General features: G+C 36.1%; 6 protein-coding genes, 2 long non-coding RNA genes and 1 other non-coding gene across 14 annotated transcripts; 7 read left to right on the forward strand and 2 right to left on the reverse strand.

Annotated features, from left to right (window-relative positions):
* Positions 1 to 5,401: 5,401 nt before the first annotated feature.
* LOC146955056 (small nucleolar RNA R71) lies at positions 5,402 to 5,507 on the reverse strand. Its single transcript, XR_015025264.1, has one exon. It is a non-coding gene; the product is annotated as a small nucleolar RNA R71 (small nucleolar RNA).
* Positions 5,508 to 14,125: 8,618 nt separating this feature from the next.
* LOC146955057 (uncharacterized) lies at positions 14,126 to 14,820 on the forward strand. Its single transcript, XR_015007960.1, has 2 exons — positions 14,126 to 14,365; positions 14,479 to 14,820. It is a non-coding gene; the product is annotated as an uncharacterized LOC146955057 (long non-coding RNA).
* A 580-nt stretch (positions 14,821 to 15,400) lies between these two features.
* On the forward strand, positions 15,401 to 27,254 carry LOC146955058 (uncharacterized). 3 transcript variants are annotated; one of them, XM_085719766.1, is made up of 6 exons: positions 15,401 to 15,543; positions 16,801 to 18,139; positions 20,412 to 20,500; positions 26,077 to 26,752; positions 26,836 to 27,054; positions 27,140 to 27,254. In XM_085719766.1, the coding sequence occupies exons 2-6, from the start codon at positions 17,348 to 17,350 to the stop codon at positions 27,209 to 27,211; spliced, it is 1,848 nt and encodes a 615-aa protein (XP_085575892.1). In that variant the 5' UTR covers positions 15,401 to 15,543; positions 16,801 to 17,347; the 3' UTR covers positions 27,212 to 27,254. The 3 variants fall into 3 exon arrangements, with proteins under 3 accessions (XP_085575892.1, XP_085575882.1, XP_085575887.1); XM_085719756.1 differs by lacking the exons at positions 15,401 to 15,543; positions 16,801 to 18,139; positions 26,836 to 27,054; positions 27,140 to 27,254 and adding exons at positions 20,062 to 20,202; positions 21,470 to 24,663 and having other exon boundaries at positions 26,077 to 26,210; XM_085719761.1 differs by lacking the exons at positions 15,401 to 15,543; positions 16,801 to 18,139; positions 26,836 to 27,054; positions 27,140 to 27,254 and adding exons at positions 20,065 to 20,202; positions 21,470 to 24,663 and having other exon boundaries at positions 20,409 to 20,500; positions 26,077 to 26,210.
* On the forward strand, positions 27,236 to 38,027 carry LOC146955059 (uncharacterized). 2 transcript variants are annotated; one of them, XR_015015968.1, is made up of 8 exons: positions 27,236 to 27,391; positions 27,945 to 28,577; positions 28,660 to 28,877; positions 29,125 to 29,289; positions 29,390 to 29,494; positions 29,581 to 29,650; positions 30,401 to 30,483; positions 31,147 to 31,284. XR_015015968.1 is itself a non-coding variant. In XM_085719747.1 (8 exons), exons 1-8 carry the CDS (start codon positions 27,356 to 27,358, stop codon positions 37,844 to 37,846), a joined length of 1,419 nt encoding a protein of 472 aa, XP_085575873.1. In that variant the 5' UTR covers positions 27,261 to 27,355; the 3' UTR covers positions 37,847 to 38,027. The 2 variants fall into 2 exon arrangements, 1 of the variants encoding a protein (XP_085575873.1); XM_085719747.1 differs by lacking the exons at positions 30,401 to 30,483; positions 31,147 to 31,284 and adding exons at positions 37,561 to 37,656; positions 37,751 to 38,027 and having other exon boundaries at positions 27,261 to 27,391.
* Positions 32,288 to 36,968, forward strand: LOC146955060 (uncharacterized). 2 transcript variants are annotated; one of them, XM_085719767.1, is made up of 7 exons: positions 32,288 to 32,381; positions 32,919 to 32,965; positions 33,865 to 34,519; positions 34,602 to 34,728; positions 35,215 to 35,505; positions 35,610 to 35,711; positions 36,326 to 36,968. In XM_085719767.1, exons 3-7 carry the CDS (start codon positions 33,867 to 33,869, stop codon positions 36,812 to 36,814), a joined length of 1,662 nt encoding a protein of 553 aa, XP_085575893.1. In that variant the 5' UTR covers positions 32,288 to 32,381; positions 32,919 to 32,965; positions 33,865 to 33,866; the 3' UTR covers positions 36,815 to 36,968. The 2 variants fall into 2 exon arrangements, with proteins under 2 accessions (XP_085575893.1, XP_085575896.1); XM_085719770.1 differs by having other exon boundaries at positions 32,363 to 32,381; positions 32,865 to 32,965.
* Positions 38,028 to 38,472: 445 nt separating the features above from the next.
* On the forward strand, positions 38,473 to 39,158 carry LOC146955061 (uncharacterized). The gene is made up of 2 exons (XR_015007963.1): positions 38,473 to 38,703; positions 38,817 to 39,158. It is a non-coding gene; the product is annotated as an uncharacterized LOC146955061 (long non-coding RNA).
* Positions 39,159 to 39,725: 567 nt separating this feature from the next.
* LOC146955062 (uncharacterized) lies at positions 39,726 to 43,073 on the forward strand. 2 transcript variants are annotated; one of them, XM_085719790.1, is made up of 2 exons: positions 39,726 to 39,881; positions 41,137 to 43,073. In XM_085719790.1, exon 2 carries the CDS (start codon positions 41,684 to 41,686, stop codon positions 43,001 to 43,003), a length of 1,320 nt encoding a protein of 439 aa, XP_085575916.1. In that variant the 5' UTR covers positions 39,726 to 39,881; positions 41,137 to 41,683; the 3' UTR covers positions 43,004 to 43,073. The 2 variants fall into 2 exon arrangements, with proteins under 2 accessions (XP_085575916.1, XP_085575921.1); XM_085719795.1 differs by having other exon boundaries at positions 39,745 to 39,886.
* Positions 43,074 to 43,117: 44 nt separating this feature from the next.
* On the reverse strand, positions 43,118 to 46,017 carry LOC146955063 (uncharacterized). The gene is made up of 4 exons (XM_085747481.1): positions 45,262 to 46,017; positions 45,049 to 45,181; positions 44,837 to 44,949; positions 43,118 to 44,734 (listed from the first exon to the last, which is right to left on the reverse strand). The coding sequence occupies exons 1-4, from the start codon at positions 46,015 to 46,017 to the stop codon at positions 43,118 to 43,120; spliced, it is 2,619 nt and encodes an 872-aa protein (XP_085603607.1).
* A 2,696-nt stretch (positions 46,018 to 48,713) lies between these two features.
* LOC146955064 (uncharacterized) lies at positions 48,714 to 51,235 on the forward strand. The gene is made up of 3 exons (XM_085747496.1): positions 48,714 to 50,303; positions 50,415 to 50,940; positions 51,003 to 51,235. Exons 1-3 carry the CDS (start codon positions 48,714 to 48,716, stop codon positions 51,233 to 51,235), a joined length of 2,349 nt encoding a protein of 782 aa, XP_085603622.1.
* Positions 51,236 to 70,153: the final 18,918 nt, after the last annotated feature.

The following is a 70,153-nucleotide window of genomic DNA, read 5'->3' on the forward strand; positions in this document are numbered from 1 at the left end:
TGGTGTTCTATTAGGTGCATTTTTGCTACTTTTTCTTGCATTTTTACCATGTTTTATGCTTTATTTCCTTGCCAATTTTTCTACTATCCTATGCCTATTATTACTAACCATTTGTTCATTGTTTCATACATCATGAGCATTCCATACTTCATCTCCTCCTTCACTTTAATTTCTTGCACTTTAATTTTTACCAAAAGTTAGAATGTAAAAAACTTAGGATTTTTTTTGTACTTTACTCTCTTATGTTCTAATTTCTTGCAAAGACCATAGAATGTATCTAGGCCAATGATGTAATAAGGACTATGGACTCTAATGATGTACACCGACACGAGCACCGACACTAGCACACACCTCACATGGTTACTTTAGATATATGCTTAGGATATGCATGATTAGATGTATGTTTAGGATTGCATGTTTAGATGAATGTTTAGGATTTACATTTAGAAAAATCAATTTTCCAAAAAACTTGAACAACATCACTTGAAAACCTTTTTCCAAATAAACCTTGGGATCAAAATCCCATTGTATTTTCTCTTTTATTTTCTTAATCAAATTTCAATGAAAATTAATCATACTTGACTTTTTTCCAAAATAACTAATCAAACCTCACCTTTTCTTAAATTCTCATGCCTTGAGGCCTCTCTCTCTCATTCTTCAAAATTCCAATTTTCAAACTTAAAATCAACCAACAAAAATAAAAACATTTTTTGGAAGAGAACTACGGTGGATTTGATCCCTTAAACGGGTACGTAGGCAAGGAATCAAAATTCCTTCAATTCAAATAAAATAAAAATTCAAACACATTCTCCTCCCTCCAATTCTTGACTTAGTAAACCTTAGGTGTAAATATCATTTTTCAAATAGCATTTAAAAATAAAGCGCGCGCGTAGAAAGTAAAGACGGTTCCTATAGGATACTATAGTCGTTATGGGTGCCTAACACCTTCCCGTAGCGAAAACAACTCCCGGACCTCGATTCTCAAAGGTTTTGCTTATTTTTTCCCTTCCCAAGAAAAAATGAGATATCACCGGTTGGAAAGGTTCAAACGTAATCAATGTTTGACACCCGAAAACCAAGATAAAACACTTATAACTTATCATCCTAGGCATCAATTATTAAAAGAGGAACGACAAGGTATGTGGAACACATGAACACATGTAATAATAAAGTACATTAGGAGAGTTATATCTTAACATGAAAGGGTAGGATATTATGAAAGTATGGAAATATTAGAACCCCGACCTAGAGGTCGAGAAACATGTATGAAGCACAACCTAGATGTAAAATGATTATGATAAATGCTTGCATATGAATGAAAAGATGTGGGTGTTGTGGCTCTCATTATTCACACCAGGGGGGATACGAGGGGTTTCCTTCATGGAAATGGGACAAACTCCGCAAGGGGGGCCGCACGGCACTGAGGGAGTCCAACGTGCCTTAGCTAGGTACTCTCGGCTATAGACACACACACACACACACACATGTATAACTCTAAAAGGACGACCTAGTACCCCGCATGGTCGTTTAGGTATGTATAGAACTCACACACGTATAATCAACCACTTAGTTGTAATGTAGACACGTGGTAACCGTAAGTTGTCCCCAAAAGTTATCACTAGCCTAGGAAGTAGATAGAACTCACTGAGACGTTATGTCTCATCCCGTTCTTTTTTTTTTTGTTCAGGTTCACAGGTTTCGAGTGCCAAAGGTAAGGAGAAAGCTTTGGACTAATCGTGCTTTTGTGGATTCGACTTTATGTCCTTCTAGTTGATGCATATGTTATATTATATGATGTGTTGTAATGAACTTTGTAATCAAGTTTAGTACGACTATCTTTGTGTAAATAATGTAATATATGGTTGAAGTAACTTTTGTACCCGAATCTCTGACTTATGTTGTTTTGTATTGTATAATTAATATATCCAATACCTATTATAACGCACGTACTTATTATTCTAGACACTTTTAGATATGGGCGTTACATGTTTATCGTGTGCATAGTGGTTCATGTGGTTCTCATCAACCAGGTCATAAAACGAAATGGTTACTGTTTCGACAGGGAATGTTTTGGCTATCAATGTTAAAAGACTACATAGAGTTTGCAAAAGGGTGCCAAGAGTGCCAAAAATATGCGGGTATCCAACATGTGCCTGCAAGTTAGTTACACTCCATAATAAAACATTGGCCATTTAGAGGTTGGTCATTAGATATAATTGGTGAAATTCACCCTTCTTCATCCAAAGGTCATCGTTTTATTTTAGTTGGAATAATCATTCAATAAATGGATTGAAGTCATTCCTTTATCTAATGTTGATCAAGAGGTTGTAATTAGTTTTATTCAAAATCATATTCTTTATAGGTTTGTAATTCCTGAAACTATAACCACAGATCTGTTTATTGGGCGAAGGATGGTTGAGTTTGCCTCTCAAACAGGTTTTAAGTTGCTTACTTCGACACCATATTACGCTCAAGCAAATGGTCAAGTTGAAGCAGTCAATAAGGTCATTATTAATTTGATCAAGAAACATGTGAGTCATAGACCAAAAAATTGACATAAACGTCGAACATCTCCTAAGGAATCAACAAATTCTACACCATTTTGATTAACCTTTGGCCATGATGCAGTTTTACCAGTGGAAATTTATTTACAATCAGCCAAAGTTCAAAAACAAATGGAGATTCCAACAGACCAATATTGAAATAAGATGTTGGATGAAATGGTTGATGTAGATGAAAGAAGGTCGATGGCTTTAGAAGTTCTTTTGAGACAGAAAGAACGTGTTGAAAAAACTTACAACAAAAAGGTTAAGTCGAAAACGTTCACTGTTGGAGAGTTTTTTTGGAAAGTACTTTTACCTATGGATAAAAAAAGATAGAGTCTTAGGCAAATGGTCTCCAAGTTGGGAAGGACCATTTAAAATTTTACAAATATTTTCAAATGGTGTTTATGAGATAGAAGAATTAGCTTTCGACAGTAGATAAAAGTGGCTTCTTGGCCTTAGATAAGATAAAAGTAGCTTTCGACAGAAGAATTAGAAGAATTAGCTTTCGACAAATATTTGCAAAACCATTTTTAATAATTTCGACATACATACTACAAAAGTGGCTTCTTGGCCTTAGATAAAATAAAACCTAGTAGTTATCTGCATCTAGACCAAGAACCAGGTGATCTCAACGTCGAAACGGTAGAAGAGGACAAGTTCTGTCATCGAGTATTCATCGTATGAGCCTGTAAATGGCAAGATGATGTCGGGTCTCCTCCCACGCCCTTTGCAGGTCTTGTTCAAGGTACAAGTAAACTTGTAGTCTAAATATGGGAGAATTGACCTTGTCCAGTAGTGTCCCTACAAGAAAGAGGGACCTTCGACGTTCATAATGGCCTTTTTTTGCAGTGGGCTGGTTGTTGGCGATCAAATAGGTCCTTGAAAATAGGAAAGGCCTCTTCTATGGAGATCCCATCCATAGCCAACACCTTAAGCATCAATAGGAGATACTTAGGTCCGTTGGATCCATGGCTTGTTGCTTTCTGCAAAATGTCTTGATTTCCCCTAGATTATTGATGACATCCTGTCATTACGTAATATTAGGGACTTATTGTGACATTTTGATAGAGTTCTCATGCAATTTATATTGTTCTGGAGTGCAAAAAGCTTAAAATTTGAAGTCTGTTCGAAGGAAATCGCGCCACGCCAATTTCAAGCCGTGCTGCGATTTTTGAAGCAAAATCACACACTTCCTGTAAAGAGGAAATCGCGGCACGCCATAATACAAGGCGCGGCGCGATTTTGATGGGTCAGGCCCATGACTTCTATAAATACTGCACTCAATCTGAAGAACAAGGGTTACGATTTTGGAGAACGAAAGTGCGATTTTAACACCCAGAAGGCTGCAGCGGAGAGGATTTCATCATCTCTAACCCAGTTTATGTATGTTTTAATTCTTTCATTGATTATGCTATTTGTAAACTCAATTATGAGTAGCTAAATCTCTTAGAGATTAGGTCGGAGATGAACCTATGTAACCCTAATTGATTATATGTTGCTGTGAAACTCTATTGTTTATTAATGAAATTCTAGTCTTTATTCAATTCAATTGTTCTTACTGCTTTTTATATCCTGATCAAATATAAACATGATTTTGTGAGATCGAATGACTACTGACCATAGCTTTCGACTTAGACCTAATTGAATTGTTCTAATAAACATGGTTAGTCTAGGAATGGATAATCGTTTGTTAGTGATATTAGGTTAACGTTCATAAAACCTTCAAGGATTATTAGACCACCTAAGGAATTAGGGGCTGTAGTTTAAGAAGAGGGTCCTAACTCAAGGGATTGATTAGGGCTAATTTGTTAACTATCGTGAAACTAGAAAATCATTAGTAACAATAGGTGCAGTAACCAATTAGGGGAAACATAGAGGATTCGAAGACCTGATCTCATCTCTCTCCATATTTTCTTAATCAAACCTATTTCTTTTATTTGATTTCTTAAAATCAAACCAAATCTACTGCCTAGTGGCAAACTAAAATAAACTTTTATACATCCTATTTTTATAACGCAATTGAATTATTGAAGTTAAAAACAGTCCTCGTGGGATCGATATTTTTACTACTTCGATAGTATTTGGTGCACTTGCCAGAATTCTATCAAGTTTTTGGCGCCGTTGCCGGGGACTGTTGAATTATTTCAACAAGGCAATTACGTTATAATTTAGGGTTTTTGCAATTTACTTTTCTGTTTTTAATTTTTATTTTTCTGTTTTCATATTCACTTGATTACTTTGCGTTGTGCAGTGCTACTAAGGTATTTTGCTGTTTATGCGAGGTAAACAGAGCTCAGACGACTTAGAGTACGATCCGGAAATTGAAAGGACTGGTAGAGCACTTCGGAAAGCTGTCCGATCGCAAAGGTTAGCTCAGTCCGTTCCACCGGGTGTTCGAGATCAAATACCGGAGCCACTCTCAACTGAATCTGAAACGATCTCTTCTCCTAAATCTGCAACTATGGAAGGAGAAGGTGTTGTACCACCAAGACCTAAGCTAGGAGACTACGGGTTAGCCACTCATCGCGGTCAACTGACCCACACTTTTCAACCAGCTAACCCCGTAGCTTTCGACATCAAGACAACTGTCCTCAACGGTTTGAGGGACAAGCAATTCGATGGGACTGAAGCTATGAGTCCTCATGAACACTTGAGCCGCTTTGCTGAAACCTGCGAGTTTTGTGTGCAACCAGCCACCGTAACTGAAGCACAAAAGAAGCTAAGGCTGTTTCCTTTCACCTTGACGGGAAGAGCAAAAGATTTGTTGCTAACAATACCGAACGGGACTGTCCAAACATGGGAAGAGTTAGAGCTGAAGTTCTTGGAGAAATATTTCCCTATGTCAAAATATTGGGAAAAGAAGATGGAGATCTCTAACTTCAAGCAAGGAGAAGGTGAATCATTGTATGATGCTTGGGAGCGATTCAATTTGCTTCTTAAGAGATGCCCTAATCATGAGTTCACCGAGAAACAATACCTCCAAATCTTCACTGAGGGGGTAACACCAAACACTAGAATGTTCTTAGATGCTTCCGCGGGAGGTAGTCTCAAGAGCAAAACTGATCATGAAGTTCAAGCTCTAATTGAAAACATGGCTGGCAATGAGTATCGTGATCAAGCTAAAAAGAAAGAAAGAGGAGTGTTTGGGGTGAGTGAACAAACTGCTATTCTTGCTAACCAAGCAGCTATGAATAAACAAATCGAAGCTCTAACTAAGGAGTTTCAAGGCTTCACTTTGGCTCACAAGCAACAACAAGTGGCTGCAATCAAATGTGACCTATGTGGTGAAGAACATCCCAACGGTGAATGCGTTCCGGAAGGATCAAGTGAAGAAGCTAACTTCATGGGAGGTTATCAAAGGCAGAATCAATACTACAATTCAGGAATTAATAAGCATCCAAATCTAAGCTACTCAAATAACAATGCTTTGAACTCTCAGATGCTCACTCCTCCTCAACAACAACAAAGGAAGCCATCAGCTCTTGAGGAAACTATGATGAACTTCATGAAGATGACTCAAGGCAACTTTGAAGAGATGAAGAAGAGTCAAGAAGCTGAAAGAAAGAACAATGAAGCTTCTAGGAAGATGCTTGAAACTCAACTGGGGCAATTGGCTAAGCAATTGGCTGAACAAAGTAAAGGCGGATTCTCAGGTAACACTAAAGACAACCCTAAGAATGAGTCTTGTAATGCTATTGAATTGAGGAGCAAAAAGGTTTTGACACCTTTAGTTCCAAAAGCTCCAAAGAAGGTTGATGAAGTAGTTGAGGTGGAGGAGAATGATGTAGTTGAAAATAATGATGAGGGTGTAGTTGAAAAAGAAAGGAAGAAAAAAATAGAGGGAGAAAAAAGTGAGAAGTTAATTGATGAAGATTCAATCTTGAGGAAGTCGAAGAGTCAAATTTTGAAAGATGGAGACAAACCACAGGTTATTCCATCATATGTGAAGCTTCCATACCCTCACCTTTCAAAGAAGAAAGAAAAGGATGAAGGCCAATTCAAGAAGTTCATGCAACTTTTCTCACAACTTCAGGTGAATATTCCTTTCGGCGAAGCTCTCGATCAAATGCCGTTATATGCTAAGTTCATGAAAGACTTGTTGACTAAACGAAGGAAGCCTAAGGATGATGAGAACATTGCACTTTCTGAAAATTGTAGTGCTATTCTTCAAAAGAAGCTGCCACCTAAGCTGAAGGATCCTGGTGCTTTTACTATCCCTTGTTCAATTGGACCGGTAGACATTGGAAGAGCTTTATGTGACTTGGGAGCAAGTATCAATCTGATGCCTCTTTCAATGATGAAGAAGCTTAAGTGTGGGGAACCAAAACCAACAAGAATGACCATTACTTTAGCTGATCGGTCAATCTCTTATCCTTTCGGTATACTTGAAGATGTGCTAGTCAAGGTTAATGACTTGGTATTTCCAGCAGATTTTGTGATCTTAGATATGGCTGAAGATGAGGATATGCCACTCATTCTAGGAAGACCTTTCCTTGCAACTGGTCGTGCTTTAATTGATGTTGAACGTGGAGAGTTAATGTTGAGGTTCCATAAGGAGCAGGTAGTTTTCAATATCTTTGAGGCAATGAAGAACCAAGATGATAACCACAAGTGTTACCGGATTGACGTTGTGGAAGAAACAGTCGAAGATAAATCCTTTGAATCTCAACCTATTCAATCTACGGAGGTGGAGAGTGTGGAATCTATAGATAGACAAGAAGTGATTGAAGATGTTGAAATGATAAAGGGTGTTAAGCAACTGGAAGTAAGCAAAGAACAGATGCAACAACAATCATCAGGAGACATCCGTGACAACAAGTATGGGGGATTGACAACTGGTAATAATGAAATAAAAACTACTACCACTGGTCTAGGTGGTAAATTTGCTTATAAGAGGATTCCCTGTGGGATGCGTAATGGGCCGGCTGCTTTTCAATGGTGTATGCTTTCAATTCTCTCTGATACTTTAGAAAGAATTAGGAGGAATTGTGACGAAGGGTTGGAAAGAAACAAGCCTGTTGGTGAAGCTGTGGATCTAAGGAAGTCTGGTGCACAAGGAACCTTCAAGGGTAAGAAACAAAAGCTGAAACGGTACAGTGAAGGAGGACTCCCAAACAATGAAGAGGGAGAGTCATCAACTGATCCTTAAGGATTGTCATCAGTCAAGCTAGTGACGATAAAGAAGCGCTGGGTGGGAGGCAACCCACTATTTATTTTTCAGGTATGATTTTATTGCTTTCAAAAACAAAAACACAAAAATATTTTTCTTTTCTTTTAATACAAGGCAGGAAAGTTTTAAAAATTTGTTCAAGGATACCTCTTGCCAAGAAAATCATGCAAGGTACTGATGTCTTGCGTGATTCTCTCCTCAAAAGTTTTTCAAAGATTCAAGGAACTCAGGCAATTTTTTCAAGAAAACAAAATTTTTGGCCTGAGGAAGCAAAGAAAACTCCCTGTTTGTTCAAAATCGCGCCGCGCCTATATATGGCCGCAGCGCGATTTTCCAAAAGCCAAGCATGACTCCCTGTTGTACCAAAATCGCGGCAAGCCTGGTAATTACCGCGGCGCGATTTTGGCTGTTATATGAAGAAAAAAAAAATAGCCGTTGGACTTATAGCCGTTACTAGCCGTTACAAATTTGCCCGTTATTGCCCGTTAAACACAAAATCGCGCCGCGCCTTGCATATTGGCGTGCCGCGATTTTGCCCAAACAGCACTATAAAACCTTCACTGTTCATCATCATTTTCATTCCATTCTTCCTACCTTTCTCTACCGAAACTTCCCTAAACTTCCATTCACGAATTCTCCTTATCTTCATCTCAATATTCACTTCCTAACCATCATCAAACCACATTCTTATCACAAATTCACCAATCCTAACCATCATCAAACCACATTCCTTCCAAACCTTCCCAAACTCCACAAAACTTTCCTTTCACCATTTTCCTAAACCACAAATGGCCTCCAACCAAAGAAACACCCGCTCAAAGAAAACCACCAACCCAAAACCATCCACAAGCAAATCCAAACGCCCTCGTGCCGCATCCGAACCACCCGAAAACGCCATCCATTTCATCAATGACCAAGCCCAAGAGTTTCATCAATCTATGAAGAGTTTCGAGGTCATAGGGGAGAGGAAGTTTGATTTCACAAAGCTTGTGAAGTATCCTTTCTTCGAGTCTGAATTACGAAGGAGGGGGTGGACAAGGTTGAATGAGATGATCGACGAAGCAAACAACAAAACGGTGATCGTCGAATTCTTTGCTAATGCAAGGGTGTCTGATACACCCTTTCAATCTTTTGTTCGAGGGAAGTATATTGATTTCAGCCCAGATGCTCTCAATGCATGGCTGAATGTTCAAGCACCGGCGGAGTGTTGGGTTGCAAAATTGAGGAGGGAGAGATTTGCCATTACGGAGGATACCTTCGATGAGATCATCACCACCATGTGTAGGCCTGGGTCGACTTGGAAAAAGTCCCGGATGCTTACTTATGCGGAGATGCTGCCGGTACCCAAGGCATGGGTGTCTTATGTGGTCCAGACTCTTGAGAGTGCATCTTGCACTTCTGAAATTCCTCTCAAGAGGGTGCTTGCTGCCTACGCCATCATCAAGGAGCACCCTATAGATATTGGCCGCCTCTTGGCCAATAGTCTTCATGATCTAGCAACCGGAAACACCACACAATTGGGGCATGGAAGTCTAATTAATTGGTTGTGTGAGCAAGAGTTGGTGCCGGCTTATGATAGTGATCTCAACACAAGCAATATGAAGCCAATCACCGACTCGGTAATGGATGGATTTGTGAAGAAATATGAGGGCTATATGAAGGGGAGAGAGAGAGAGGCAGCAAGGCAACAACAAATGGAGCAAGGAGGGAGTAGTAGCCAAGGGGGTTATGCTCCTCTTCACCCAATGCTTGAGGAATTCATGCATGTGCAAGCTAATTGGATGAATGAGACTTCGGACCAGCTGTGGGTGAACCGTCCTAGGTTCTCAGCTGCGTTTGCTGCGGAGGCTCAATTGCATATGGGTCCGATTAGTGGGTCTTATGAGAGGTTTGGAGGCTCCCGTGAGCGCATGGAGCAATATTTTACACATCAAGAAGAGTATGGGCTGCGCATGAGGAGGGAAATCACTGATGATTTCAATACCACCGACCAAGATCAAGGGGATGGCATCTTTGAAGGATTGAGGACACCGGGGGCTGGACACTCGGATGATGATGTGAACATGGGCTGATCTACTGATGGATTAGCATTTTCTGCTTTGTATTTTATTTTCAGTCATTTTTCTTTTTGATGTATTTTCTTTATTTTCTTTTTAATGTCGAAGTCCATTGAACTTATTTCCCTATTGTAATTACTCCTGCACTTGTTTATTATTAATGAATTTGTTTTGTTTCATGTGACCTATTCCAGTTTAGTAACAGTTGTTTGATGAAACGGTATTCCAAAAGTTCTAAAGGAGGGGTGACTTGATTCAAAGGCGAAGTGTACGGCGTTGCTAGGTAGTCACATACTCCCAGAAATCTCAGCCATAAGGTTCATTGCCAAATCTTGTTTTTCAATTTACTTATATTTAGATTAGTTTTCCATGCAACTACATTTCTAGAACTTGCATTGTTTCTCTATTATTGATTGGTTTTTGTCAATTACACACTGAGGCAAAAGTGCTTGGTCCTGTGAGCCTTTTGAAGCCTACCCTGATTTTAATTGTTATATATTATCCATTTCTTAGCCAATTTGAACCGGTAGGATTAGAACTTTTTGTTCGGTGACAAACTACATTACAAGCCTAGAGACTTTTAGGACTTGTCCCTTAATGTATTTTCTGAGTTAAGGCATTGTAGAATGTTGCTAAAGATTAAGTTTGGGGTTGCTATTGGAATTTGCAACCAACTAAGTTTGGGGTAGGGGTACTAGAGAATAAGAGAACAAAAATGAAAGAAATATGAAATTGTCATGCAAAATACACACAAAAATGGTGTATCAAAAAAAAAAAATTGAATGATGAAAAAGGGACAAAACATCTAAAATCCGAGTAACTTCAAACTCGAGTGTCCCTAAATGTTAAAAATGTTCTCTAGTACCTTTGCATTGATTGTATTTCCACAAGGTGAATGAATGAAGGAATGAATTTTGTGCTTTAACTTCCGTAGGAATGCCTAACTCAAATTTTTTGTGGCCTACTTATCCAAATATATCCCACCTTTCACCTAAGCCCCATTATAACCCTAAAGACCTCAAAAGTGTGTAATGATATTGACTTGGATTGATATTTAGAAACTTTTCAAGCGTATGGTAATATGTAGACCTGCATGTCGACTGGTAGAACCCTGTTTCAATTTGATGCGAGGAGTTGTGAATTGGTGGATGCGAACAAGTCAAACTAGCTCATCTTTAGCTGGAAGGAGAATGAACTTTTGGGTACTATCGTTTTGTCAGGTAACTGTTATTTTACTGTCGTTTGTCACTGTTGCAAGCAAATTCCTTGAGGACAAGGAATGGTTTAAGTTTGGGGTTGTGATGACATCCTGTCATTACGTAATATTAGGGACTTATTGTGACATTTTGATAGAGTTCTCATGCAATTTATACTGTTCTGGAGTGCAAAAAGCTTAAAATTTGAAGTCTGTTCGAAGGAAATCGCGCCACGCCAATTTCAAGCCGTGCTGCGATTTTTGAAGCAAAATCACACACTTCCTGTAAAGAGGAAATCGCGGCACGCCATAATACAAGGCGCGGCGCGATTTTGATGGGTCAGGCCCATGACTTCTATAAATACTGCACTCAATCTGAAGAACAAGGGTTACGATTTTGGAGAACGAAAGTGCGATTTTAACACCCAGAAGGCTGCAGCGGAGAGGATTTCATCATCTCTAACCCAGTTTATGTATGTTTTAATTCTTTCATTGATTATGCTATTTGTAAACTCAATTATGAGTAGCTAAATCTCTTAGAGATTAGGTCGGAGATGAACCTATGTAACCCTAATTGATTATATGTTGCTGTGAAACTCTATTGTTTATTAATGAAATTCTAGTCTTTATTCAATTCAATTGTTCTTACTGCTTTTTATATCCTGATCAAATATAAACATGATTTTGTGAGATCGAATGACTACTGACCATAGCTTTCGACTTAGACCTAATTGAATTGTTCTAATAAACATGGTTAGTCTAGGAATGGATAATCGTTTGTTAGTGATATTAGGTTAACGTTCATAAAACCTTCAAGGATTATTAGACCACCTAAGGAATTAGGGGCTGTAGTTTAAGAAGAGGGTCCTAACTCAAGGGATTGATTAGGGCTAATTTGTTAACTATCGTGAAACTAGAAAATCATTAGTAACAATAGGTGCAGTAACCAATTAGGGGAAACATAGAGGATTCGAAGACCTGATCTCATCTCTCCCCATATTTTCTTAATCAAACCTATTTCTTTTATTTGATTTCTTAAAATCAAACCAAATCTACTGCCTAGTGGCAAACTAAAATAAACTTTTATACATCCTATTTTTATAACGCAATTGAATTATTGAAGTTAAAAACAGTCCTCGTGGGATCGATATTTTTACTACTTCGATAGTATTTGGTGCACTTGCCAGAATTCTATCAATTATGACGTCTTCCTTGAAGCATCTAAGACGCCAACACCACCGAATATTCTGCATGTCCACTACGGGCTATCTTCTGCATGAAAGTCTGTTTCTCTACACAGAGCCAATGATCAGAGAGATACAACAGGCAATCTCTCGCTAGAGCCCTATGCATACCTTCTTGTTGGCAAGTTTCCGATTGTAGATGGAGGTGGCTTTGAAAGTCAATATGCTTTAAGTTCTAGAAGCAGCCACTTTCTTGACAATGTGGATTAGAACATCTTCTGAAAGTCTCTCCATGTTTTCACAAAAGAAGAACACAAGTTTTCAGAAATGGAAGGTGTGTGTTGAGAAGTGAACAAGGAGAGGGTTTTTATAAGTAATGGAGGTGGTGGTCGATAAGGCAACTCTAAGTTTTCTCCATTTATTATGTGCCACAATTTTTTTTAGAGAAACTGCAGTTTTCTAAGTTAGTGGGAAGTTATGGAGTTCTCGAGGAAAACATGGCCCACAAAATCTTCAAGAAGGTGGCGCTGCAATGATGAGTGTTGGGAAAATGTGAAAGACAAGAAAGGGCTTTTATGTTTTCTGAAAGTGGGAAATGGTTGAAACTTTTTGAGTTCTACCCAGTGTCAGATGATGGCAAATGACATCATTCTTCCTTGCTAGTTAAAAATTCCTTAGTGGGAGGTTTTAAGGTATGAAAACATGGTCCACTAAATCAGTGTAAGTGGCGCCATAATGACAAGAAAATGACAAGAATATGGATCAGTCGAAAATGACATTTTTGGGCGGCAATTTGTTTACTCATAATTTCGACAGGCTCAATTAATGCAATCAAAGAAAGTTGACTTTTGTTCCTCTAGGGATCGAAGATGTTATTTTTGGCATATTGTTGAAGATTTTGACAGAAGTATGGGACTTACTGTTTTTGAATAGTTTAAAGGATTTATCATTCGACGAGAATTGGTTAAAGAACAGCTATGGTCGAAGGTCAAGCAGTTGTTGTCAAAGATAAGGAAATTCATGTCCAAAGTTGCAATTTCTTAGTGGAGACGTGGGAAGCAGTTATTAAGCTTATGATAGGCCTATGCAGTTATTATTATTTCTTTAGTATATATAGTAATTTTCATATGTAAACCTGGTACAAATCTCATTTACAGAATTCTAAACACTCAAAGTACCCAGCGTTGAGAGAAACGAGTATACAGAATGTATGTAAAGATTTTATGAACCACCATTTTATTCAATGCAATGCCATTTACTTTTCTTTAAAGTTTATGCGTTTTAACTTTAATTCATTTACTTGTTTTTTGCATTTTATCTCTGTCGAGAGGCAGTTTTCTTTACTTTTAAAGCACTTTCCTTCACCATGTTCATAAAGTAACCTATGAACTTGAAGAACTTTTTACAATTTATGGAAAAACTTTGCATAACATGCCCCAAGATATCTAGTTTGATTCTTCTTGTAATAATTAAAACTAGTCTTATTGTTTGCCAGAAACACGCGAAAACAGGCATATAAAAGACAAAATAAATAATTGAAGAAGAGAGAATAATAAACAATTAAGGATATAATAGAAAAAGTGACATTGATGTTTCATTGGTATTGTAAAACGACTTATATTTTTAGATAGTTTTTCTTTTACTAAAGTGACTTATAATTTGGGACGGAGAGAGTATTATTTAAGCAATTGTAAATGTTTGTTGGATGGATTGGGGTGCCGACATAGTTGGAATGTCAGGTTTTCATAATGATGTCTTTGCACTTCTAATTTTTGTTTTAAAAAAACGAGTCATTGTTAGTAATCACTACCACATTATTTAGTATAACAACATAATTATTTTATGGATAAATCAATTTAGGAATTTAAGAAAGCATCAAGAGAGGATATGCAAAGTTAATTAAAAAAATAATGAATTTGAATTATTAACATTTTTTAATCTCACCTCTTTAGTAAGTGTGTTAAAGGGACAAATACAATATATTGATCTACTAAAGAGACACTGAACAATGATTTTAATTTTAGGGAGAACTTTTTACAACCCCTTATGAGCTAAATTCTTTTTAGCACTTCATGTGTTTTATACACTATAATGCGATCAAATCATATTCTATTTGTTACACGCAAAGAGGGGGGAATGGCTAAAAACTCTAAAAGTTTGTACATAATACTCTTTTATTTCTTTCTCTTTTTTTGTTGCAAAGAATGTTGTCGGTAATCCATATTTTTTATCCCTTTTCAAATTTCCTTATTTAGTTTCTAGGTTGTACACAATCTATTATGTCATTTTAGTAACATTGTTTTATTCTTATTTTTCATTACAACAGTCACTGAATGTACAATTGTTGCTGATTGTCCACCAAATACTAAGCTTCAGATATATAGGTGCAAAAAAGGATTATGTAAATATCATAAATTGTGGATTGTATGAGTACCAGACCCAATATGGAGCACTTACGCTATGCAGGGAAGAAGAAAAAAAATATGCAAGCTACCTTTTGTTAGAATATTTCGTAATGTTCGTACACTTATTGTAGTGAACCGAATAATTGTATGTTATAGTTATTTTTATTTTTTTAAAAAATTTCACGGACCTTGCGATTGTGGATTTGTACACTAAGATTTTGGTAATGAAATGAAACAAAACACCAATGAGTATTATACTTAAACTGGTTTTCTCTATTAATTTTGGATGTATCACCATTGCCTCTTGTTTAGACATATTACATTTTATTTCCAACAATGCCACCTGTAAGAATATATGTAATATTTAAGTTGAAATAAAAATATTTTACCTCAAAGCCTATAATTTTAATTTTATGACAAAATATCAGTACACTTGTGATTTTCAAACAATTGAATTTACATTTCTCTTAAATGAAGAGTGCATCCTTACAACCGATACTATTGTGATCGTGATAATTGCATTTCTCTTTCTCTCTTTAATTTTGGTATATTTTATTCTTTAAAATGTCTCTTATGTCTAAAGCTACAGTCATTGATATTTTTGTAGGTATATTTTTCTATACTAACGGTTTTTTCGGTCGTTACTATAATCCTCCGTAGGTATATTTTTCTAATGATTAACAAGATTTTTATGTTAACTCTTTTGTAAGTGTGCTAAAAGGACAAGCACAACACATTGATCTACTTAAAAGACACTTTATAATTATTCTAATTTTAGGGAGGGCTTTTTACAGCTCCTTAAGAGCTAAATTGTTTTTAGCACATCAAGTGCTTTACTATAAAGTGATCAAAATATGTTTAATTTGTTACATGCAAAGAAAAAACAATGGTTAAAACTCTTGTTAAAACTCTAAAGTTTTTGAGTGCTATGATTTTCTTTCTTTCTCTTTTCCTTGTTGCACAAAACATTAAGATTATCAACGACGGTAAGGTTAAAACTCTAGTCATGCTGTAAGATTTTTCCTTTATTTTTTGTTCTCGTGGTGGTGTTATTGGCTCTTTTTTTTTTTTTATTTGCCTTGTTGTTAGGGATGACTGTCTTTGGTTGTATGTTGTCATAAAATGAGTACTTCTTGTACTCGATGTATCTATGTTACGTTTTCTTCCTTCATGTGTGTGTAGATGTTGTCATTCAAAAATACAGTTTGGCTTGCAGATTTTAGGTACTACCATACTATTATTCTTTTCAATTGGTTTTTCTTTATGCTACTCCTTGTTTTTTCCTCTCAAAATAATAATATACTCCCTTCGTCTTAAATTATAGGTCGACTTTGTTATTTCTTACATTAAGAAAATATATTAATTTTGTGTTAGAAAGAGAAATTATGAAATATTTTACAAAATTATCATTAATTAATGGCATAAGAAAGAAAAATTAAAGAATTGTAGAAGAGAGAACAATAAACAGCTAAGGGTGTAATAGAAAAAGTAGCATTGATGTTTCATTGGTATTGTAAAAGAACTTATATTTTGGGACAATTATTTTTACTAAAGTGACTCATAATTTGGGACGGAGAGAGCATTATTGATGCAATTGTAAGTGGCTGTTGGTTGGTTGGGGTGCCAACATAGTTGGAATGTCAGATGTTAATAATGATGTCTTTGGACTTCTAATTTTTGTTTTGATAAATGAATCATTTCAAAAAACAACTTTTTCTAGTAATCAATACCACATTATTTAATATAACAACATAATTATTTTATGGATGAATCAATTTAGGAATTCAAGATAGCATCAAGAGAGGATATGTAAAGTTAGTTAAAAAAATAAAGAATTCGAATGATTAACATTTTTTTATCTTACCTCTTTAGTAAGTGTGTTAAAGGGACAAAACACAATATATTGACCTACTAAAGAGACACTGAACAATGATTTTAATTTTAGGGAGGTCTTTTTACAACTCCTTATGAGGTAAATTCTTTTTAGCACTTCATGTGTTTTATACACTATAATGCGATCAAATCATATTCTATTTATTACACGCAAAGAAGGGGGAATGGCTAAAACTCTTAAAGTTTTTGTATGATATTATTTTATTTCATTCTCTTTTCCTTGTTGCAAAGAACGTTGTTGGTAATCCATATTTTTATCCTTTTTCAAATTTCCTTCTTTAGTTTCTAGGTTGTACACAATCTATTATGTCATTTTAATAACATAGTTTTATTCTTATTTTTAATTACAGATAAGCTTACATGCACAACTGTTGCTGATTGTCCAAATCATTTTTTTGCGTTTCGAGAATATATATGCGAAGAAGGATGGTGTAGATATCACCTGTTGCCCTTTCCAAAGCGTTATTTCAGTTGTTGCTAATTGTCCATCTTTTGCAGATTCTAGTTTGGAAAGTTGAATTGTATGAGTTCCAGACCCAATAGGGTGCACTTACGCCATGTAGGAAAGAAGAAGAAAATATATGCAAGCTACCTTTTATTAGAATATTTCATAATGTCCGAATAAATATACGTATCTAGTTTGTTACACTTTTTAAATGATAAAGGAAAAAAAAACTAGACATACATATCGTGTTTGTTACATTTGTTTTAATATTTAAATTTATTCTTATCTATTTGTTACATGTGTGACCTGTATTGAAAATTGGGGGTATTTTTGAAAATAAAAAGTCAGCCAAAAGATCGGAAGGGGTAGTTTTCTTTATACATACTAGCGAAAAGACGGGCACTCATGTGTTTGTCTTTCCGCTCTTTTTATTGCGCTAACGTTTAAAAATTATGAACGGTGTTTTTTTTATGCTTGTTCATCAGTATGAGTTGTTCACGATGAAAGATGATGAAAGTATTGAGGAAATGTACTCAAGATTTCAGACTCTAGTCTTTGGACTTCAGATACTGAAGAAAAGCTATGTTGCTTTTGATCATGTGAGCAAGATTCTGAGAAGCTTACCTGCTAGATGTAGACCTAAAGTTACTTCTATTGAGGAAGCTAAAGATTTAAACACTTTGAGTGTTGAAGATCTTGTAAGTTATCTCAAGGTTCATGAAATAAGACTCAATGAGCATGTGTCTGCTAAGAAGACGAAATCTATTGCTCTTCCATCTAAAGGAAAGTCATCTAAAGCTCTCAAAGTCATTGAATCTGAAGAAGAATCCCCTGATGGAGATTCTGATGAAGATCCCTCTGAGAAGATGGCTATGCTTTCCAACAAGCTTCAACATCTGGCTAAGAAGAATAGGAAGTTCCTGAGCAAGAGAGGTGGTTGCAGAAGCTCCAAGAAAGAAGATCAGAAGGGTTGCTTACTCTGTAAGAAGCCTGGATATTTCATTGTTGATTGCCCTGATATTCAGAAGGAGAAATCAAAGGATAAGTCCAAGAAACCAAACTTCAACTCAAGCAAATTTAGGAAGCAGATTATGAAGAGTTTAATGGCAACCTGGGAAGATTTAGACAGCGAATTTTTGACTGAAAAGGAAGAAGCTGGAGATGAAGCAAATGTAGCTATGGGGTTAGTGGCTACAATGACTTCAGAAGCTGAACCTGACTCAGACTCTGAAGATGAAAATGAGGTATATTCTAAAATTCCCAGAGAAGAACTTATTGAGTCTCTTAAAGAGCTTCTTACACACTTTGAACTTAGAACCAATGAGTTGCAAGATTTAAAAGAAAAATATGTTGATTTAATGAAACAACAAGAATCAACTCTATTGGATTTAAAAGCTTCTAAAGAAGGACTTAGAGGCTCTGACTTCATTTGTAAAACTTATGAAGAAAAGCTCAAGTATCTTTGTCAGAAGCTACAAGAAAAGTGTAATGGAAAACCTTTAAGTGAACATGAAATTGCACTAGAAGATTTTATTATATCTGGCATTGACAGAAGCAAAGTAGCTTCTATGATTTATGGCATTTACATGCACAATGGTAAAGGGATTGGATTCACAGAAGGGAAACCTAGTGGAATCAGTCTCAAAGCATGTTGTGAATGCATTAAGGAAGGATTGAAAACCTTCTTTGTACCTGAAGGTGCTAAGTCTGAAACTGCTGATCAGTCAGAACTTGAAGCTTCTAGTTCTAAGACTAAGAATATTTCAAATTAAAAGAACTCTAACTCTAAGGCAATGACCAACTCTGATTCTAAGACTCCAAATATCAAGATTCTTAAGAGATCAGAACATGTACCTTAGAGTCTGATGAACGCAGAGTCTGGCATCTTAAAGTCTAAGTTTCAGAAGAAGAAAACAGTTGCTGCTTCTTGGGAACCTAAGCTTTCTAACCTCAAATGTGCAACCATATAGATAATGCCTCCATATCTTTAGTGCAAAAACTATGGCTGCAAGCTCCAAATCATGTGTAGGGTAGTTCTTCTCATGTGCCTTCAGTTGTCTCGAAGCATAGGCCACCACTTGCTTATGTTGCATAAGAACACATCCCAACCCTTGATAAGACGCATCACAATAGACTTCATACGGCTCCTCTGGTCGTGGAAAGACAAGCACATGAAAGGTAGTCAATTTCTCTTTCATCAGATGGAAACTCTTTTCACAGTCATCTGTCCATGCAAATATCTGGTTCTTCTTGGTAAGTTGAGTCAACGGAGATACAATCTTTGCAAATCCTCCAATGAATCTCCTATAGTAGCCGGCTAATCCCACAAAACTTCTAATCTCAGTGGCAGTCTTTAGTCGTTCCCAAGCTACTATGGCTTCTACTTTAGATGGATCCACATCAATACCATCCTCTGAAATCACACGCCCTAAGAACTTCACCTCATCCAACCAAAATTCACATTTTCCCAAGTTGGCATATAACTGCTTCTCTTTCAATACTTGCAACACTTGGCGTAAATGTTCCTTGTGTTCATCCCCGTTCTTGGAATAGATAAGAATATCGTCAATAAAGAACACCACGAATTTGTCTAAGAATGGGTGGAAAATATGATTCATAAAGTCCATGAAAATGGTTGGTGCGTTGGTAACTCCAAAAGGCATAACTAAGTATTCATAATGCCCATAACGAGTTCTGAACGCCGTCTTTGGTATGTCTTTCTCCTTCACCCGAATTTGATGATATCCTGACTTCAAATCAATCTTAGAAAATACCATAGCACCTCTGAGTTGGTCCATGAGATCATCAATGCGTGGCAATGGATATCTATTCTTTATTAAATCAAGGAATTTAAATGGGATGCTATCCACATGATTTAAAAAGCTAGGTGTAAGGGAAGTTTTTAACTTCAAATGATTTTAAATTGTGTGGCCCCATTTAAAAAACAATTTATTAAAAATAAGCCACAACACGTTCCAAAAGCAAATTGAAAGTGGAAATTGAAAATCCAAAGTCTCTCACCAAAATTTTTCCCTCACCAAAAGCGGCAAAGTCATAAAAGAAAGAAAAATTTCACTCAATCGTACAGATCCAAAACTTCCCTTTTCCATTCTTTCTCCTCCATCGCACAGATCCAAAACTCAATCGAAGTCAATAACTATGAAATCCAATCGAACTCAATCACTATGAAACCCTAATAGTGAAACCCAATTGAACTCAATCACTCTAAACCCAATCGTGAACCCAAATCACAGTGAAACCCTAATTGTTTGAACTAGCTTCTTCACCGTCTCTTTTCCTCAAAAAGGTAACATAGAACTCAAATTATTCTTCAACTTGCTTCAATCTTATTCAGAAATTCAATTTTTGTTTTTTTTTTAATTTATATTTTCGTTTTTTTTTTTGTTCTGAAATTAGATATTCGTTTTTTTTTTGTTCTGAAATTCTTCTTACTAAATTCAATCGTGTTTTCTTTGATCCCACTGTGAATTTCGTTTTGAAATTCTTTCTCAGCAGATATCTCACAGTCTCCGTGAAAGTATTCCGTTGTCGTCGCCGCAAAATCGTGTTTTGTTGTTGTCGTGCCACATCCGAACAAATCTCAGGTTCATTCCTTCTCCTTCCCTTTGCATCTTCTTTAGCATGTGATTTTTGATTAGTGGATGTGCTTATTTATGAAACTGGATAAATTATGAATTAAGGTAATTTGTTTTTTTTTCTTTTTCTGGTTCACTGATGTTGTGCTGTCAGCGCCTTACTTTTGGTTTGGGAGCTAGTGTTTGAAGCAATAGTATGCTTATATGGGTTTTAGTGTTCTGTTCAAACCAATTTGGTTACTGATATATTTTTACCTCTTGTATATTTTAGCTTCAGGACTAGGTGTGAGGTGGGATTATTTTTGCGGTTCCTGGGGTTTTAGTGTGTATTCGGTGCACTAGGAGTATATACATATAGAGATTAGGAGGCGCCATTTTGCAAGCTCTTTAATTGACATTAGGAGTAAAACAAACCTTTATAAAGGCACCTTCAAAGAATGAAGAATGGTGCATGAATGAGAGTTACTGGACTACTCTTTTTTCTCATGAATGAAAGTTCCCACGTTAAAATTTAATAATGTTGTTCTTTTGTCAAAGAAAAAAAGAATTAATTGCTTTTCAAAAAAATATGTAGAGTAAATCGGGGTAATTTTGTAAAGAAATCATTAATGTAGTTGACAATTGTAAAAGGGTCTTATAAAAAGGGACAATTATTTTTTTCAAAAGGGTCCTATAATAAGGGACGGAGGTAGTATCATCCAACAAAGACATCAATCACTTATTGTTTTCAAGATGTCATTACATACATCAAGGGACAAGGATAGTCGTCTGTATGATTTTGTATTCAATTATCCCTGCCACAATTATAGTGGCTGATGTGAGTTGCTGCACCAGTGACTTATCTGAGTCACTTTCACATTAAACTGCTCTTTACTAGTTGTTCTTAACTTTCTGTCCCCTCTCCTTTCCTAGAACATAGTGAATATCTTCACTATGTTAGTCCAAGTAAGCACCTTAATATAGTCTTTGTGGATGTAGGTTTTTTCGGTGAGTAGTTATGGATCGTAGTTGGATGAGCGATAACCGTGCTAGTGAAGAGTATAGGAAAGGAGTGGAAGAGTTTATAGAATTTGCTTTTGAAAAACTTCCTGAGAATAATGGAAGGTTTTATTGTCCTTGTGTTCAATGTTTCAACGGAGGCCCATTCCATTTCGAGCTAATAATAGATCATCTTATTTGTCACGGGATTTGCCAAAATTATACTAAATGGATATGGCATGGTGAGTCGGGAAACAATACAAGTGGGTCAAAAAGAAAGGAAGTCGATGTTGATATGGATGGTTATCGGCTAGAGGACATGATTCGTGATATCGGCCAAGAGTCTTTTCAACAAGCGCATGTGTATGACAATTTGTGTCGTGACAAAGAAGAGCCTTTGTATCCGGGGTGCACAAACATGTCACTGCTGGCTGCGGTGCTGAGATTGTTCAACTTGAAAGCAAGACATGGATGGACAGATAAAAGCTTCACTGAATTGCTTGAGTTATTGAAAGAAATGCTGCCAGAAGGTAACACATTGCCCAATCGTAACTATGCGGCTAAGAAGATATTGTGTCCGATGGGTATGGAGTATAAGAAAATACATGCTTGCCCAAATGATTGTATATTGTACCGAAATGAGTTTGAAACATTGAAGAAGTGTCCTAGGTGTGGGCTGTCACGCTATAAAGTGAAGGACAATGATTTTGATTGTGATGATAGCTCAAAGCGTCCTCCTGCGAAGGTGTTATGGTATCTACCAATAATTCCAAGACTTAAGCGATTGTTTGCTAATGCAAATGATGCAAAAAATTTAATATGGCATGCAGATGAGAGGAAAATTGATGGGTATCTTCGTCATCCGGCTGATTCTTTGCAATGGAAGAAAATTGATGATTTATATCCAGAATTCGGGAAAGAGAAAAGAAACCTTAGGCTTGGACTTGCTACAGATGGAATGAATCCGTTTGGAAACTTAAGTAGTAACCATAGTTCATGGCCCGTTCTCCTATTTATCTACAATCTGCCTCCTTCAATTTGCATGAAGCGCAAGTACATTATGTTATCCATGATGATTTCAGTCCCTAAGCAACCAGGAAATGACATAGATGTTTATCTCAAGCCATTGATTGAAGACTTAAAATTACTTTGGGAGGAAGGAGTTGATGTGTTTGATGCCCATTCTCGTGATTATTTCAAGATGCGTGCAATGTTATTTTGCACCATCAATGATTTTCCTGCATATGGGAACTTGTCCGGTTATAGTGTTAAGGGACATAAAGCATGTCCTATATGTGAAAAATACACTTGCTACCACCAATTGAAACATGGAAGGAAGACAATTTACCTTGGACATAGGAGATTTCTCAAACTGAATCACCCATATCGTAGGTTGAGAAAAGCTTTTAATGGACACCCGGAATGGAAAATTGCTCCGAAAGCCTTAACTGGAAGACAAGTTTTTAAACGGTTGAAAAGTGTCAATGTTACATTAGGGAAGAAAGAAAAAAAGTCTGTTGAGAAAAATATATGGAAGAAGAGCTCTGTGTTTTTTGATCTTCCTTACTGGTCTAGACTAGATGTTAGACATTGTATCGATGTGATGCATGTTGAAAAAAATGTTTGTGATAGTGTAGTTGGAACACTTCTCAACATTAATGGAAAAACAAAAGATGGTGTGAATGCTCGTCTAGATATGCTTGAGATGGGTATAAGACAACAATTAGCCCCACGGCCAGACGGTAAACAAACTTATTTGCCGCCAGCTTGTTACACTTTGTCAAAAAATGAGAGAAAAAGCTTTTGTGAGTGTTTGCATAATATAAAAGTGCCACAAGGTTACTGTTCAAATGTGAAGAGTCTCGTCTCTTTGAAAGATTCGAAACTAATTGGATTGAAATCTCATGATTGCCATATGTTGGTGCAGCAATTTATACCGGTGGCTATTCGTGGCATACTGCCGAAAAAAGTTAGAGATGTCTTAACTAGGTTGTGCTTATTCTTCAATGCTATTTGCAGCAAGGTTATAGATCCTAAAAAATTAGATGAATTGGAAAATGAGGGTGCAATTATCTTGAGCCAACTTGAGATGTATTTTCCTCCTTCTTTTTTTGACATCATGGTTCACTTAATTGTTCATCTAGTGAGAGAGATTAGGATATGTGGTCCTGTTTATTTGAGATGGATGTATCCAGTTGAACGATACATGAAAATTTTGAAAGGGTATGTGAAGAATCAACGCCGTCCAGAAGCATCTATCATTGAAAGATACATTGCAGAAGAAGCCATTGAGTGGTCTTCTGACTATATGTCAGACGCAGCAGCAATAGGAATTCCAAAGTCTCGTCATGAGGGAAGATGTGCAGGTAAGGGTCGAGGTTTAAAACTTAAAGCCATGGGGCGTGAGGAAGTACTTCAAGCACATTTGTATATATTGAATAACACTGATGAGGTTCAACCTTACCTTGCTGCTCATAAAGTCATTGTCAAGGATAGATATCCTAGAATGAATGAAAAATGGTTGTTGAATGAGCATAACAAGACTTTCTTAAAGTGGTTTAAAGAAACCATTTTAAATGACAATACAGCTTCTGTTCAATTAAAATGGCTAGCAGAGGAGCCTAACTTTGATGTCATAACTTGGACTGGTTATGATATCAATAATTTTTCATTCTCTACAAAGACTCAGGATGACAAGAGTGCATTTCAAAACAGTGGGGTGATGGTGGTAGCTGAGGGCATGCACTTCTCTAGTTCAAAAGATCAAAATCCGGTTATGGCATCCATACCTTACTTTGGGATCATTGATGAGATTTGGGATGTCGATTTCATTAAATTTAAAGTGCCTGTTTTTAAATGTAAGTGGATTGCCATAAACAGTGGAGTTAAAACTGATGAATTTGGTTCTAAACTGGTGGACCTTGAAAAGGCAACTTATACAAATGCAAAACAAGTGTTTTATGTTCGTGATCCCTCTAGCAAAAAGTGGTCAGTGGTTCTCCAAGGTAAAAACATGCATGATAGTCAAGATTCCCTAGATATTTCTGAGACTCCTTCTTTCTCGCAAGGGATAACTACTTTTGGAGAGGAAACTATAGTGGACGATGAGTATGCCACTCGTGATGATCATAATGAAGGGATATGGGAAAATATTCAAACGGAAAAATCTTAGAAAATAGTTCTAACCATATCTGGTACGGACCATTTTAACTTTGATTGTTAACATGTTTATAAATAATTTGATTGTTTATAAATATTTTTATATTACAGACTTTGACCATTATTACTTTGATTGATAACTACTTTGATTGTTTATATTTTTTTTTTCAATTCTCAGTACTACTCATGTTTGATAAATTGAAAAGGGTTCTAATTTCTAATTGGTTATTGATACTCAGTCTTTATTTCTAATATTTTGATTTTCTTCACTATTTGGTAATGAAAAACAAAGATGGATTTTCTTTCTTTTCATTGTATCATCATTTGAAAGGGATCCAATGCATAAGTTTTTCAAATTGTTCGTACTATATTAGTATATATGGTTTCTGGCTTTTGTTATTGCTGCTGTTTTTTTCCTTATTATTACTTTTCTTCATCACTGTCATTCTGTTATAACCCTTGTTGTAGGAGACCTTTAGGTAGGATCCAATCTTGTTGTCTGTTCTGCCTATTTTTCTTCTTTTTTTTATTGTCCGGTTAACTTTTTTTGTTTCTGTTGGAATTCCTTTCATCATTTAGTAGAGGTTTGAACCTGGAAATAATCGCTTCACAGCTTATATATTGCCCCCTTACTTACATACTTTGTCAAAATCTAAAAACATTTGACAAAAATGTTGGCAGAGTTTTAGTTTCATTAATAGTTTTAAGCTTGACTCATGTGAGAATGCAGGTTCTTACATTCACTCTTCATGGTTTTGATAGATATATATTTTAGAAGACATTCCTTATTATGATTTACTTTCTCATCGTAAATTATGGAATGAATTTGTAGTGCTAGCGAATTCTCGGTTTTAATAGTGAACTATGTCTATCTTGTTAATTGTATCCCTTCTGCTACAGATTTTATAAATTTGGACTGGTATATGATTGTATTGATGTATATTATGGAATGAGTTTATTATGAAATAAGTTCATAAAACTCTACAATTGTATTATTACATGTTGGCTAAATAGATATAGTTAGAGATTAAGTAATTGTTGGATGCAAAGGAATGCTATATATTAGGTAAAATAACTCTTTTGTTCCTTTAAGTTTGACAAAAATACCATCAAACTATTTGACAAAATACCGTCACAACTTAAAAGACCATTCGAGGTATTTTGCATATATATTACGAACAACTTGTAGATACATTTGTTTTTCAAGAAAACAAGAAATGATGTTGTTGGCGTTTGACAGAAAATATGTGTCGAATGGCCAATATGGGAATAGAAATCTGGAATCCTAACACAAAGTGTTGCATTTTATTAGCTAGCTAATATGATTTGTTCATCTGCTATCACTAGCTTATCTATCACTAGCCTACTTTGATAACTACTTTGATTGTTTATATTACTGACCATTATTTCAAATATGTACTGACCATTATTATATTTTTATATTACAGACTCATGGGTGATACATCAGCTCCTCCACAAAGCGATAAGAATGCTCAGCCTGCCGAAAAGAGGGTGAATAGACAAATTGGCGATCAATCAGCTCCTCAACAAAGCGAGAAGAATGCTCAACCTGCCAAAAAGAGGGTGAGCAAAGTCATTGGTAATTCATCAGCTCCTCAACACAAAGAGAAGAATAAGCAGCCTACCAATAAGAGGGTGAATAGAGTCATTGGTAATTCATCTGCTCCTCCACAAAGTGAGATGAACGCTCAGGCTACCGAAAATAGAGTCAACACACTCGTGAGTGCATCAGGTCCTCCACAATCAGGTCCTCCACAAACTGAGATGAACGCTCAGCCTACCGAAAATAGAGTCAACACACTCGTGAGTGCATCAGGTCCTCCACAAACTGAGAAAGGTCCTCCACAAACTGAGAAAATTACTCAGCCTACCAGAAAGAGAGTTAGAGGTGCAACGCGAATGGCACATTTTTTGCTTAAATGTTTGAATGGTGAAAAGATCCCGATTGACTTCGATCAATGGACCAAAAAGCCTTTAGGGGAAAACAGAAAAAAATTCAAAAGTCATGTGGGATCCATTGCTAGAAGCAAAGTCAGTATTTTGGTGGATCATTGGGATCTTGTAAGCGAGACTGTTAAAAACAAGATCTGGGAAGATATCATGGTAATACTATTTATGATTGTCAATTGTAACACTTGATTATATTATTTCCATACACTAACTCTTTTATCTGCTATATAACACAGGAACAATGGGATATTCCTGATACTCATGATATTTCAAAATTGAAAGACAAATGGCTATCCTATGCGTGTGAACGTTGGAGGGCATTTAAAACAAACCTGACAAGGAGATATTTAAATAATGGGAAATTGAGTGACAAATCTCCTCTTGGAACATATAAATTTATTGATGCGGAAACATGGCAGGAGTTTATTAAGACGCGGGAGGATCCTTACTTTCTGGTTTGTTGGACTTTAAGATTAATTAGTTTATCAATTAAATTTATTTATAGTATTTCCGTTAATTGTTGTGTGTTATTTATAACAGGAGAAAAGAAATAGGGGGAAATTGATTCAGGCTCATAATAGATGCCCTCACAACTTGTCTCGTGGAGGATAAGAGTTGCTTGAAGAAAAGATGATGCAAGAGAAATTAAAATAAAGACAAGAATCAATTGAAGACTCATCAGTAGCTGCACCTCCATCCCCACCAAAACGCCATGAGAAGTGGATAAAGGCACGACAAAAGTCATCAGGAGAGTACATGTCAGAAGAAACACGTTGTATGGCCGATAAAATTGTAAGTAAAATGCAACTCTTTAGATAAATGCAACTCTTTAGAGACTATAAAATTTGAAACATGGTTAGATTATTAATTGAATTTGGTTAGATAGTTAATTGAATTTGGTTGCTTAACAAACTGAATGACTTGAGTTGAATTAGAAATTAAGTTTGTTAATTGAATGGAAAGAAAGTATCCATGAATGCTTCTGTATTGTAGTAAAATCAATTGCAATAACAAAACATACATACCTGTAAATAAGTAAATTACTAGCTGTTACTTAATTAAAGCCACTGATGGTGAGATGTACACATGATGTGTACAAGTGCAGAAAATATTGTTTTTTAGTAAATGTGATTTGACATTAGAAACAATGTTGTATGGCCAATCAATCCCAGTATTGAACTTACACATAGTACATGACATATTAAAGCCACTGTTTCTATATTATGGTTCTTTGGACTTACAACTCAATATCTTTCGACTTACTGCCACTGTTTTAGTTTGTGCTGCTACAATTACAAACATTGGAATTTAAATGCATCCTGCTTGAATATTTTTATGTTGGTAGGATTCTGTTGTTGAAAAAACAAAACAAGGACTCTTTGTTCCACAAGGACGTAAAGATATCTTGGCGGAAGCGATCGGACAACCTGAACACCCTGGACGTGTTCGTGCTGTGGGTGGAGGTGTGGGAATTAGGCAATATTTTGGTCCACTTTCTCATTATGGTGCCTCTTCCTCACCTGTTTTCAATAGCAAACAAATAGAGAGCATGAAAGCAGATCTTACTAAGGAGATCAGGGATCAAGTGATGCGGGATTTATCATCTATTCCGGCTTTCTCTCAACATTTCCCAAATTTCCCAACATGTTCTCCTAGTACCGATATACCTGCAAGCACAAAAGGTAGTTGTTCTGCAACACCGCCTATACCAGAGGATAATGATGAGGACATCCCAGAAGAGTGTGAATTATATGTTGATAATAAACAACACATAGTAGCATATGCAAATGTATATAAGTTGGGACCAACCATACATAATCAGCTGTTAGAAAATGGTATGGTGAGGGTGGCAGTAACTAAAGTGTTAGATTCTAATGCTCAAGTCCCCATGCCCACAGATGAGGTGACAAAGGTTGGTGACGCCCTCAACACTTTCATTCAATGGCCAAAAAGACTTCTGCGTCTAGTTTCTAATAAGGTATTCATTGTGTATGTCTTTATCTATTTGCACTTGGGCCCATTTAATTATGTTGACTAATATTTTATCTTAAATTGTTTAGGATGTTAAAGAAACTGCAAAAGATGATCTTCCATCCAAAAGGTCAGAACCTGAAAAATCTTACATTGAAAAGTTGATGTTAAGGGTATTGAATCTAAAACATCCTGTGAAGTTCGATTTGGATGAGAAAAAGTCTTTTTACCTCCCAACAAGAGATATTATGGAGCTGTGTCTAAAGACAGAAGAATTATGCCTCACGATTCTACGAATATGGGTGGTGTAAGTACATTTTCACCCTTATTTATGCCTTTGTCTGTGCTTTAAATTAAAGTAGATAGAAAGTTAAAGAAAATGTCTCTGTTTGTGCCTATATGAAAAGTTAAAGAAAATGTCTCTGTTAGTGTGTAATCACATTCTGAATTGTTTATAGCAGGTTTTTGTTCATTCAAATGTCACTTTGCCTTGCTGTTTGTTTGTTTGTTGCCTTGTACATGTTCAAATTTTGAATTGTTTTTTAATATTTTAGGTATATGGAACGCCTCTGTACTCAATTGGGAAATAGTGATGTGTATGGTTTCGTTGATCCATTTTTCATTCACGCGGAAAATGACGAAGAAAGTTCTCAGTCTCATATGACCGCAAAGATGTTCGAGGATAGCAAAGCTTGTTATTTTGCACCTTATCTGAAAAAGTAAGTGTATTTGATCTTCATATTATTATTTCTCTATAGTTAATCACATATATTAAAAAGCCCTAAAGTTAACAAATCTTTTTTTTTCTTTCCAATGTAGTCGCCATTGGCAATTGCTTATTATTGAACCAGAAAAACAAAATGTCGTTTTCCTATGTTCGATGGGTTGGAAGCTAGATAAAAATCTTGTGCAAATTGTTAATTCGTAAGTATATATATTTAACTAAGTGGATGTAATTTAATAAAGATTTTTTACACATCAATTTATATGAATGTATTTTATTATTGTAGTGCTATAGAAGGGTATAACAAGTTGAGTGGTGTCAGAAAGGCGAGAAAGGCAACATGGCAGATTCCCACAGTAAGTTAAAAATTATATTCATACAATATTATAAGTTTTATATATATGATATTTAGTCAATATAATTTTATATTTATGACAATTCACTACAAGAAATCTTGCAATTAGCCAGGAAAATAAGCCAGGGGCATAAACCCTTGGGAAATTTGCCAGGAGTAAAGCAAGGGGAAAGTGGTGGCAAATTACACAGGGCGTGGCCCTGACATAAGCCCTGGCTTTATTTTAGGCGGGAACATATATTTTGAATTGGTGCAGAAAATTTGAGTGTTGTCAGGCTTAGACAGGAGCAATCCCAGGGAGAGCTCCTGGCAAATTGTAAAGCTTCTGCAGAAGGGACAGCACGTCTGCAAATGCCTGAAAAAAGAAAAGTAGATTTGACCAAATCCCTGAAAAGCTGGCAGTCTGTACTTGCATGACAATTTGCCAGGGGCGTTTCCCAGCTTAACCCCTGGCATGTCTCTGCACAAAGCCTGCCATTCCTGTAAAGTGGTCTGCACAATGTGTCATACATTTAGCCAGGGGCAGCTCCTGGCTTTAACCTTGGGACCTTCCACCGACACTTTTTTTGTGGTTACATTACGGACACTCACAAATATGTTTCTCTTTTTCTTTTCATCTTTCTCCCCAACACATTCATCTCCTAGTTTTTTCATTTTATGGTAAAAAATTATTTCACTTATATTTCTTTTATTTTTACAATAAATGTTAAATTTATTTATTTACTTAAATTTGTTTTGTTTGCTACAACAGTGTTGTATCTCATTTGTCAAAAGCTAATTTCCTCCTACTGTGAAGCCTTCTCTTTGGATCTGCTATTTCTCTTTGTTTAACAGGTTAGTTTTTTTTTTTTGTACAAATTAACAGGTTAGTTTAATTATAATGTGTTGTGTTGATTTTTGTTGCTGTTTATGTGAAGCTTATATGCATGATGGCCGAAAATATTGAGAAAAAAAAATGATATGTATTTTGAAGCTTATAATACATATGCTTGCTGTTAAAAAAAATTTTTTGGAGTATTAAAAAAATATAAAATATATGTGGTGTATGCATGTTTTTGTGTTGAATAATGAATATGTATGTTTTTTTTTTGTTGAAAAAATACATGTTGAATATATGTTTTATTGTGTAGATCTCTTGAATATATGTTTTTTTATTTGTTAACATAATTTTCTTTCTTTAGATCTGATAAATTTATATTAAATTAGAAAAATAAATATATGGTATTTTAAAAAGTGTATGTTTTTTTTAATAATTTAAAACTGTGATTTTAAGTTTAGAGCAAATTGTATATTTTAATATAGTTTAAATAAAAACTGTTAATTAATATTTTATATTAAATATTTTTTAATATACTCATTATAATAAAACTTTTTATAATGTAAAGAAAAAGAGGTATAAATTGAGAAAATGATTTTTTTGAAATTAGTTTGGAATAGAATTGTTTTGTTTAATTTATGAAGTTACTAATCATGAAGTTTAATATGTGAATGTTATAGTTGAACGTGAAAAAGATGGAGTATTATCAGCATTATCGTAGTTGGATGTATGACAGAACGTTTCCGGGAAGAAGAGGATTAAAACCCCATTTTGTTGAAGGAGTTCACGGATTTATTTCATGGGCATGGGTACAAGAAATTTGTAAAAAAGAGGGAGGGATAAGATGTCCGTGTATTAAATGTACGTGCAGATATATAAAGAGTGATCCCACAGAAGTGAAGAAACACTTGGATAGAGTTGGATTCATGCCTGATTATTGGGTTTGGGTTTATAACGGTGAACAATTTCAAAATTTTGGGGCAGGAGTCAATGCACAAGCTTCGAGTAGTGGAATAAATGTGGAGTACAATGACCAGGTCAATGATGAACAATTCAACATGATGGATGCTATGGTTACTGATGCTTTAGGTGTGGAATTGTCTTACAATGATGATGTTGAAGATGAACAAGCCGAAGAACCCCCAAATGAGAAAGCTCGGAGATTTTACCAGTTGTTGAGTGAATGTAATGTCCCACTGTTTGAAGGGTGTACGCAATCAAAGTTATCTATGTGTGTGAGACTTTTAGCTCATAAGGCAAGTTATAGTGTTGCTGATAAAGGTGTGGATGATGTTACTCAGATGTTGTTGGATGTGACTCCTTTTAAAGAAAATTTGCCTGCTAGTTATTATGATGCTGAGAGGTTGGTGATGAAGTTGGGATTAAAAGTTGATAAAATTGATTGTTGCATAAACAGTTGCATGTTGTTTTATGACAATGAATTTGGGAAAAATGACGGAGCACTGGAGGAATGCAAATTTTGTGAAAGTCCACGGTATCGTCTCACCAAGACTGGGAGGATTCCGAATAAGACAATGTTTTACTTACCAATAACACCAAGATTACAAAGATTGAAGACCTATGTTTTCTGGTCCAATAAGACAATGTTTCACTTACCAATAACACCAATTAAAACAAAACCAAGGGGCAGGATCGAGACTGAAGATCCAACAGATGAAATTGAGCAAGTTGATGAAATTTCACATGTTAATGATATCATTGAAGTTGAGCGTGTTACAAGTTGGCTTGATGAACAAGTTGAAGGGGAACATGTTGATCCTGCTGTTTTGTTGACTCCTAATGAAGATGATAATGATGAGGATCATGCTGGTTATGAAGAGAACAATGTTGAAGGGGATCATGATGAAAGAGATCAAGTTGCTGAAAGTGTTTTTGGATTATAATTATAGAAGAAGTAAGAATGACTTAGTTCTATATATTGCAACGTCTTACTAATTAATTATGTGTTGACTTATTTAATCTATTTCTTTACTAATATTTAGTAGAATTTAGACACACTCACACCTATACTCCCTCCGATCATTATTATAAGCAAAATTTACATTGAATAATTAATGTATCTAGTCTTTATTATAAACTAGATACATTAATAAGTGGAGTTTTGTTTATAATAATAACCGAAAGGAGTAAATATTTAATAGAATGTAAAATGCCAAAATATTTTTGCCCGGGAATTGTCCCGCTCAATTGAAAAAAGAAGCTAATTAAAATAACTATTAAACAATTAGTAAAACCCATTTTTATTTTTATAAGAAGAAAAAGAAGCTAGAAGACCCATTTGTGTTTGTATCACTCCATAGATTTTCTTCTTAGGTCTCTCACGTCTCTGTTCCTTAGATCTTCTCAAGCCTTTGTTCGATTTCATTTTCTCATTCAGAAGCCGAGAAGCCTCGTTTTCTCACACCACTGTTCCTTTCGTTTTCTCCTTCAGAAGGGTTTGCTCGTTCATCTCGTGTGCTGACTCAATATTCATCTCAAGTGAGTTCAATCTTTCTCATTCCTTTGTTTTACTAATTGTTTTATGTACTAATTTTGTAGGGTTAAAGTTATTTGTGGTAAAGGATTGATTTTTAAGCTTATTAAGATTTGGGGATTTTTGATTTTTTAGGGTTTTACTAATTGATTTTTTTTCTCTTTCTGAATCCGAGTAAATTTACAATAGATGGTTTAGGCTCTTTGTGGTAAAGGATTGATTTTTTTTTTTTGGGATTCTGAGTTTAGTTTATGGAATAAAACATCCTAATCAGTTTAGTTTCATGTGGATAGAAGAAGCTCTATTATACAACCTTACTTATCATTGGGAAGGTACATGCAGAGAGAAAATGAGGAAAAATCTGAATGTATTTCACCGATTGAAATAGTCAAATGAATACAGAGTAGTATTTATAGGAAGTTAATCTCTCTAACAAGTTTAATTCAGCTAGTTACATATCTAACTAATTGTCTAACTAATATTGTATCAGTTAATTACAATTACAAAACTAGTTATAATAATATGTCAGCTACATAACATTTCAAATTGTTATTCACTTGTGTTATATACTCTAATAATATGCGACTCTACTACTACAAATCTTTGTAACCAACCGCGCTTCGCTGTTATCATTAAAAATTAACACCATACTCCTATATTGTCATTACTCCTTAAAAACACAGCCTTTAAGTGAATGATTATTTGGAATGTGCTTCTGGAAATGTTAGGTCCAATTGGAATGTGTTGCTGGAAATGTTTTATTGATTTATGTCTTCTGTCATAATGAATTTTATTAGTGTAGATTTGGGCTAGTTGTTTGCTAAAATACTCGTGTATGATTATGTGATTGTTGTTGATATGAATACTTACTGTGCTATATTGTATTGATATTATTTTCTAACAGGAATGCCTCGAAGGATTGATGGAAAAAACAAGAGCACAGGCCGCAGGAGGAAGTACAATACGGTAGTTGTGGACTCAGCCACACAAGCCAGACTAAACCCTATGCCGATCACACCATCTGCACCAACTAGCCAGGGATCGACTGGTTTGTCCCAAAATAGTGCAGTTGCTCCCACCATAGCTCCACCGCTCTCATCACCACCTGGTTTTCCTAATTCGGGCTATCCACCTTTTGGGTCGTCTTCCGCACCTATTGGGCCTCCACCTTCCTACTTTGGTTCGGGCCATCCACCTTACTTTGGGTCTTCTGCACCTTTTCCATATGGAATGCCCAACCCCAACAGCCATTCGAGCTATCCACCTTACTTTGGGTCTTCACCACATTTCCCACCCCAACACCCACTACAAAACCCTCCACAAAACCCTCCACAACCCCAAAACCCACCACAAAACCCACCACAACCCCAAAACCCACCACAAAACCCTCCACAACCCGAAAACCCACCACAAAACCCACCACAACCTGAAAATGAGGTCGAAGAGGAAGGTGAAGGCCATATGGAAGGTGGTGGTCAGGTGCAGCAGCCTAATGATGTTCCGCTAATTTATCCGACTGATGCAAGGGGTCGTTTCATGTTAACACCTAGCGGGAACTCGTAAGTATTATCATAATTGCTACATAGTTCAATTTTATGTATAGTTTAAGAAATGTTTAATTATGAATTTTTATTTTTTCAGCTTTTTGCCATGCAAACCCGCAGCAGAAGCAATTAGAGACATCATCCACAACTGCTATTTAAGGCCGTGGAAGTCTTATGGCGAAGTGGAGGATGAGGAGAAAGATCGCTGGTTTAGGCTCTTTGAGGTTACTTCAAATATATAATTTTTATTTTATTTTATATGCACTTTTGTCATAGTATTAGGAGCGGATCTGTGTAACAAGGTTTTGCCAATTTTATTTACATATATCTTTTGACAATGCGACACACAAACCACCAAAAAGGATAAGAAAATATTGATCGGAATTGCATGTTTCATTTAAGAATAAAAGTAACATGTTTCAAGCATAATCTGTGTGACTCATTTTGCGCATTGAATTCCATTTGGTTGGACTTTACGTGTAGTTTACGTCTTGAAACAAGTTTGACACAGTTTGCTATTGTCACATTGAAATTGATCGTTTTGTCATAAAGGGATTCTCAGTAATTGAATGCATATCTAACTGAGAGAGATTAATATCTTATAGTTCATAAGACAGAAACACCCATTGTTTTAGTGTTTCATAGTGTGTCAAAAATGCAGGCCCATGTATAGTATACTAACTTTCTGTAATATGGTCACAAAAATGCAGGCAAAGTGCACTTGGGACTACAGGCTTAATGCTATAATGCGGCGTAATTTCCATATCCGCATGGCTGCACGTCTATCTGATATGCTTCGAAAAGCTCGAGTTCGCTATGCCGAGAAAAAAAAACGGCCACATTGGATCGGAAAGGAACTCATGGCTGAGTTGGCTGACTATTGGGCAGGTGAGGATTTCAAGGCAAAGTCGGAGCAAGCAAAAAAGAATCGGGCATCTGAAAAGGGTGGGTGCATTCACACGGGTGGTTGCTTAAGCAACGGGGAGCATGCTGAACGCTTGGTAAAAACAATAAACTTTTAATTATTTTTCCCTATCATATTGGAATTTGATTGTTTTAAATCAATACTAATAAAATTTTACTTTTTATTTCTTCTGAAACATAGGCCAGGAGACTTGGGAGGGATCCGTTTATAAACGAGATTCATGACGACACACATAGAAATAGGTCTGGGCAATATTGTGACGAGCGTGCTAAGAGGGTTCAGGTAATCTAATAAGCATATATTTAGGTTTTAATGGAGATAAATCACTTTAAATTGCTTTTTCTAATGAATTAGAGAGTCAATCTTAGTAGAAATAAGGTCTGGAGCCAAAATATGATGGAAATAATCTCAAATTTATTATGTCTTGAACAAATTATCATACGGAATATTGTAGCATTTTAAGCTTTTTGTCTCTTACTTACTTTTGGTTAGTGTGTTTAATAAAATGAAGTTCTCTAGCTGGCTGCATTCAATGCTTAAATGATGTCTCTGTCCTGCATGTATCCACAGTATAATAACATGTACATGAAAACCATCAAGGAAATGGAAAACTTTGACTTCATTTTTCTGTTTTGCTGTTGTCTGGTGTGGAACTCATTTTTCTGCTGCTGTTTTGTTCTTGTATCAGTTGTCTGTTAACAGATTTTTTCTGCTATGCTTCAGGCTCCTGCTAAGCTGTCTATTACCTTTGTCATCTGTTTTACTTTCATTTACTTTAAATAATGAATGAATGATTTAAAAAACATACACAAGTTTTGTGTTAAAAATATGTTGGTTTGGTAATGCCTTGTTTATTTATATGTTCTGCATTAACTATTTTCTTATCATTTGAATAGGAAGAATATGGCCGACAGCTTGCCGAGGCTATTTCTAAAGGGTTATCTGTTGATCATAGTTTGGCCCTCCAAACTTGGACCAAAGTTGCTGGCGATAAAAAAAAAGGAAAGCTATATGGTGCCGGTAACTTGGCTGCCAACTACCGGAAAGGTGTTGCAACAACCCTTAAATTCACTCTTAATCATGGTGAAGGGTCCTCACAGCAGCCTGTGCTGACCCCTGAGATGCGTGAACTTATTCAAAGACTGACTCAAGAGCAGCTCGCCCAACAAATGGCGAGTCACGAGGCTGTTGTACGAGATTTGCTTAGCCGCCAACAAAGATATGAGGAGCAACTAGCTGAGTTTAGGCAAGCACGTGAGGTTGGGAATTCAAGTCAGCAATCCTCAGTTCCAGATCCCAATGTAGAGCCTTTCCCGAGTTATAGCGAAGATGGAGGCGAAGAAGAAGGCGAGGATATGGACAGTGACAACGATTATGAAGAGTGAAGTTGGACCCTTTATTATGTGTTTGTGCTTGTTATTTTTATTTTGCTTGTGTAATATTTGGGAAAGTTTGTTATGCTTCCCGGTACAATTGCTACTTATTTGCTACTTATAATATTATTCCGTACAATTTTAATTTCATTAATGTTTGACTTAATATTTTATGGGTAATATTACTTTAATTTTTATTTTAAAGCAATTACTTTAAAAAAAAACATTTAATTACGTTTTTTAAATTATTTTTAATGATTTTAAAAAAAAGCAATTTAAAATCGTTTTTAAATTTATTTTAATAATTAATTTTAATTATTTTAATGAAATTAACGTTTTTTTAAAAACAATAAAAAACCATTTTTTCAAAAAATTATCTATGCAATTTGCCAGGGGTATACCCCTCGCAATACTCCTGTCACGTTTTGGATCAGACTGCACCTGATTAGACAATATGTCAGCTCTGTGTCAGCTCTGCAGTGCTTCAGAAAAGCAGGTTGCAGGTTGTTGAGTCAGAAAATATGCCAGGGCTATGCCAGGGCTTTTGCCAAGAGTACGAACAGGGGCTGGGACAGGAGTTTGTCCCACGCAGATTTGCCAGGAGCTAAAGCCCTGGCCTAGCAATTTGCTAGGACCGCATTTGCCATTGATTCAGCTCCTCGCAAAAGCCCTGGCAAATGGCTTTTTCCCAGGGATTCTTGCATTTTCACAAGGAATCCGCCCCTGGCTAATTGCAGGATTTCTTGTAGTGATTGTAGTGTCAAAGACAACCATTCAATTATGAGTGTGGCTACTTCATAATGATACATATGTTGAACATTGTATCAGCTGGCATTACCGACTCATGGGATATGGTGCGTAACTAAATATTACACCCATTTGAGTTTCTTAATGTTTTTTTTAAGTTAATTTCATATTCTAATATGTTATCTTAACTTTTTTTTCCAGATTTTTGGAGACGAAACTCCGTTTACTGATGATGAAATGACAAAAGTTCAAGAACGCTGTGCAAGTTTGATTTTGGAAAGACTTGATGTAATTTAATTATGTCAATAACTACTTTGGAACAATGTTTAGCTTTTGTTTAAGCTTTTGTTTAATTTTGTGTTATTGTAACTTTGGATTTGCTTGATATTGTAACAATGACAGGTCTGATATGAAATTTGCTCATATGATATTTCATATTAGTTGCTAAGTTTATGAAATTTTTGGTTATTATATTAAATTTTGCACCATAATCATGTAAAAAAAAATAATAGAGAGATATTTTAAATGGGTTGAACAGATTTAAATTATGTTTATTAAATGGGATCAAAGAACAGACTTAAAATCTAGAATTTTTTATGTCCTTGTCCACCCTTTTTTAAGTGGTTTCATCCGATTTAAATTAAACGATTTTAGATGGGTTCAACCGATTTAAATTATGCGATTTTAAATCGGGTAAATGGGGCAGACTTAAAATCAAAGACACTTTTTAAATCGGCTACCTATAAGTCGGATCTTCACCCGATTTAAAAAGTCAAATTCACCCGATTTAAAAAGTGTTTTCTGCACTAGTGAGCATCAAGAGAGGATATGCAAAGTTAATTAAAAAAATAATGAATTTGAATTATTAACATTTTTTAATCTCACCTCTTTAGTAAGTGTTTTAAAGGGACAAATACAATATATTGATCTACTAAAGAGACACTGAACAATGATTTTAATTTTAGGGAGAACTTTTTACAACCCCTTATGAGCTAAATTCTTTTTAGCACTTCATGTGTTTTATACACTATAATGCGATCAAATCATATTCTATTTGTTACACGCAAAGAGGGGGGAATGGCTAAAAACTCTAAAAGTTTGTACATAATACTCTTTTATTTCTTTCTCTTTTTTTGTTGCAAAGAATGTTGTCGGTAATCCATATTTTTTATCCCTTTTCAAATTTCCTTATTTAGTTTCTAGGTTGTACACAATCTATTATGTCATTTTAGTAACATTGTTTTATTCTTATTTTTCATTACAACAGTCACTGAATGTACAATTGTTGCTGATTGTCCACCAAATACTAAGCTTCAGATATATAGGTGCAAAAAAGGATTATGTAAATATCATAAATTGTGGATTGTATGAGTACCAGACCCAATATGGAGCACTTACGCTATGCAGGGAAGAAGAAAAAAAATATGCAAGCTACCTTTTGTTAGAATATTTCGTAATGTTCGTACACTTATTGTAGTGAACCGAATAATTGTATGTTATAGTTATTTTTATTTTTTTAAAAAATTTCACGGACCTTGCGATTGTGGATTTGTACACTAAGATTTTGGTAATGAAATGAAACAAAACACCAATGAGTATTATACTTAAACTGGTTTTCTCTATTAATTTTGGATGTATCACCATTGCCTCTTGTTTAGACATATTACATTTTATTTCCAACAATGCCACCTGTAAGAATATATGTAATATTTAAGTTGAAATAAAAATATTTTACCTCAAAGCCTATAATTTTAATTTTATGACAAAATATCAGTACACTTGTGATTTTCAAACAATTGAATTTACATTTCTCTTAAATGAAGAGTGCATCCTTACAACCGATACTATTGTGATCGTGATAATTGCATTTCTCTTTCTCTCTTTAATTTTGGTATATTTTATTCTTTAAAATGTCTCTTATGTCTAAAGCTACAGTCATTGATATTTTTGTAGGTATATTTTTCTATACTAACGGTTTTTTCGGTCGTTACTATAATCCTCCGTAGGTATATTTTTCTAATGATTAACAAGATTTTTATGTTAACTCTTTTGTAAGTGTGCTAAAAGGACAAGCACAACACATTGATCTACTTAAAAGACACTTTATAATTATTCTAATTTTAGGGAGGGCTTCTTACAGCTCCTTAAGAGCTAAATTGTTTTTAGCACATCAAGTGCTTTACTATAAAGTGATCAAAATATGTTTAATTTGTTACATGCAAAGAAAAAACAATGGTTAAAACTCTTGTTAAAACTCTAAAGTTTTTGAGTGCTATGATTTTCTTTCTTTCTCTTTTCCTTGTTGCACAAAACATTAAGATTATCAACGACGGTAAGGTTAAAACTCTAGTCATGCTGTAAGATTTTTCCTTTATTTTTTGTTCTCGTGGTGGTGTTATTGGCTCTTTTTTTTTTTTTTATTTGCCTTGTTGTTAGGGATGACTGTCTTTGGTTGTATGTTGTCATAAAATGAGTACTTCTTGTACTCGATGTATCTATGTTACGTTTTCTTCCTTCATGTGTGTGTAGATGTTGTCATTCAAAAATACAGTTTGGCTTGCAGATTTTAGGTACTACCATACTATTATTCTTTTCAATTGGTTTTTCTTTATGCTACTCCTTGTTTTTTCCTCTCAAAATAATAATATACTCCCTTCGTCTTAAATTATAGGTCGACTTTGTTATTTCTTACATTAAGAAAATATATTAATTTTGTGTTAGAAAGAGAAATTATGAAATATTTTACAAAATTATCATTAATTAATGGCATAAGAAAGAAAAATTAAAGAATTGTAGAAGAGAGAACAATAAACAGCTAAGGGTGTAATAGAAAAAGTAGCATTGATGTTTCATTGGTATTGTAAAAGAACTTATTTGGGACAATTATTTTTACTAAAGTGACTCATAATTTGGGACGGAGAGAGCATTATTGATGCAATTGTAAGTGGCTGTTGGTTGGTTGGGGTGCCAACATAGTTGGAATGTCAGATGTTAATAATGATGTCTTTGGACTTCTAATTTTTGTTTTGATAAATGAATCATTTCAAAAAACAACTTTTTCTAGTAATCAATACCACATTATTTAATATAACAACATAATTATTTTATGGATGAATCAATTTAGGAATTCAAGATAGCATCAAGAGAGGATATGTAAAGTTAGTTAAAAAAATAAAGAATTCGAATGATTAACATTTTTTTATCTTACCTCTTTAGTAAGTGTGTTAAAGGGACAAAACACAATATATTGACCTACTAAAGAGACACTGAACAATGATTTTAATTTTAGGGAGGTCTTTTTACAACTCCTTATGAGGTAAATTCTTTTTAGCACTTCATGTGTTTTATACACTATAATGCGATCAAATCATATTCTATTTATTACACGCAAAGAAGGGGGAATGGCTAAAACTCTTAAAGTTTTTGTATGATATTATTTTATTTCATTCTCTTTTCCTTGTTGCAAAGAACGTTGTTGGTAATCCATATTTTTATCCTTTTTCAAATTTCCTTCTTTAGTTTCTAGGTTGTACACAATCTATTATGTCATTTTAATAACATAGTTTTATTCTTATTTTTAATTACAGATAAGCTTACATGCACAACTGTTGCTGATTGTCCAAATCATTTTTTTGCGTTTCGAGAATATATATGCGAAGAAGGATGGTGTAGATATCACCTGTTGCCCTTTCCAAAGCGTTATTTCAGTTGTTGCTAATTGTCCATCTTTTGCAGATTCTAGTTTGGAAAGTTGAATTGTATGAGTTCCAGACCCAATAGGGTGCACTTACGCCATGTAGGAAAGAAGAAGAAAATATATGCAAGCTACCTTTTATTAGAATATTTCATAATGTCCGAATAAATATACGTATCTAGTTTGTTACACTTTTTAAATGATAAAGGAAAAAAAAACTAGACATACATATCGTGTTTGTTACATTTGTTTTAATATTTAAATTTATTCTTATCTATTTGTTACATGTGTGACCTGTATTGAAAATTGGGGGTATTTTTGAAAATAAAAAGTCAGCCAAAAGATCGGAAGGGGTAGTTTTCTTTATACATACTAGCGAAAAGACGGGCACTCATGTGTTTGTCTTTCCGCTCTTTTTATTGCGCTAACGTTTAAAAATTATGAACGGTGTTTTTTTTATGCTTGTTCATCAGTATGAGTTGTTCACGATGAAAGATGATGAAAGTATTGAGGAAATGTACTCAAGATTTCAGACTCTAGTCTTTGGACTTCAGATACTGAAGAAAAGCTATGTTGCTTTTGATCATGTGAGCAAGATTCTGAGAAGCTTACCTGCTAGATGTAGACCTAAAGTTACTTTTATTGAGGAAGCTAAAGATTTAAACACTTTGAGTGTTGAAGATCTTGTAAGTTATCTCAAGGTTCATGAAATAAGACTCAATGAGCATGTGTCTGCTAAGAAGACGAAATCTATTGCTCTTCCATCTAAAGGAAAGTCATCTAAAGCTCTCAAAGTCATTGAATCTGAAGAAGAATCCCCTGATGGAGATTCTGATGAAGATCCCTCTGAGAAGATGGCTATGCTTTCCAACAAGCTTCAACATCTGGCTAAGAAGAATAGGAAGTTCCTGAGCAAGAGAGGTGGTTGCAGAAGCTCCAAGAAAGAAGATCAGAAGGGTTGCTTACTCTGTAAGAAGCCTGGACATTTCATTGTTGATTGCCCTGATATTCAGAAGGAGAAATCAAAGGATAAGTCCAAGAAACCAAACTTCAACTCAAGCAAATTTAGGAAGCAGATTATGAAGAGTTTAATGGCAACCTGGGAAGATTTAGACAATGAATTTTTGACTGAAAAGGAAGAAGCTGGAGATGAAGCAAATGTAGCTATGGGGTTAGTGGCTACAATGACTTCAGAAGCTGAACCTGACTCAGACTCTGAAGATGAAAATGAGGTATATTCTAAAATTCCCAGAGAAGAACTTATTGAGTCTCTTAAAGAGCTTCTTACACACTTTGAACTTAGAACCAATGAGTTGCAAGATTTAAAAGAAAAATATGTTGATTTAATGAAACAACAAGAATCAACTCTATTGGATTTAAAAGCTTCTAAAGAAGGACTTAGAGGCTCTGACTTCATTTGTAAAACTTATGAAGAAAAGCTCAAGTATCTTTGTGAGAAGCTACAAGAAAAGTGTAATGGAAAACCTTTAAGTGAACATGAAATTGCACTAGAAGATTTTATTATATCTGGCATTGACAGAAGCAAAGTAGCTTCTATGATTTATGGCATTTACATGCACAATGGTAAAGGGATTGGATTCACAGAAGGGAAACCTAGTGGAATCAGTCTCAAAGCATGTTGTGAATGCATTAAGGAAGGATTGAAAACCTTCTTTGTACCTGAAGGTGCTAAGTCTGAAACTGCTGATCAGTCAGAACTTGAAGCTTCTAGTTCTAAGACTAAGAATATTTCAAATTAAAAGAACTCTAACTCTAAGGCAATGACCAACTCTGATTCTAAGACTCCAAATATCAAGATTCTTAAGAGATCAGAACACGTACCTTAGAGTCTGATGAACGCAGAGTCTGGCATCTTAAAGTCTAAGTTTCAGAAGAAGAAAACAGTTGCTGCTTCTTGGGAACCTAAGCTTTCTAACCTCAAATGTGCAACCATATAGATAATGCCTCCATATCTTTAGTGCAAAAACTATGGCTGCAAGCTCCAAATCATGTGTAGGGTAGTTCTTCTCATGTGCCTTCAGTTGTCTCGAAGCATAGGCCACCACTTGCTTATGTTGCATAAGAACACATCCCAACCCTTGATAAGACGCATCACAATAGACTTCATACGGCTCCTCTGGTCGTGGAAAGACAAGCACATGAAAGGTAGTCAATTTCTCTTTCATCAGATGGAAACTTTTTTCACATTCATCTGTCCATGCAAATATCTGGTTCTTCTTGGTAAGTTGAGTCAACGGAGATACAATCTTTGCAAATCCTCCAATGAATCTCCTATAGTAGCCGGCTAATCCCACAAAACTTCTAATCTCAGTGGCAGTCTTTGGTCGTTCCCAAGCTACTCCGGCTTCTACTTTAGATGGATCCACAGCAATACCATCCTCTGAAATCACACGCCCTAAGAACTTCACCTCATCCAACCAAAATTCACATTTTCCCAAGTTGGCATATAACTGCTTCTCTTTCAATACTTGCAACACTTGGCGTAAATGTTCCTTGTGTTCATCCCCGTTCTTGGAATAGATAAGAATATCGTCAATAAAGAACACCACGAATTTGTCTAAGAATGGGTGGAAAATATGATTCATAAAGTCCATGAAAATGGCTGGTGCGTTGGTAACTCCAAAAGGCATAACTAAGTATTCATAATGCCCATAACGAGTTCTGAACGTCGTCTTTGGTATGTCTTGCTCCTTCACCCGAATTTGATGATATCCTGACTTCAAATCAATCTTAGAAAATACCATAGCACCTCTGAGTTGGTCCATGAGATCATCAATGCGTGGCAATGGATATCTATTCTTTATGGTAACCTTGTTGAGTTGTCGATAATCAACACAGAGTCTAGATTTACCATCCTTCTTCTTCACTAAGAGCACTGGAGCTCCCCAAGGTGAGACACTTGGTCTAATAAAACCCTTTGACTTGAGGTCTTCTAACTGATTCTTTAATTCAAGCAACTCTGATGGAGACATTCGATAGGAAGAAATTGAAACAGGTCCTGTCCCAGGGGTTATGTCAATGAAGAATTCTACTTCGCAAACTGGTGGCAATCCTGGTACATCTGATGGGAACACCTCTGAGAAATCCTTCACAATTGGAATAGTAGTTAAGTCCACTTCTGGACTCATGCTGATTGAATTTAGAAATACATACTTCTGAACACCTCCCTGTAAGGAAAACTTTAATCGATTGGCTTTGAGGAAGCGAGTAATTCCTGGTTCTGGGAATATCACGGACTTATGAGCACAATCCAAAAGAACAAAATGACTGGTTAGCCAATCCATCCCAAGGATCACTCCTATACGCTTTAGAGGAATACAAATTAGATCAACTTTGAACTCCATACCCAAGATAGTCAAAGGACATTGTAAGCATGCCTCATTAAGAGTGACAGGTTCGGACGATGGTATAGTGACCACCAAGTTATACGGTAAATAAGTAACAGGAAGTTGTAGAGAATCAACACATTGCTAAGAGATAAAAGAATGTGTAGCTCCAGAATCATATAACATTGGAAATAATTTGCTGTAAATTTCACACTCACCCTGGATTAATTCTGAAGGTTCCTAAACTTCCTCTTCACCAATGTGATAAACTCGTCCATGAGCAGTAGGGCGTCCAACCTGGTTGTTACTGGCTGCAGGTTTCTTTGGTGGCACACTACAGTCTCTAGCAATATGGTCGTCTTGTTTGCAATTAAAGCACACCACATTTCGATTAGGGCATTCATTAGCTTTATGACCTTCCTCCTCGCAATGGTAGCATCAAAAAGTATGAGTAGGACCTTTTCCTGCATCTCGGGATCCTTGATATATTCCATTCTGGAAACGAGGTTGACCTTTGCCATCTCCTTGGAGTCTTGCATTTTGCCTCTGCTGTTGATAAGGTTTGTTCTGATTTTGCTGACTGATATGTCCCTATTTCACACAACTTCTTTGTAATAAAACTCCAAAACATAAGTAGAATAAAAACAAACTTTCAAAATTTTAACTTCTACCTGAGATCTCATTGGTCCGCTTCCTCCCTTCTTGTCTAGGCGTCCACGCTTCATAAGTTCAACCTTCTTGCATTTCTCCACTAGTACTTGGTATTGGCGAATCTCCATAGGCTCTACGATCTCCCTGATCCCATACTTGAGGCCATGTTCAAACCTCTCACATAGGTACTCTTCATTTGTCTGGTCACAAAAGTAACGGAAGTATTTGGACAACTTCTCAAACTTGGACGCGTATTCAAAAACTGACATATTTCCCTGATATAAGTTGAGGAATTGCTTCTCTTTTTCAACTCTAGCACTCTTAGGAAAATACTTGTCGAGGAACTTCCTCCTAAAATCCTCCCAAGTTAATTCTTCCTCGTTGTTCTGCATTATGCTCTTAGCACCACTCCACCAATTCTCTGCTTCCCCAATCAGCAAAAAGGTTGCATACTCCAGCTTAGTCTTATCAGTGCAGTGCAGAACCTTGAAAATCTTCTCAACCTTCTGCAACCATAGGTCAGCCTTATCAGGATCGTGGTCCCCTTCGAATCTTGTCGGGTTGTGGCGTCGGAACTCAGCTAGTCCTCTGGCTATCGCCAACTCGGCTTCTCTCTGTTGCCTTTGCTCATCCCTCTGGGCTTGGTTTTGGGCTTGCGCAGTTGCGGTAGCTTGCTGAGTCATGGTAGTCACCATTTGATGCATTGTCTCCATGATTTCACCCATATCAGCTCCGTTCTCAGTGGTTGCGGTGGTAGTATTTCTTCGAGGTGCCATTTCTAATCCTACTATTTTATCTGACGTGAGTTAGAAATACTCTAACTTATGATCTTGACACTTGGGTTATTCACATAATTACTCTTGTTATTACTAAACAATAAGCTCAGTTCGTAAAGTAAAGGGTACAAGGAGAGGGGTTCCCAGGAAAGAGAGGTGAGTCACTAGGACCGCTTAAATACCAAGGCTTTCCTAGCCATAATCCCTCCCACACGACCTCTTTACGATACTACACCTTACTCATGTCATGGGTGTAATACCCCGATCATTTATGTGGTGATATAATACCTGTTAACGTTTAAATGCGCACGTTGAAGATTAAGGACAATTTTGTAATTCAAACGCGAGGAGTATTTAAGGGATTGTGACCCCCAAAATACTCATTTGGCTTGCAACTTTCTCTCTCTAGGTTTTTGATACAAACTTTGCTCTCTTCCCTCTCTAGAAAATCGATATATACCCTCCCCTAAGCATCATCATCAAGTGATTTCTTTTCAAGCAAGCAAGTAAAAATGAAAGGAATGATAAGCTAGTGAAGGAAACAACTTAGTAGTCTTGGATGCAAGCTTTCTCCTTTTGATCTCTTCATCTTTAGGGTTTTGGTTAGAGCTTAGGAATACTTGTGTAACACTTCTTTGGTACAAGGTGAGTTCCTAGTTAGTTAACCTTCCTATGATATGGGTTTTCATAGTGAGGAAGTTATGGTTTGTGCCAAATCTTGTTAATTTTATTTTGGTACCCTAAGCTAATTCTTGATGATTACTTGTTAAGTTGGTCATGGAATATGTTTAGTATTGTTTTTATATGTTGCTGGATGTTTTGGTGCATTGCAGGAACCATTAGGATGAGTTTTGGGTTAAAAATTGCAAATTTTGTACCACAGGCCCGAAGAAACTCGCTATTAGCTCAATTTTCGCTTATAGCGAATTTCTTCAGGCAGCTGCCCAGAAATTTTCACCATTCACGCAGCTCTCTGGATGGGCCAGCATGCTTTTGGCCTGTTGGTCCATTCTGGGGTCGGTGGTGCATTCCGAAGTCTTTCTTTCTTCGTTTTATAACTTTATAACCCTAAAACAACATCTAGGCAATGCACATAACATCAAACGATTCTCGAATTAAAAATCATGGCAAACTTAGCCTAATTATCAAGAATGAAACATGTGAATTTTGCTCGAATCTTGATGGGTTAGAGATGAAATAGGCATGGGAGGAAACATAGAGCCTCGATATAGTTTGTTGAGAACATCCATTTAGAATATAGTTATGATGAATTGTGATGCGATTAGTTAAATCTTTTCACTATGATAGTATAAGAAAGATGTAGTTGTCGTGCCGCTTGTGCTTCACATTAGGGTGATCTCAAGGGGTTTTCATTATGTGAAACGGGATAGACTTCGCATGAGGGGCCCGTACGACATAGAGGGAGTACCGTTGTTATCTTAGATAGGTTTTCATCGATTAGATAGGGATTGTGCTCGGGTTTACTCCACCCTGGGGCTTTCCATAAAAAAATTGATTCCAGATAATGTATTGTTCAACGCTAACCCTAACTTAATGAATACATTTATGTATGTTAAGATGTTAGACTTAAGTAACTATGTAGCTTACCGATGATGGGTTAGGTTTTCCTGTTCGATCGGTATAGAGACGTGTCATGAATGTAGCATTGACCTTGATGCATTAGAGTATCTTGGTATAGCGATCTTAGTTTCCCCTTGATCGCATTGACACATAAAATGATAGTGAAACCTTTTACGTATGATTATCCTATGACAGTTCTAACATGCACTACCGTCTAGGTAAGCTTATCCACACACGTATAATCAACCGTCATGTTGTAAAATAGACACGTGATAACCGTAGGTTTCCCCAAGGTTGTCACTAGCCTAGGGTTAGATAGAACTCACTGAGACATTATGTCTCATCCCTCTCCTTATTTGTTCAGGTTCACAGGTCTCTCGTGGAAAAGGTAAAGAAAAAGCTTTGGATTGATCGTGTTGCATGGATCCAACTTGGTAGAGTAGATGATGCATATGTTATATTATGAGATGTCTTGTTATGAACTTGTGTAACTAGACTTGTATGGCAAACTGTGGTGTGTAATAATGGAACATATGACTTGGGATGTCGTTGTGTCTAAACTCTCGACTTGATGTCGTTTCTGTATTGTATAATTAATGTATCCATTTATCAGTTTTAGCGCACATTTGAATATTCTAGACATTTTCAAATTGGGCGTTACAATTTGGTATCAGAGCAGGTCGTTTTAGATCGTGCCTTGGGTCATTAAGAATACAATCCAAGTAGTTGTTCTTTTTGAGTTAAGGATCTTATCCTCATTGTTATATTTGGTTGAAATTGATCACTTTGACTTAAATATGACAGTTAGAGCGAGAATGTTCGGAGCACGAAGAGGACGAGGCCGACCAAGAGGTAATCAGAATGTTGAGGACAATGTTAACCCGGTTGATAATATGTGGGCGCAAATGATGCAACAGAATCAACAGATGATGCAATTGATGCAACAACAGATTCAGCAGAATGCTCAGTCCCAACAACAGTGGGATGCAGCTATGCAACAAGGAGTTCATCAACAGCATCCACCACCTCCAGTTGTTGGAAATTTAGCTTACCGAGAGTATAATCGGAATCATCCTCCATAATTTGATGGACGTGGTGAACCACAAGATGCCAAGATGTGGATTAAGCATATGGAAAAGATTTTCCGTATGGCTGATAGTTCTGAAGAAGAGAAGGTGATTTTTGCCACAAATCAATTTCGTGGTCTGGCAGAAGATTGGTGGGAGACTTCTCGACGCCGCATGGTAACTAGTGGCATGGAGATTAATTGGAATAATTTCAAACAAGTAATGTTTGAGAAGTATCTCTCAGTGACATACAAAGTTCGTAAGGAGCATGAATTCCTTCATTTGAAGCAGGGCAGTATATCGGTGACAGATTTCACCAGGAAGTTTGAAGAATTGTCTCATTACTCTACTCACAATGAGTATGTAGGTAATGAGATGTGGAAGATGAATCAGTATAAGCATGCTTTGAGGGGTGAACTTTATGCTGTGGTTAGTCAGCAAAGGTTGACAAACTTTGATGAGATGGTGCATAATAGTCTGGAAGCTGAAAGAGGTTTTGATAAAGCTGTTAAAGAGGGTACCACGACTTTTGATAGAAGGAGAGGCAACTTTACTGATAGACATCATGAAAAGTTAAAGCCGAAGGGGTCTCCCCAGAGAGGAAAGCAATCAAGCTCATTCAAATCTTATCCAACTTGCAAGAACTGCGGAAAGGCTCATATGGGAGAATGTAAACTGGGTGACAACTCTTGTTATGCTTGTGGTCAAACAGAACATTATATGTCAAATTGTCCAAACAGAGGAGACAAAGGCAAAGGTGTAAGTACCACAATGAGAAAAGGCAGGGTCTACTCACTAGATGGAAAGAAGGCTCAGGCTAATGAGGACTTGATTGGCGGTATGTGCTTTCTTGGTCAAAATCCTATTAGAGTTTTATTCGATTGTGGTGCATCATGTTCTTTCATTTCTTTTCAATGTGTTGAAGCTCTTCAGCTAGCTGTCTCATTACTAAATCCTCCTATGTTAGTGACTACGGCTACCGAAGGAGGAATTGTGGCGAATTATGTTTGTGAGAATTGTCCTATCACCGTATCTAGCAAGACATATTATATAGATTTAGTATGTCTCCCTATGAAGCAACTTGATGTTATGTTAGGCATGGACTGGCTTTCAGCGAATCATGTGTATATAGGTTGTGTAGAGAAGAGTATTTACATGCCTACCAGTAATACGGTTGAAGGAGTGGCCTTATCAGAACTACTTAAGCATACTTACCAGATGGTTCAATTTATTTGTGCTCAAGATAAGGGTTTTTACGTCATGCTCACTGTGACTCCAGAGTCAGATTTAAGCCCCAGTGATATTCCAATAGTCAGTGAGTATCTGGATGTCTTTCCGGCCGACATCACAAGTTTACCTCCGGAAAGAGAGATTGAGTTTTCAATTGATTTGATTCCTGGAACATGCTCAATTGATATATTGGTTTATTCCAAGAACCCGCAGGAACATGCTCAACATTTGAGGATAGTGTTGGATATTCTTCGAGAGAAGAAATTGTATGCAAAGTTCAGTAAATGTGAGTTTTGGTTGACAAAAGTCAAGTTTTTGGGTCATGTTATTTCTCAAGGAGGAGTGGCAGTCAACCAGTCAAAAGTAGAGGCTGTTCAGAATTGGACTAGACCGAAGAATGTTTCAGAAGTTCGAAGCTTTTTGGGATTAGCTGGTTACTACCGCTGATTTATTATGAAGTTTTCCCAGATCGCTTTACCTTTAACTCGACTCACAAGAAAATATGTACCATTTGTGTAGGATGAAGAATGTGAGAAGAGTTTCAGGACTTTGAAGAAGAAGTTAACTCAAGCACCAGTCTTAACTATTCCAGATCCGGAGAAGAAGTATATTGTGTTTTGTGATGCATCATCTAAAGGACTCGGTGGAGTACTTATGCAAGAAAACAATGTGATAGCTTATGCATCTAGACAGCTCAAGACACATGAAGAAAACTATCCCACTCATGACTTAGAGTTGGCGGCCATAGTTTTTGTTTTGAAGATATGGAAACATCACTTGTATGGAGCTCAATTTGAATTATTCAGTGATCACAAAAGTCTGAAATATTTGTTTGATCAAAGGGATTTGAATATGAGGCAGAGGCGTTGGATGGAGTATCTAAAGAATTTTGACTTTGATTTGAAATATCATCCAAGAAAGGCCAATGTCGTAGCGGATGCTTTGAGTCGCAAGGCTTTAGCTCAAGTTGAAGTTATGATGCATACTTGTAAGTTGTATAAAAAGGTTCAAGACCTTAACCTTGAAGCATCAGAAGTTGACGATGGTATTTGGTTACACAAATTAGAAGTCTCTTGTGATTTATGGTCAAGAATTGTGCAAGCACAGGAGGTAGAATTGGTCATCTAGAATTTTCTATGGCTTCGGATGGAGCTATTTTGTTTGAAGGAAGAATATGTGTTCCAAATGATCAAGAGCTTAGAAGATTGATTTTAGAAGAAGCACACAAGAGTCGTTTCTCAATTCATCCTGGTGCCACCAAGATGTATCAAGATTTGAAGAAAGATTATTGGTGGCCTGGCATGAAACAGAAATTGCAGAGTTTGTGGCAAGGTGCATAGCATGCCAACAAATCAAGATTGAACACCAGAGACCAGCGGGTTTGCTACAACCGTTGGAGATTCCACAATGGAAGTGGGAGCAGATATCTATGGATTTTGTGGGAGACTTGCCCCGTACTCAGAAGGGACATGATTCAATTTGGGTGATCGTGGATAGATTAACCAAGTCAGCTCATTTCCTACCGGTTAGGTCTACCTACAAAGCATCACAATATGCAAAATTGTTTATCTCAGAGATTGTTAAGCTACATGGCGTTCCGGTAAGCATCGTGTCGGATAGAGATCCAATTTTCACCTCACATTTTTGGAAGGCTTTTCAAAGAGCTTTAGGGACTCGTTTGAAACCGAGTACGTCTCATCATCCACAAACGGATGGTCAGTCAGAGAGGACTATTCAGACTTTAGAAGATATGTTATGTGCCTGTATTTTGGAAGATGGTGGAAGTTGGAATCATCATTTTCCATTGATAGAATTTTCCTTTAACAATAGCTATCACTCGAGCATAGGTATGGCACCTTATGAAGCATTGTATGGTAGGAAGTGTAGAACTCCTTTGTGTTGGGCCGAGGTTAGAGATAAGAGCATTCTTGGACCAGAAATCATACAAGAAACAACTCTTAAAATTAAGTCAATTCAGGAAAAGATGAGAACAGCTCAGAGTCGTCAAAAGGGTTATGCAGACAACCGGCGGAGACCTTTGGAATTTAGTGAAGGTGATCATGTGTTCCTAAAGGTTACCCCTAAACTGGGTTTGCGAGGTGTCTTCAGGACTAAGAAGTTGTGTCCAAGGTATGTGGGACCGTTTTTGATACTTAAGCGTATCGAACCAGTGGCTTATCAGTTAGCTTTGCCTCCAGCTATGTTGGGTTTACATGATGTGTTTCATGTGTCCCAATTGAAGAAGTATATTCCAGATCCTTTCCAACCAGTTGAACTATATTCTATAAAGTTGAAATCGGATTTGACATTTCAGCCGGAACCAGAAAGGATAGTAGACCGTGATGTCAAATCTCTCAGAAGCAAGGAAATTCCCATAGTGAAGGTAGTATGGAAAGGTTCGCCGGATGGTGAAGCTACGTGGGAACTTGAATCGAAGATGTTGAACCAGTATCCGCATTTGTTTTCAGGTAAATTCTAAATTTCGAGGACGGAATTTTTTAAGGGGGGTAGAGTGTAATACCCCGTTCATTTATGCGGTGATATAATACCTGTTAACGTTTAAATGCGCACGTCGAAGATTAGGGACAATTTTGTAATTCGAACGCGAGGAGTATTTAAGGGATTGTGACCCCAAAATACTCATTTGTCTTGCAACTTTCTCTCTCTAGGTTTTTGATACAAACTTTGCTCTCTTCCCTCTCTAGAAAATCGATATCCACCCTCCCCTAACCATCATAATCAAGTGATTTCTTTTCAAGCAAGCAAGTAAACATGAAAGGAATGATAAGCTAGTGAAGGAAACAACTTAGTAGTCTTGGATGCAAGCTTTCTCCTTTTGATCTCTTCATCTTTAGGGTTTTGGTTAGAGCTTAGGAATACTTGTGTAACACTTCTATGGTACAAGGTGAGTTCCTAGTTAGTTAACCTTCCTATGATATGAGTTTTCATAGTGAGGAAGTTATGGTTTGTGCCAAATCTTGTTAATATTATTTTGGTACCCTAAGCTAATTCTTGATGATTACTTGTTAAGTTTGTCATGGAATATGTTTAGTATTGTTTTTATATGTTGCTGGATGTTTTGGTACATTGCAGGAACCATTAGGATGAGTTTTGGGTCAAAAATTGCAAATTTTGTACCACAGGCCCGAAGAAACTCGCTATTAGCTCAATTTTCGCTAATAGCGAATTTCTTCAGGCAGCTGCCCAGAAATTTTCGCCATTAGCGCAGCTTTCTGGATGGGCTAGCATGCTTTTGGCCTGTTGGTCCATTCTGGGGTCGGTGGTGCATTCCGAAGTCTTTCTTTCTTCGTTTTATAACTTTATAACCCTAAAACAACATCTAGGCAATGCACATAACATCAAACGATTCTCGAATTAAAAATCATAGCAAACTTAGCCTAATTATCAAGAATGAAACATGTGAATTTTGCTCGAATCTTGATGGGTTAGAGATGAAATAGGCATGGGAGGAAACATAGAGCCTCGACATAGTTTGTCGAGAATAGAACATCCATTTAGAATATAGTTATGATGAATTGTGATGCGATTAGTTAAATTTTTTCACTATGATAGTATAATAAAGATGTAGTTGTCGTGCCGCTTGTGATTCACATTAGGGTGATCTCAAGGGGTTTTCATTAGGTGAAATGGGATAGACTTCGTATGAGGGGCCCGTACGACATAGAGGGAGTACCGTTGTTACCTTAGATAGGTTTTCATCGGTTAGATAGGGATTGTGTTCGGGTTTACTCCACCCCGGGGCCTTCTGTAAAAAAATTGATTCCAGATAAAGTATTGTTCAACGCTAACCCTAACTTAATGAGTACGTTTATGTATGTTAAGATGTTAGACTTGAGTAACTATGTAGCTTACCGATGATGGGTTAGGTTTTCCTGTTCGATCGGGATAGAGACGTGCCATGAATGTAGCTTTGACCTTGATGCATTAGAGTATCTTGGTATAGCGATCTTAGTTTCCCCTTGTTCGCCTTGACACGTAAAATGATAGTGAAACCTTTTACGTATGATTATCCTATGACGGTTCTAGCATGCACTACCGTCTAGGTAAGCTTATCCACACACGTATAATCAACCGTCAGGTTGTAAAATAGACACGTGATAACCGTAGGTTTCCCCAAGGTTGTCACTAGCCTAGGGTTAGATAGAAGTCACTGAGACATTATGTCTCATCCCTCTCCTTATTTGTTCAGGTTCACAGGTCTCTCGTGGAAAAGGTAAAGAAAAAGCTTTGGATTGATCGTGTTGCGTGGATCCAACTTGGTGTTAGAGTAGATGATGCATATGTTATATTATGAGATGTCTTGTTATGAACTTGTGTAACTAGACTTGTATGGCAAACTTTGGTGTGTAATAATGTAACATATGACTTGGGATGTCGTTGTATCTAAACTCTCGACTTGATGTCGTTTCTGTATTGTATAATTAATGTATCCAGTTATCAGTTTTAGCGCACACTTAAATATTCAAGACACTTTCAAATTAGGCATTACAATGGGAGTACCTAGATTAATTAAAGGGGTTTCCTAACATTCCCTAGGTACAAAATTTGTTGTACTATTCAATACAATAAGTAAAACTTAAACCATATAGTAAAACAAATTAATTTCACACATCACATAAGCATGCGTCATACAAGGTCGTCCCACCCCAAAACTATTTGTCCGAGGATTATTGCTCTGATACCATAATGTAACGCTCCGGAATTTTAATCCAAGACATTACGTCTAATTTGTTTTCGTTCAAGAAAACTACATTTTTTTTAAAACAAATAATTATTTTAAAAAAAGTTGGTTAAGCATTGGTAAAGATTTTTTTTTTATACTCCTTTTCCTATACTACTTTAAATTTTTACTTTTACTAAATAAAAGTTCTAAGAGACCGATCTACTATCATTAGAACTTCATAAGCAAATAACTCAAAATATCTAACGTGCTAGTTGTAAAAAAATAAACAGCATAAGCTTCCATTAGTTCATATAAATATTAGCAAATGAGATTCTACATAAATTCATTAGGTTCATAATCATGAAATGATTAGTTATTGATAACCATAGAGTCTAACTTCGATGAAAGAAACAAAGTCTGAAGGTGTCAAGATAATTATTATTACAAAATATGTTTATTGAAACCCATTTGTTTTTCCCCGCGAGCGCTTCAACAATGCAACACACCATCAATTTTTAAAGTTCTTCTTTGGTACCTAAAATAATGTTGGTTGTAAGGGATCAGTATTCCTAAACCACAAAATACAACCATATAGACATAAAAACATAAGATAAGAAGAATAATAAAGAACCCACCACATAAAAGTCAAAAACCATATACAAATAAATAATTAAAAATATAAACTTTATGCGAATGATGCATGAAATGCAACTAGACCATTGATCCGGATATCGCTCTTTTTCGGCACCAAAAAAAATAAATCGCCCTTTCGGCACCAAAAAAAATAAATCGCCCTTTCGGCACCAAAATTAAATCGCCCTTTCGGCACCCTATGACACAACTACATGCCATGCCATGCATGTTATGCATTCTTTAAAAAATATCACTACTTTTACCAAAATTGATTAGAAATTTCAACTTTCTTCCAAAACATTCATCAACTTCTTTTCTCAAAAACAACAAACAAAATTACAACGTAATGCCATGCTATGCCACCAAATATGAGACTTTTTCACACTACACATGATATGTCACAAGAAAAATATTTCATCAATTTATTTATATTAAAGTTTCCTCCTTTTATTAGGAAAGGCTCTACTATCAACCTAGCCTATGAGCTTATGACTACATGATTGTACGGAATACCGCCCTTATCTTTGGGTGATTTTCTCTCAACACAAGACGTCCATAAGACTGATTCCGCACCAAATGCACGAGCTAGTCTTGGGATTCTAAGGAAAATAGAAGTACGAATTAAGAGATTGATAATTGTAGTTTGAGGGAAATTACAATCTTAAGGAAAAGACATAACATAGGAACAAAGGAATGGAAGAGGAAAGCAACAAGATTTTACCTTAAGACCTACTAAAGAGTAGAGTGGATAGAGACTTAGAATCTGGATGAGTACGGTGATGGTGATAATGAGTATGTCGTGAATGGAATTACTATTGTTTATTTATTAGGGAAATGTTAACGAGTGCCCCGGGGCACTCTTTAAGCACTCAAAATGGTAAGATTTTATGAAAGTTTGTGCATTTATTGCATTGGAAATTGAAGTCTTTGCTTTTTTTAAAGAATAGTTTCTTCATTAGGAATGCTTAAAGAGTGCCCGGGGGCACTCGTTAACAAAACCCTTATTATTATTATTATTATTATTATTATTATTATTATTATTATTATTATTATTATTATTATTATTTTGGAGAATGACTTTGCCCTTTTCTTCTGTTCTCTTTTATTGACCAGTCTCGTGTATAACTATTGTGTAGATGAGAATGATTTGAAATATTAAGAGTGTGATGGATAAAGGAAAGAAACGTTACCAAATCAAAGTGAATTAAGGTGGAACTTAATGAGAATGAAAGTAGTATTAAGATAGGATAATCCTGGTCATAGGTATATAAATTAGCATGAACGGGAAAATACTAGAATTTGTGCTACACGGTTCTATGAGATTTTCCTAAAGAGATTGATAACAAATTGTATGGGACACTCATCAATTAATCAAAAAAATTGGTCAACTCCCCTGTAATCAAATAACTAATAGTGTTGGAAGGAAATTATGTATATGCGCATAATTTCTTTTAATGCCAACATATTACCTCTAATTTTGGTCAACACTCCCACCTATAACATATTCTCCTTACCAATTTAATTACTACTCCCTCCGTTTCAAAATGAGTGTCGCTTTAGCCAAAAAAATTGTTTCAAAATGAATGTCACTTTCAGTTTCTAATGCAATAATAACTTTTTCTTTTCAATTGTACCCTCCAATTAATACTCTGCACACTACATCCAAAATATTACTTTTAAAACTAACCAATAGTTAATAAGGATAGTTTGGTAAAATAACCATTCTCTTTCTTTTAATCATTGCATTTCTTAATTTGTGTGTAAACACCTAAAACGATACTCATTTTAAAACGGAGGGAGTATTAATTAGCGGTTTCTACATGAAAAATTAAGAGGGGAATAATACAATGATCATATGATATACATGCAACATAAAGGAGAGCAACACAATTCATTACCAATAAGACCAAATCTAGAAATTCTATTATTTATTTTAGGACAATTTAAATACGTTTTGGTTATTGGTTTATGCCTAACAATAAGCTACATCTCATCTAATAACTTAGTCACTACCATCTGTATATTTAATTTGATTCGAAAAAAATAAAATTCACACAACACACAACAACTAAAATCAAGTAAAAATAACTTAATTCAAATATTTTAATTTAAAAAAATTTAGGGCGTTAAAACATCAAACTTGAAACTCTTTCAAAAAAAAAACATCAAACTTGAAATCAAATACCATTCCAACATCATTTACCAATTCAACCCATTTTCACAAAAACCCTCAACAACTCAGTTCACACCACAAATCCATATTCATGAACACCCAAGGTATGAATCATTAACAACAACATCTCATAACAACAATAACATTAATTAAACATGAAATCATCAACAATCCATCAACAACAATATTATTCTTCATCAATTTTGAGCAAAACACAAGTATACATGTATATACATCATAAGCATGTAAAATTCAACATTAACAACTTAATTATCATCAAATTCATATACCCAAACATTGCATCAACATATGAGCACGGATTTCACCAATTAAATTCACTATTAACCACTTATGAATTGAGGTAGAAAAGGAATTATACAAAAGATTATGAGAGAATACTAGCCCCCTTGCCTCAATTGGTAATAAACCTAGCCAAAGCTTCAATTTAGCTTCTAGAATCTCTATCACCTCCTTGATCTTCAAGCTTTTCTCTTCTAACCCTTTTTCTCTTCATCTTGCACTTTCTCTCTCTACCTCTCTCAAATTCTTATGAAATGAATGTGAACCCCATTTTTCTACAAAGACTAGAGCTTAAATAGTGTCCACACTAATGGGCTTAACCTCTTGTTATACCCTAATTTTGGACCTAAAAATACTAGCTCAATTCTTCTTTTCTTGCATTTCAAGTCATTTGAATTTGTCCTTGATCAATTGCACCTTCCTCTGCATCCTATTTCAATGTTATTTGCAAAATTCATGAAAAAGGGTATTTTAGTCATTTCCTGCATTCAAATTCATTTTAGTCCTTGAAAATTGTTTGTGTCTTTTCATTTGATTTGTATAAGTCCTTGTTTCACTCTCATGTTAAAATCCATTTCAAAAAATTACATTTGAAGTCATTTTGAGTCAGTTTAGCCCCTAGGGGCATTTTAGTCATTTCCTATGTTAAAATTTCTTTCAATCTTTGAAAAGTTGTCCCTGAGTCCTTTCAATTGGTTTGAATGAATTTTTGTTTAATTCCATGTTAAAATCCATTTCAAAAATCACATTTGAAGTCTTTGAGTCAGTTTAGCCCCTAGGGGCATTTTAGTCATTTCCTGTGTTAAAATTCTTTTTTCCCTAAAAAATTGTATCTGAGTCTTTTAATTTGCTTGTATAAACTCTTGCTTTATTTCCCTGTTAAAAAACCGTTTTAAAAATTGCATTTGAGTCATTTTGAGTCATTTTAGTCCCTAAGGGCATTTTGGTCATTTCACATAAAGTTTTGACAGAGAGAGGTTACTTTAAAGTACCTCATTTAGTAGTTGGTTCATTTTAGTCCGTTTTGTTATTTTTAATCGTTTCACTTTACGTTAATTTTCAAATTACCCTTTTTTAATGCAACTTTAGTTAATTTTGCATTTTAGTCCTCAAGTTGTTAAAATTGCATTTTAGTTCATTTTTTGTCCAAGAAGTTAGTTACGCCACATGTCCTACTCATATTGGTACAATAATTCACACATCACCTATATAATGGGTCCCATGGTCAAAGAGTCAACACACTAATCATTTTTCACAAATACACAAAAATCACAAAAAAAATCAATTTTCTTTCCCTCTTTCTTCTCCAAAACCGTAACCACCTTCATCACCACCATAACCAACTTTTTCCACCACCTCTAACCTCCATAACAAACTCTTTCCACCACCTCTAACCACCCTAACTAACTTCTACCACCACAACTTCATCTTCAACCTCTCTCTAACCACCACAATCTTCTTCCTCCACCATCATCATCAACAACATCCACCATTAAAACTCACCACAAAACCTCCATAACCACCACAATCTTCATCTCTAACAAACTTCAACCACCACAATTAACCTCAAACCTCCACAAATCCATTACCAAATTCACGGATTCATCAAAAACACTCATCATCACAAACCTTCAACTCCACAAAAATCACATCCATAAACAACAACCTTCAATCAATTCCATTAACGACGAACCGGAATCGGACGAAGGAAAGGAATCCAATCGAAGCAAAGGGAGAAGAGAAACAGCACCAAATCCGAATACATAAGAAGAATCCGGAGCCATTCAAAGCTTCGTCAAGCATCACGGTATTGTTCTTGATCCAAGCTTTTTATTCCACTCTTTTTCTTCAAATTTGCGCGGCTGTATGTGTTAGATGTAGGTGGATTGATTGTGTTTTGAATGTTTCCGAGTTCGTATTCGAAAAGAGGATAACGATCCGGATTTAAAAGTGTAAAAAAAATTCGAATCGGAGCTCGCCGGAATCCGGAAGTGTCGCCGGAGTTATGAATTTTCCGGCGAACCTTTGAAGATTCCGGCGAACCTTTGAAGATTCCGGCGAGTTTGTTGAATTTTCCGGTGACATTCATGAGGTTGAAGATGAACATTTAAGAGAGAGAAGAGAGAGTTTATGTAGGCTTTGGCTTTAGAGAGAGAAAGCTTTAGTGTTGTGGTTGTTGTTTCACGTGAAAAGCTTCTTTCAATTACTACTTGTTGTGTTGTTTTATCCTATGCGCGCATGACCACATTCATTCCATGTTCCTTTGCCTTCTTGATCGTTGGATCAAGGGTTGATCCAATTGGATCAATCCTACGGTCCCTGATGCTTTCTGTTTGGATGTGGATCTTGTGTGTTTGGGCCTGGACTTTTGTTACTACTTTCTCCTTATTTTCTTGCTAGATGCACACTGTTTCTTGCTGAATACACCTTGGCATGCCTAAAATCTCTTTGAAAAATTCTAAGAAAATTCCAATAATTTTTCTAGTATATTTTGATCAATTTTGATATATTGCATGTCAAGATTGATCAAGAAATACTAGAAAATTATTTTGCCTTGGTTTAATGCTTTTTCTTTTACTTTTTGTTGAAAAATCTTGATGAAAAGCTTGTAAAATTTGGTGAGTTCTTTTTGCATTTGTGTTGATTGATTTAGGATTGTTGCATGTGAATTTTTGTATGCTGAAATTTGTTAGGAAAATATACTTGTAGGATTTGTTGTGATTTTGTGTTGTTTTGTCCAAATTTTATGAAGTTTTTTGCACTTTCTAATTCCAATCTTTTGGCTCATAATGATTGTGTTTTGTTGAATGATCTTGGAGTGTTGTTTGATGCTTGATAAGTAGTGTTTGGGGCTGTTTTGAATATGTGATAATTGGATACTTACATAGCAAGTTACTTGATGTTTAAATGTGTGAATTAATGCAAAAATAGGCTTAATATCACACTATAGTTTCTTGACTTGTAATTTTCTCATAACTCTCACATTGGGGCTGAACCTAAACCCTTTGAAAAATGCCAAAATGGAGAATTATGAGTCTCTTGCATTTGCCTTGGAATTTTGGTGTTTTATTAAGTGCATTTTTGCTACTTTTTCTTGCATTTTTACTATGTTTTATGTTTTATTTCCTTGCCAATTTTTCTACTATCCTATGCCTATTATTACTAACCATTTGTTCATTGTTTCATAAGCATCTTCCATCACTTTCATCTTCATCTCAATTCTTCATTTCTTTCCCTTTACACTTTTATGTTGCTTTAAATTTCGTTTATGTGGGATTAAGTTCCCACAAGGAAGTAGTGTGTATGTAGGGAAATGATGTAATATGGACTATGGACTATGGACACTAAAAACTCACACATGCACACACCTCACTTTAGATGCATGGCTAGGATATGCATGTTTAGATGTATGGTTAGGTAATTGCATGTTTAGATGTATGCTTAGGTTTTACACTTAGAGAAAATTCCAATTTTCCAAACAAAAAAAACTTGAACCATCTCACTCAAATTTTTTCAAATAAACTCTTGGAACACATTCCAAGTGAATTTTTCTCTTTATTTTCTTAATAAAAGCATCAATGAAACTAATTCCAAATTTGACTTGTTTTTGCAAATAACTAATTCCAACTTCACTTTTTCCTTAAATATCATGCCCTTGAGGCCTCTCTCTCTCATTCTTCAAAATTCCATTTTCAAAATTAAAATCAACCAACAAAAAAACAAAAAACATTTTTTTGGAAGAGAACTACGGTGGATTTGATCCCTTTGAAAGGGTACGTAGGCAAGGAAACAATATTCCTTCAATTCAAATAAAATAAAAATTCAAACGCTTTCTTCTCCCTCCAATTCTTCACTTAGTAAACCCTTAGGTGTAAATATCATTTTTCAAATAGCATTTAAAAATAAAGCGCGCGCGTAGAAAGTAAAGACGGTTCCTATAGGTTACTATAGTCGTTATGGGTGCCTAACACCTTCCCGTAGCGAAAACAACTCCCGGACCTCGATTCTCAAGGGTTTTGCTTATTTTTTCCCTTCCCAAGAAAAAATGAGATATCAAAGGTTCAAAAGGTTCAAACTTAATCAATGTTTGACACCCGAAAACCAAGATAAAGCAGCTGGCGACTTCACTGGGGAGATTCGAGAGTTACGCCTAGTCTTTATTTCCACGCTTGTGCTTTCGTTTTACTTGCTTCTTTTTGTTTTCTTATGTGAATAAATGTTTGAATTCTTGCAAACGTGTGGGGTGAGAATATCAAAAGTCCTACACCCGGGCTGGTAAAGAATAATATGCAAGAAATTAAAATGCAAGAAATAAGAGATGAAAATATGATGTGAAATGCTTATGAAACAATGGACAAAGGGTTAGTAATAATAGGCATTGAATAGTAAAAAAAAATGGCAAGAAAATAAAGCATATCAACATGGTAAAAAAACAACAAAAAGTGGCAAAAATGCACTTAATAAAATACCAAAATTCCTAAGCAAGCAAGAGATCCATAACTCCCACATTTTGGCATTTTCAAAAGGGTTTTAGGTTCAGCCCCAATGTGAAAGTCACAAGAGAATTATAAGCCAAGGAATCATGGTATGAAATTAAGCCTATTTAGCACTAATTTTTGCACATAATAACATTTAAATAACTTGCCACACAAGAAATCAATATCATATGTCACAAGCAGCACCAAATACTCCAAATTAAGCAACAAACAATGCCTCAAGGTTGTTCATCAAGCACCAATTGTCATGAGCTAAAGTATTGGAATTAAAATGTGCGAAAAAAAGTTTCACAATTATGAAAAGACAACACAAACCATACACAACTTCACATGTATTTGTCACCAATTTTTTAACATGCAAAAAGGTCTCAAGGAGTAAGTCTTGATCATCTAAGACACGTGTAAAAAAGAAATCACGAGGTTATCACAAAAATTTTTAACAAGATTCTTCAACAAAAGAAAAAAAATGGTTAAAAGAAAAGCAAAAACCAAGGTGAAATAATTTTCACCTATTTGTTATCAAAATTGACATTTAAAACACACCAAAAATTGACAAAAATAACAAGAATATGTTGAAAGAAAAGTTTAGACATTTTTGCCAAAGTTTTTTCTAGTAAACAATGGTGCGAACAGCAAAACTCAGCATGCATATAGCAAAAATAATAGAGGAAACGAGATCCAGTAAAGAACAGAAACCAGGCCCAAACATAGGTTGGATCTGGATCATCCAAGAGCCTTGGAGGCGTTGGATTGATCCAGAACCTCTAAAACCCTAGATCCAACGGCTGTAAGGCGAAGGGAGCATGGATATTCAGTGCACGCGCGCGTGTGATCAGGCAGGGGTATATAAACGAAATGCAAAGGAAGTTCATATAATACACACCACTTTCTCTCTCTAAACTGAGTTTAGAGAGAGAAGCTCTGCACAAGTCCTTCTTCTCCGACGAGATTCCGGCGAGAACTCAAGGAGAATTCCGGCGACGTCGCCGGAAAGTTTTTTTTTGCCGTTTCGAATTTTTTTTACATTTTTTGAAAGATCTCCTCGTGTTCTTGCCGAATCCACCATTATCTTTGAAGAAAAACTCACACAAAAGCGTGGATCTACATCTTGATTCGAAAATAATTTTAAACAAACATGCACTAGGTTTTGTGAAACGAAAGGAGGCAAGAATTACCTCTCTTGTATGTTATGGCTTTGCTCCTTTCCTTGCTTGGATCTGCAGTTCGTTCCTCTTCTTCGTTCACCGTTTGCAAATTCGTTGAGCTTGCAATCGTAAGGTTGCAGCAAACGTTTTCCAGCACCGTTCCTTTTTGTTGTCTTGATTCTGATTTTTGGCTTTAATTTGAATCTGTTACGAACAGTGATGAATTCAAATTGAATCTTGTGATGTTGAGCTTTGTAGATGGTGATGAATTCGGCTTGAATTGTTGTTCTTGATTCTTTCTAGATTGATGGATTTGATTCGGTTCAGTGGTGAATCTGAACTGGTGATGATGAATTCGTGAGGAACAGTGTTGGAATTGGAATTGGTTATGGTGATTGTGATTTCTGGAAGTTTATTGTGGTTGAAGATGAATATTCATGAAGATTCATGCGATATTCATCTTGTTCTTGAGCTTTTTGGTTCTTTGATCTGAAAGAATGTGGAGAGAGAAAAAGGGACTTGTTTCTGCTGAGTTGTAAGAAAGTGAATGGATCTGAATAGTGTATGTGATGACTGGGCCTTTTTATAGGCTGACACATGTATGGACCTGGACCAGTAAGATAATGACATGTGTACTGGACTCATAACAAACTTTTGGACCTATTTGCAAATATTAAAAATTGGGGACTAAAATGCAAAATGACACAAAGGACTAAAAAGTAATTAATAATAAAATTGGTAAAAAACGTAATTTGGAAATAACGTAAAGTGAAACGATTAAAAATGACAAAACGGACTAAAACGAACCAATTACTTAAATGAGGTACTTTAAAGTAACCTCTCTCTGCCGAAATTTCGTGTGAAATGACCAAAATGCCCCTGGGGCTAAAACGACTAAAAATGACTCAGATGCAAATTTTAAAATGGATTTTTAACAGGGAATTGAAGCAAGAGCTTATACAAGCAAATTAAAAGACTCAGAGACAATTTTAAGAGATTAAGCAGAGCTTTAACACTTGAAAAGACTAAAATGCCCCTAGGGGCTAAACTGACTCAAAATGACTTCAAATGCAATTTTTGAAATGGATTTTGTCATAGAATTGAAGCAAGGGTTTGTATAAACTATTTGAAAGGACTCAAACAATTTTAAAAGACTGAAAGAAATTTTAACATAGGAAATGACTAAAATGCCCTTTTATGTGAATTTTGCAAGTAATATTGAAATAGGAAACAGAGGAAGATGCAATTGATCAGAGACAGTTCAAATGACTAGAAAGGCAAGAAAAGAAGTATGGAGCTAGTATTTTTAGGTCCAAAATTAGGGTATAACAGATGCCCCTATTTAAGTTTCTTTGTCCGGAGAGTCAAGAGACGAAGTCTTTGATTTGACGGGACGAAGATACTTAAATATTAACATTTGCACTGTTTTTGGACATAAAAATACGCTCTTAGATTTTCAAAACATGAATGCCATGCAATATTTTGATTATGAATGCAAGACAAACAACTGGAGTCTATGGAGCATGTCATGTCACTGGGGATCCAGGTGGACATTGACAGGGTAGACAAACCAGGGGATAGGAAATAAGGTACAAGTTGTTCTTTGGATCGAACTAGCCACTTGACCAAGGAATACAAAACAAGAGATAGGTACAAGCTGTTCTTGGGATCGAACTCGGCACTTGACCGGAAACACAGACATATAGGTAGATACAAGCTGTTCTTTGGATCGAACTTGACACTTGATTGAAGATACAAACAGATAGACAGGTACAAACTGTTCTTTGGATCGAACTGGCTGTTTGGCTGGAGATATAGAAAAAAGGGTAGATACAAACTGTTCTTTGGATCGAACTTGCCGCTGGATCATCACCACATCATGTAGGTAGGTGCAAACTGTTCTTTGGATCGAACTTGTCGTTTGACTGATAACAAAGCATAAGCTGGGTACAAATTGTTCTTTGGATCAAACTTGTCGTTTGTCCGGAAATATAGGTATATAAGCAGGTACAAGTTGTTCTTTGGATCGAACTAGTCACTTGACCGATAACAAGATATGTATTGGAAGTTTGATTTGGAAAGATACAAATTGAGAGTAAGTTGATATTGACTTGATTTGAAGACTGACATGACCATTTTTGTTGGCCCAAGAGTAAATTGAGAGTTGATTAATATCGACAAAGACATTGAATTGAAAGTTTGAGATTGAAAGAGAGATTGGAAAGTTGAGGTTGATCAGAGACATAGACATAAACATTGAATTGAGAGTTGAAATTGAATTGAATTGGAAATTGGAATTGAATTGAACTGGAAGTTGAAATTGAATTGAATTGGAGATTGAAATTGAATTGAGTTAAATTGACATTGAAATTGGATTGAAGGTTGAAATTGAATTGAATTTGACAGTTGAAATTGGATTGAAAGTTGAAATTGAAATTGTGATTGGATTGAAATTTGGAATTTGAGTTGAGTTTGACAGTTGAAATTGGATTGAAAGTTGAAATTGAATTGAATCGAATTTGACATTTGAAATTAAATTGAATTGGAATTGAGATTGGATTGAAGTTTGGAATTGGATTGAATTTGACAGTGAAGATTGGAAATGCACCATGTATGTATGGTATAACAAGATTATTGAATGTATGAGCACATAAAATGCATGATTATGCATGTATGAATGCTTAAAATGCATGATTGGTTTGTAATTTGACAAGAAAGCTTCACAGAGATAGAGGAAACATTGGAAGATTGGGCACGTAGTGGCTCGTGCTGCAACATATTCACATAGAAAATCCTCTTTGGAGAGATCGTCGTTGAGAGACAGATCAAGACCATGGCTGAGTGCAATATGAACTTGTAGAGGAGGGAACCTTTGGAAGATTCTTGGATACAGGTCGCCGTTGTTAGGCGTGTCAGTTCTGGGTAAACATTGGATGTTTGCATCTGTGGTCAATGCTTTTTCAATATTTCATTCTTTCATTCTTTCATTTTTCAATCCCATTTTTGCCTGAACCGCCCTTTCGGGTTTTCGATTCACCGGGGAATAAAATTCTTTTCATTGCCCCATTTTTGCCTGAATTGCCTTCATAGGTTGTCAATCAGCGGGGTGCTCATTTTTGCCTAAGCCGCCCTTTCGGGTTTTCAACTTAGCGAGCTTTTCATTTGTATTTTTCCATCATTATTTTTTCATTTTCATTCTGTTTTTTCATTCTTGCCATTGACCACAGATCATCCTGAGGAGTAACCTGCTTGTAACACGTATTGAAATAGACATTGACATTCATTTATTCATGCATGTTTCATTGAAATGTACCCTATTGCTCAGGTTTGTTTTCAAAATAGACGAAAAAGATTTTTCAATTTTCAAAGATGTTTGTTTCAGACATTGACATTATCAAGTAGAAAGAAAATATTTTGTATATAGCATTGAAAGTAGAAAGAGAGATAGAATTTCAAACAATAGCACAGGCTCAAATTGATGTAGGAGAGTGAAAATTAACCAAAGGCATAACTCCACGGATTTACAAAGCTTGGAAAATGGTAATTTTATTGGTTGGTGGCACATTGAACACGACGACCGCTACATTTCTTAGAAATTTTGAATTCACAAGTACAGAAGCTTCTGATGAAGAAAATCATTGACAGTTGCAGATGCCCCAAGGGTGATGGTGATTTGCCAGATATAGTTACTTGTCTTTTATTGTCAACCTCATTTTTGCATGAACCGCCCTTTCTGTTTTCGGCTCATCGAGGCGCTCATTCTTGCCTGAGTTGCGTACAATCTCGGCGAGCTTTTTCATATTCATTTTTTTTGTCCCTAACTTTTGCCTGGATCGCCCTTTCGGGTTTTCGATCCACCGGGACGCGTATTCTTGCCTAGGCCGCCCTTTCGGGTTTTCGACCTACCACGCTGTTCTTTTCTTTTTAGACGAAGTATTTCTTGACTATATCGGCATTAACAGGATTTGGGAGTTCAACACCATCCATGTGTGTAAGAATCAAAGCACCACCAGAGAAAGCCTTCTTGACAACATAAGGACCTTCATAGTTAGGTGTCCACTTGCCCCTTGGGTCGGGTTGCTGACTTATCCTTCTTTTCAATACAAGTCCGCCTTCCTTGAATTCTCGAGGTAGGACTTTCTTGTCAAAAGCATTCTTCATCCGCACTTGATACAACTGTCCATGAGCCATAGCACCCATACGTTTTTCCTCAATCAGATTCAATTGATCATACCGACTTTGACACCATTCAGCCTCAGTTAATTTTGCTTCCATGATCACTCGAAGAGATGGAATCTCCACTTCTAGAGGGAGAACTGCTTCCATGCCATACACCAAAGAGAAAGGAGTTGCCCCAGTTGAACTGCGCACTGTAGTACGGTAACCATGCAAGGCAAAAGGTAGCATCTCATGCCAGTCTTTGTAAGCAATGACCATCTTCTGAACAATCTTCTTGATGTTCTTGTTAGCGACCTCAACTGCTCCATTCATCTGAGGTCTATAAGGAGAAGAGTTGTGATGTTCGATCTTGAATTCTTCACATAAAGCTTGCATCATGCTATTGTTCAGATTGGAACCATTGTCAGTGATGATCTTGTTGGGAACCCCGTATTGACAGATGATGTTATTCTTGATAAACTTGACAACAACTTGCTTGGTCACATTTGCATAGGAAGCAGCTTCAACCCATTTGGTGAAATAGTCAATTGCCACTAGAATGAAACGATGTCCGTTGGAAGCCTTTGGTTCAATCCTTTCGATCATGTCAATGCCCCACATAGAGAAAGGCCATGGGGAAGATATAACATTGAGGGCATGTGGAGGCACATGAATCTTGTCAGCATAAATTTGACACTTGTGGCATCTCTTGGCATGTTTGTGGCAGTCACGCTCCATAGTTATCCAGTAATAGCCAACTCTTAACAGTTTCCTTGACATGGTGTGGCCCGAAGCATGGGTCCCAAAAGTACCATCATGTACATCATGCATCAACTTCTCAGCTTCTTGTTTGTCAACACACCTCAATAGGACCATGTCATAGTTCCTCTTGTATAGGATTTCTCCGTCCAGAAGGAATTTGCTAGCCCATCACCTCAAGGTCTTTTTATCCCTGTTGGAAGCACCAGGTGGATATTCGTGATTCTGCAAGAATTGTTTGATGTTATGATACCAAGGTTTTCCATCACTCACATCTTTATCAGCTTGGTCTGGCATATTTTCAATAGTAAACACATGAGCGGGTCTATCAAGACGCTGCACCTTGATCATGGGCACATCATTCCAGTGATTGACACGAAACATGGAAGACAAAGTAGCAAGAGCATCAACCATCTGGTTTTCATCCCGAGGGATGTGGTGCAGTTCAACCTTGGTAAAGTATGTCAACATACGTCTGGCATAGTCACGGTAAGGGATCAACTTCTCATGATGAGTCTCTCATTCACCCTTTATCTGATTAATAACAAGTGCAGAATCTCCATAGATGTCAAGGTGCTTAATTCTCAGATCAATGGCTTCTTCAATGCCCAAGATGCATGCTTCATATTCAGCTATGTTGTTTGTGCATTCAAAAGTTATTCGAGCAGTGAAAGGAATGTGGTGCCCCTACGGAGTTACAATAATGGCCCCAATTCCTTTACCATAGGCATTAACAGCACCATCAAACACCAATCCCCACTTGCTGTTGGGATCCGGCCCTTCATTGATCAGTGGCTCTTCACAGTCTTTTGCTTTCAAATACATAATCTCTTCATCAGGGAAATCAAACTTAATCGGCTGGTAATCATCAAGAGGCTGACAAGCAAGATGCTCAGCAAGGATACTTCCTTTGATTGCTTTATGAGCCTTGTACACAATATCATATTCAGACAACAACATTTGCCAACGTGCAATCCTTCCAGTAACAGCAGGCTTCTCAAAGATGTACTTGATTGGATCCATTCGGGATATCAACCAAGTTGTATGATTCACCATATAATGACGCAGGCGTTTGGCAGCCCAGGCTAAAGCACAACAAGTCTTTTCAAGCATTGTATATCGAGTCTCACAGTCGGTGAACTTCTTGCTCAGATAGTAGATAGCATGCTCTTTCTTACCAGTCTCATCTTGTTGACCGAGAACACAACCCACTGAATCATCTAACACTGACAGATACATAATCAAAGGCCTTCCTTCCACTGGTGGGACAAGGATAGGTGGTTCTAACAGGTATTCTTTAATGCTATCAAAAGCTTCCTGGCATTCATCATTCCATACAACAGGCTGATTCTTTCTGAGCAATTTGAAAATTGGACCACAGGTAGTAGTCATGTGAGATATGAATCTTGAAATATAATTCAGACGTCCGAGAAAACCTCTGACTTGTTTTTCAGTTTGAGGGGTCGGCATCTCTCTGATGGCTCGGACTTTGTCAGGATCAACTTCAATGCCTCTTTGACTGACAATGAAGCCTAGCAACTTTCCAGATCTTACACCAAACGTGCACTTGTTAGGATTCAACCGCAGCTTGTACTTCCTCAATCTTTCAAACATCTTTTTCAAATACACAACATGCTGCTCCTCATCACTTGATTTCACAATCATATCATCAACATATACTTCGATCTCTTTGTGAATCATGTCATGAAACAGAGTGGTCATACCCCTTTGATAGGTAGCACCAGCATTTATCAAGCCAAAAGGCATCACTTTGTAACAGAACGTTCCCCATGGAGTGATGAAGGACGTCTTTTCTCTATCTTCAGGAGACATTCGTATCTGATTGTAACCTGAGAAACCATCCATAAAGGAGAACACTTTGGATTGAGCAGTACTGTCAACAAGAACAT

The sequence above is a fragment of the Medicago sativa genome, chromosome 1 (genome assembly GCF_051527215.1).
Source record: "Medicago sativa cultivar Bolivia chromosome 1, Bolivia_mono, whole genome shotgun sequence".
Lineage (NCBI taxonomy): Eukaryota > Viridiplantae > Streptophyta > Magnoliopsida > Fabales > Fabaceae > Medicago > Medicago sativa.

Excerpts from the sequence above, each read along its gene's own strand:
- LOC146955058 (XM_085719756.1), top strand. The coding sequence starts at position 21,489 with ATGGATCGTAGTTGGATGAGCGATAACCGTGCTAGTGAAGAGTATAGG.
- LOC146955059 (XM_085719747.1), top strand. The coding sequence starts at position 27,356 with ATGTCAGAAGAAACACGTTGTATGGCCGATAAAATT. Across the intron at positions 27,392-27,944 it reads GTTGTATGGCCGATAAAATT|GATTCTGTTGTTGAAAAAAC; the intron begins GTAAGTAAAATG and ends TTATGTTGGTAG. Across the intron at positions 29,290-29,389 it reads TTTGCACCTTATCTGAAAAA|TCGCCATTGGCAATTGCTTA; the intron begins GTAAGTGTATTT and ends TTTCCAATGTAG.
- LOC146955060 (XM_085719767.1), top strand. The coding sequence starts at position 33,867 with ATGCCTCGAAGGATTGATGGAAAAAACAAGAGCACAGGCCGCAGGAGG. Across the intron at positions 34,520-34,601 it reads TTAACACCTAGCGGGAACTC|CTTTTTGCCATGCAAACCCG; the intron begins GTAAGTATTATC and ends TTATTTTTTCAG. Across the intron at positions 35,506-35,609 it reads GGGAGCATGCTGAACGCTTG|GCCAGGAGACTTGGGAGGGA; the intron begins GTAAAAACAATA and ends TCTGAAACATAG.
- LOC146955062 (XM_085719790.1), top strand. The coding sequence starts at position 41,684 with ATGAACGGTGTTTTTTTTATGCTTGTTCATCAGTATGAGTTGTTCACG.
- LOC146955063 (XM_085747481.1), bottom strand. The coding sequence starts at position 46,017 with ATGGCACCTCGAAGAAATACTACCACCGCAACCACTGAGAACGGAGCT. Across the intron at positions 44,950-45,048 it reads ATCCCGAGATGCAGGAAAAG|ACGACCATATTGCTAGAGAC; the intron begins GTCCTACTCATA and ends ATTGCAAACAAG. Across the intron at positions 44,735-44,836 it reads ATCACATTGGTGAAGAGGAA|CAATGTGTTGATTCTCTACA; the intron begins GTTTAGGAACCT and ends TTTATCTCTTAG.
- LOC146955064 (XM_085747496.1), top strand. The coding sequence starts at position 48,714 with ATGTGGATTAAGCATATGGAAAAGATTTTCCGTATGGCTGATAGTTCT. Across the intron at positions 50,304-50,414 it reads GACCGAAGAATGTTTCAGAA|GATGAAGAATGTGAGAAGAG; the intron begins GTTCGAAGCTTT and ends CCATTTGTGTAG. Across the intron at positions 50,941-51,002 it reads AGCATCAGAAGTTGACGATG|GAGGTAGAATTGGTCATCTA; the intron begins GTATTTGGTTAC and ends GTGCAAGCACAG.